Below are 72,089 nucleotides of genomic sequence, written 5' to 3' on the forward strand. Positions count from 1 at the left end.
TTGGACCCCAGACTATATGACCCCAGACTATATGATCCAAGCAGGAAAAAGGAGTCCTCATAACTTATAATTAATCCCCCATTTATGCACGATGGCTATCCCCACTTCTGTCTCCTTTCCACAAGTCATTTTAGGTCTGCAGTGGACAGACCTACTTCTCATTGATTTTTCGGCCTTATCAGAACCTTAGGTTCCATTTTCTTTTTTTTTAATTTTTTTTATTTTTTTTTCAACGTTTTTTATTTATTTTTGGGACAGAGAGAGACAGAGCATAAACGAGGGAGGGGCAGAGAGAGAGGGAGACACAGAATCGGAAACAGGCTCCAGGCTCCGAACCATCAGCCCAGAGCCTGACGCGGGGCTCGAACTCACGGCCCGCGAGATCGCGACCTGGCTGAAGTCGGACGCTTAACCGACTGCGCCACCCAGGCGCCCCATAGGTTCCATTTTCTATAGACGTCTAGGTTAGTAATAGTGCATGTATTTCATTTTTAGCTTCAAAAACATGAGGCCCTCTCATCTGCTACTACATATACTCAGATGTATGCATTTTAAAATTTTTATGGTGATTTTTAAGCCTTAAGAAAGAAGTGGAAGTAAACATCCATCATCAGTCTGCCATTTTTATTTAGAAGAGCTGGTTCTTTTCTAAGTGCTAATAAATTATGTTTTTGGTAGCTACTTTAGCACTTGGCCACAATCAACACCTCTTCAATCTTTAGTATAAAATTTTATTTGTTTGTTTGTTGTTCATTTGTTTATTTATTTAGGATTTTTTTTTTTTTTTACATTTGTCAGTCTCTAGCCTTCAGGAGTAGGTTCCATTGCCATAGATCAGCCATTGATTCAGCAGTCTGCCTCAGGCACAGCTTCTCTCAGGTCCTGGGATTGAATTTGTCTAGGCATGAGGACAAGAACTCACAGAAGTGGCTGCATATTCTCCTGTAATGTCTTCACCCAGCTTCAAAATCTATTCCCTATTGCCAGTATTTGAGCTGCTGCTATTTCCATTTTTTTCATGTTTATTTATTTTTGAGAGAGCACAGAGGGGCAGAGAGAGAGGGAGACACAGAATGTGAACCAGGCTCCAGGCTCTGAGCTGTCAGCACAGAGCCCAACGTGGGGCTGGAACTCAGGAAATGTGAGACCATGACTGGAGCCCAAGTGGATGCTTAACCCACTGAGCCACGCTGGCACCCCACTGAGCTACTGTTTCAGACCAAAAATCACTCCCCTAACAGAAAAGATGAAAAGCAATGTAGAAATAAAAGAGCTCTACTTACTCTTTGTCACTTTCGTTAAAATTAATAATTTTAATACTAAATTATTAGCCCCAACTAACAGATTATAACTTACTTATTCTCTTGATTTTTTCTGAATATAACTAAATAGTGCATGTTGCTCTTCTAGCACTTTTGGTAATATGAGGTCATTAGCGACACGGTAGTTGGTATGGACTGTCCTGAATTAAGCCCATAGGTTTTGGAGTCTACCTCCATTTGAATCCTGAGTCCCTCGCTTACAAATTATGTGACACTGAGCAAATTAATTAACTTTGTTTCCTCGTCTGTAAAAAGAAGTTGATGGCATCTGTTGCCCAGGCTTTTGTGAAATTCTAATGTGTAAACATGTAAAGCACTTGGCTCAGGACCTAGCCATTCACAAAGAGAATAGTTGAGAAGGGTTCCACTAAGAGTGCTTACGACCTCAGGTATCTGCGCATACCAAAGCAAAGAACATGGGAAATATACAAAGCACGTTTGGAACACATGCTATCAAGAGTTGATAAGTAACACTTCATAGGCTTCCTTGAAGATTAGCGGGATTAGATTTACGGTACAATTGTGGTTATGGCTGGGTAGTTTGCTCTATCCAAGCTCTACTTCCTCCTATGAAAATACATTCCTCAATACAGCCTCTGTGCCTGGCAAAAGCGGATCCCACTTTGATTATCAAAGGTGAGCACTGCATAGTTTAAGCCCGTCAGCATGTGCCATTTGCCAGCTAAAACCGATTGCCTAGAGTTGGGCATGTGACCCACTCGGACACTGAGACACAAGAAAACGTGCACTGGAGATTTTGAAAAAAATAACTTTTTTGCTTTTACTAGAAATCCACAGAAGAATCCTTACTGTTAGGTGTGAATATGGCCACTGGAACCAGTTGAAAGCCATTTGTAACACTTTAGGATAACTAAGCAGTCCAGTCACAGGTTATTTGCTAAGCTACTGGATCAAGCCCTTTCTAGAACCTAGACTAATTCTTGATTTTATTTTACATAAACCAATAAGTTGTTTTTAATGCTTAACCTAATTTGAGTTAGGGTTTCTGTAGTTGGTATCAAAAGCATCGTAACTAATACAATAATGTAATAGTATTGTCTCCTCAAAAGAAACAGAGGCAAATAAGTACTGTTGATGAAGAGGGAATGTATCTCTGTGTGTAGAAAACTAAAACTGTATGCATAACAGAGAAGCAGCTTATGTTAGAAAGGACAAAGGAGACAGAACAGAAGTGCTATGTTTAAGTAAGCTATAGGCTGTCAACTCAGAGGAAAGAAATGGACACTTCATTTATGTAACGCATCACTATTTCCAGTCAGCCAACTAATAAATATTTCTGTACATGGAGATTCCCAGCTGAGCTTAAAATTACATCCAGGTTGCTAGTTACGTGAGACAGATGACCTCCTGGACTATACTGTCATGACTTTATTTGAACTGAATGAAGAAGGGCTCCAAAGAGGAGTTCTAAAGCAATAGAAGAGGACTTTTGAAATATCTGTCAAGGATAATAAAGGAAATAGATGTTTTTAATGTATTTATTTTTTCTAGCAATGAAGTACAGAGGCAATATGCTGAAGTTACATTTTGAAAAGTTACTGTGTGGAATTGTTGGAAATTTTTTACAGTGTTCTGCTTTATCTGAACTGCATCATCAGATAGATCAGAGGTAACGGACATTCTACTCTAATGGCCAAACATAGCTGAGTGTGGGTATGGTCTGAACACTAAAGGTGTATAGGGTGCCCTCTAAGTGGGGAGGGCAGTGGCAGGGGGGCATTCAGGGCTGTAGCTGAGTCAACATTCAATAGAGAGTCAGGACCAGGCTAACTCTGGGGCCAGTTTGGATGGGAGTTGTCCTACAGAAAGGCCAAGGAGAACAACCAGTAGAGATTGTTACAGTAGTCTTATACTTCGACACAGAATTAGAAACAGTTGGATTGCTTGGGAAGTGACTCATGGGTGAGATTACAGAATTGGGGTTTTGCTCCCTCATAAATCTCTCAGTAGTGTTGGGGTTAACAGGACTGAGTTAATGTATGTGAAGAATTTAGAAGATCGCCTGGCACAGGGCAAGCACTATAAGCCGTTAGTTATTAATATTCTTATTGTAGGACAAAACATGCTGAATGTCAGAGAAAGAAAGTCCTCTGGGCGGTAGGCCTGGGCCTGTTATTAGGCTAAATCTTCCATAACCTCTTCAGATTCCCTCTCCCTCAGAATTGCCACTCTTTAGCACTGGGTTACTTCTTCTGAAGCCACTAATTCCACAGGCAAAGATATGAGTACAGATAGATGGAGGGCCAGGCCAGGAGGGGGCAAAAGGTCACTTATTTTCAAATCTATGAAAGACATTTGGCCATATGCCCTTTGCAAGTCCTCAGATCTTAGGCCTCTTGGTCTTGAGCTGCTGGGAGTGCCCTGAAGGTGCAATGCATTATATCAATCTGGGATTTTTGGAGGGAGCTGTGGGGTAAGAGGTTGTGGGCACAGTGAAGGGAGTTGGCCCAGACCCCAGATCTGAGCCAAAGTAGCAATATCAATCGGTATCACTTCATTCCCTTCTAAGGTCCTGGTCCACTGCAGGCACTCAGGACAGATCCCATAGTGAGTGGGCTCCATCAGAGACCACTTGGTAGGAAAATGGGGTGGTGGCAGACTTACCTTAACTGGAGCATGTGGGGTGTGGAAGGAAAGATAAAACCAAAAGCTGCAAGTTTGGAAGTGCTTGTTCTTCCCTCCAAAAGAAGGGACAAAGCCTGGAAAAAAAGAAGGGTGGTACTGAATGGAGTTTGAGGGACTGTGGCCTTTACAGAAGCATTCCACAAGGACGGCACTTTCAGAGAGCTTAATGATTCAAGTGACCATAAAGCATTTTTTGTCGTTGGCAATACATTTGCATTTCAGATAACTAATCACGATGGTAGAGAAAAAAAATCTAGAAAAATTACAAGTATATAAATTATTATACACTGAACAGTCTGTGTGATTTAAAGTCAGGATGCCTTGGCCTAGGAAAGAGCAGCCAATAGGTTCAGGGTCAAATTTAAGGAGTGAGAACTCCCCGCCCTCACCCCTTCCACATCATCTGCTTATGACTAGGGTGCTGAGGGGCAAATCTTGCCTCCAGTGGTGGACTGGCAGACGTTGATAAAAACCAGCAAACTCGATTCTAATCTGATTTTGACTCCATCTTGAAGGAGAATAAAACCAGGCAGCTTTGATCTAAATGACTTGTCTACGGTGACGGCTCCCTTCAGGTGCTACTTCAAAGCCTGTTCCTGGTGGCCCAGAAATCCTAGGGCTCCCAGCTTGAGCCCATTCCCATCAAGGGAGGAATTCTGGGACCTGGTTTTCTCTGAAGTATGTTTCAATTAGCAAATCAAATATCCTATTATTCCCAGGAGACCTCCTAACAAAGAGTGGAACTCTCTAGGAACTCTATGCCCAAGGTGAGAGACAATGGCACCAAAGAACAGATAGACTGTATTACGATCGATAACCCCCTCCTCACTCCCATTTCTTGTCGTTTAGGTAGGAGCTTCAACTACTTTTCTCCATTGCAGTTACAGGGGCAAAAATGGCCACCTCCCTTTATTTATGTAAGTTGAAGTAGAAACTCAGAGTGGGTTTTCCTTCTGGCTACCACATGCCTTTGGCATAATACCTTGACACAGAAAAACAGTGATGAACTACACATGTAGGATCAGCCATTAGGCCTTCCTACAGAACGTAAGTATAATGCAAAGTCATAAGAAGGGTGATGAGGGCCAGCGTTTGCTGGTGGACCGAGGAAGATTTTAGCCGCTTTCTTGTGTGTGAAGTGTGGCCGGAGAGAAGCGTTATTTGTGTGAAGCAGTACACCCGACTCCTGGACACTGACACCAATACGCAGAGGTCTGAGTAACAAATGGCTCTTCAAGTAGGGCCCTGGTGAGCCCTGCTCAATCCAGGCAGAATCAGAATGAGGAGAGGCAACTCTAGGTATGGGGAAAGCGGTCAACAAAACCAAGTGCAGGGGTCAGGGCAGGATGAAAAAAGGGAAACAAATGTTGAGGGAGAGGTTTCCAGCAGAGATGGGCCTGGGGACTGTAGGTGACAAGTAGTCCAAGAGAGATGTGCTAAGTAGGGCACCTGGGTGATACAGTCAGTTAAATATCTGACTTCAGCTCAGGTCATGCTCTCACTGTTCCCAAGTTGGAGCCCCATGTCAGGCTCTGTGCTGACAGCTCAGAGCCTGGAGCCTGTTTCAGATTCTGTGTCTCCCTCTCTCTCTGTCCCTCCCCCACTTGCCTTCTGTCTGTCTCTCTCTCAAAGATAACAAAATAAATATTAAAAAAAGAGAGAAAGATGTGCCAAAAATCCAGGGCTAAAATCTGGTGCCCAGGGCAAGCTGGATAGAACAGAAAAACCAGTCCTAATTCTTTGGAGAACCCTGGATGAGTTATTGTAGATCTCTTGATTCTGAAGTAACACACTAGTAGAACCTTCTCCAGGGTTCTATGTGTGTGTGTAACTTGCTAGTGATAAGACCCTTTTGTTATCATTCCACCTAAGTACGAGAGTTACACATAACACATGTGCTTCTGTTGCTTTCTAATTAGTCCACGAACATTAAGGTATTGGCCTCAATAGAGTGGACATGAGCGATAAGAATTGCCCTTTTAAAAAAATGTTTTATTTATTTATTTTGAGAGACAAGGAGAGAGAAAGGGAGAGAGAGAGAATCCCAAGCAGGCTCTGCACTGTCAGTGCAGAGCTCGATGCAGAGCTTGAACTCACGAACTATGAGATCATAACCTGAGTCGAGATCGAGAGTCAGACGCATAACCAACTGAGCCACCCAGGCGCCCCAGGGTAAGAACTTCTTTTAGGAGGAGAGTCTGGAGTTCATGATACTTACCCTCACATGCTCAACCTTACAAAATCCCACATTCCCAAATGCCTTATTCCTATAAACTTCCGCCAACCCAGATAGAGGAGAAGCAATAAGGGACACGTACGGTAACCATTTGGAGTCCTCAGATATCGGAAAGAAGACAATAAAATTTAGTGCCCAAACAAGCTCCCTCAAGCTTGGCACTATGACCCTGGGTAATTAATCATGTAAGCGAGGTCATGATAGAGATGTATGTTCTCTGCATAGGGATCTCAGCTACAAAGTCAAGAGGCTCCTTCCCTAACAGTGAGGTAATAATAAAGTAAATGTGAGTAAGGCCAAGTCGGAACATATCTCTCAGGCTTTGGAAGGGGTTTGTGGCTGCATCAGGCAGCTGCTGAAGTAACTGCGATTATGGCAGTAAAACAAAGTCCCACAGCTTAGGAGAGGTTTCTAACAAAAAGCAGTAACAAAAACAGTGAAAACTCAAGTAGTCCTTAGTCTGTCCCAGGCATTATTCTAACACTTCACATGTGTGCTATTGACACATTTAATCGTCTCAACACTTCTGTGTGGTAGCACTTTTATTATCGCCATTATAAAGGTGAGGAAACTGAGGTACAGGAGTTGTATAACCTGCTCAAGGGCACACGACCAGTGATTGTGACCAAGTCGGGATTTAAACCTATGTAGCCTGGAACTACTGTGCACACTCATATCTGCCACACTGAACTGTCTTACTGGTTCACAGGCCTGATGCAGAGAGAAACACAAATGCAAACAGCCACTAGAATTTTCTACAGGTATCGGTCATAAAACGACCAGTGAGATGACTTGGGGAAGATTACCTTCATCGAAAACTATTTGGGCGCCTGGGTGGCTCCGTCATTTAAGCGTCCAACTTTGGCTCAGGTCATGAACTCATGGTTTGTGAGTTCAAGCCTCATGTTGGGCTCTGCGCTGACAGCTCAGAGCCTGGAGCCTTCTTTCAATACCGTGTCTCCCTTTCTCTCTCTGCCCCTCCCCCGCTCACACTCTGTCTCTCTTTCTCCTTCTCTCTCTCTCTGTCAACAATAAACATAAAAATATTTTTTAAACTATTATTGACACAGCAAAAGAGATGATCATAGAAACTGTATGGATCCCAAGAATATGCCTGGGAAGTTGGAGGCTTTTGAAAAAACACCCATTGGCAATGTTTATAGTGGTGCTATTGACAATGGCCAAAGTATGGAAAGAGCCCAAATGTCCATCGACACATGAATGGATAAAGAAGATGTGGTATGTACACACACACACACACACACACACACATACATACACAAAGGAGTATTACTCCAAAATGAGTGAAATCTTGCCATTTGCGAAAACGTGAATGGAACTAGAGGGTATTATGCTAAGTGAAATTAGAGAAAGACCAATATCATATGACTTCACTCATATGTAGAATTTAAGATACAAAACAGATGAACATAAGGGAAGGGATGCAAAAATAATATTAAAACAGAGAGGGGGACAACACATAAGAGACTCTTAAATATAGAGAACAAACTGAGGGTTGCTAGAGGGTTTATGGGTGGGGGGATGGGCTAAATGGGCAAGCGGCATTAGGGAAGACACATTGGGATGAGCACTGGGTGTTAGACATAGGGGATGAATCACTGGATTCTACTCCTGAAATCATTATTGCACTATACGCTAACTTGAATGTAATTTAAAAAAATAAATAAATAATAAAAAAAGAAAAAACACCCATTGAGGCAATGGGTGGGGGAGGTGTCTGGTGAGCACCGCATCTAAGGTCTCTCCCATGAATTCCACACTCTACAGTGAACTCAAATGTAATTCGCTCTTATCTCCTCTCTTCTTTTAGGTGACTAATGGCTCCATAGTACCACAGAATAAAACTTAAATTCCTTGGCATGACCCACAAGGTTCTTCATAATCTGGCCTCAACTATTTCCTAACCACACCTTCCGACATTCTTCCCTTGTATCACAAACCCCAGCCACAATGAACTTCTTGCATATGGCCTCAGACACATCATGCTTTTCATGCCTCTGGTTTCCTCATAATGAGGTCCAAAGATCATCAGCACTACAATCAGTTGGGGGTATTTTTAGAAATGTTGACGCCGAGGTTCTACTGAAATCTAATTCCTGGGCATTTAGCCAAGGAATCTACATTTTAACAAATTCTCCAGGCAATTTATTTTTCTCGTACATTAATACTTGCAGGCCACATCTCAATCCTTTTGGTGACACCTCTGTCCTTTCCATCTGCCCCTTCCACGGAACAAATATCATCTCCTTAAGAAAAATCTTTTTAACCTTCTCTTTCCTCAAATAAAATGGATCCTTTGCCCCTTCCGTGCCTCCACTTTACCCTAGTTATACTTGTACCCGGCATTTTCTGGTACTTATTGCTTTTATTTTTGTGACCTATACTTTGATTTCCTTGAGCATCTTAATTCAGTTGCCAACAAGCTTTTATTGAATGCTGGTGGTCCACCAAGGGAGGAAATGGCATGAAGACCCCCGGAGTTTGGAGTCTGATGGTGGATAGGAAAATACAATCAGTGAAGTGTGCAAAGTGCAAGGAAAAGCAGAAGGTAGGGTGTGTGGAAGCTACAGAGACATGTAGACTGGGGAAGCAGGCCAGGGAAGCTTCTCTGGGAACCAATGTCTAAGTATCAACTTGGAAAGGAATATTTACCCAAGGGAAGGAGGAGAGAGTATGCCAGCTAAAGAAAGATGCACCATAGCATGTGTGTGCATGCGTGCGTGTGTGTGTGTGTGTGTCTGTGCATAAATGAGAGAGAGAACAACTCAACATGTTCTCCATAATAACCAGATGTATCTATATCTGTGTGTTTTTTCCCTCAACCTTTCTCCTTCATAAATGAAGCCACATTAAACATATTTACCAGCTTTGCAGAAAATAGATTCTTCCTAGACCTTGTCAGATGGACCCTGGAGCCTCAAACCCAGCAGCTTGTGTCTTAATATTTCTCTCTTTCTCCTTACCCCACACCCTCCATTTGTGTGTGTGTATGTGTGTGTGTGTGTGTGTGTGTATATGAGTGACTGAGTGATGAATGAATAAATCCATATATAAACAATTAAAGTATTATGATGTAGACGAACATAGAACAGTATAAGAGTGCGATTTTTAGGATTAAACTTTCCTGGGTTCAAATTCCAGCTTTGTCAGTTTTGGCTAAAACTTAAGGCAGGTTTATATAATCTGCCTGAATCTCTTCATTTACATAATGTATGTAATAATATTTATCCCATAAGAATATTATCATGATTATATAACAAATAGAAAATGCTTAACATGATGGCTGACATACAGCAGGCATTTTTAAAGGGGTGGTAGTTACTAAGGACTTGACCTCCAAATCTCAGCTACGCCTGTTACTAAATCTGTGTGGCCATGGGTAAGAGAGTGATTTAGTCTACCTTGCTTTTCCCTAAAAACTTCTTTCCATCCGGCGCGTGAAGATACACAAGACCTGTATCTTCTGGCACTCAGAAGGCACTGAATAAATGATTGACAGCTACTGTAATTATTATTACCACTTTCCATTACAAAAATATTTTTGTTTGGCACTTATGCCATATAAATATGTTGTCTACGTTTGAAACATTAGCATTCTGAAAGAAATTAGATAATTTTTTAGCTGTAAAAAAACCTTTATTCTAGAATACAGTTCTAGGATGGTTTTCAAAACCACAGCCAGTTACAGGTGACTACCACAAGGTGGCTCCAGATCATTTCTGTTATGTACAAGTATTAATTCACCTGTCTGAAAGAGTTCTTCAAGAAATACTGTGAGAACAACTGTGTTTTTGTTTGTTTTACCAAGAAATATGGCATTATAAAACAAACTCTCTTTCATTATTTTGTTTTTCTTCCCATGTCCTCGTTAAAGGTAGATACATTTTCAATTTAAGAATAGTTGTTCAGACCCGGCTTTACATATAATTTAATCATTGTTGATGCTTACTTAATCAAATCATCTTGCTATATTGATATTACTGTCTGAAATTAAATTTTTGGTCCTTGGTCATTTAAGCTTGTATGCTATTTTTTTATGAATAATACCAAAAATTTAGTTAATTATTAGGGAATATTAGTACAAATAACTTTTTTTTTAAGTTTTCACTTAGAAGATTGATTTCAGGACACCCCAATTTTTGAGCTTTGCTTTTCAAAATAAGTAAAATGTATGGGGCTTTGAATAATGTTTTTGTGCGTGTGGTATTTGCTTTCATAGCTCAAGATTCCAAGTGAATCGGGTATATTTATTTAAGAATTAGTATGGAAAGTTACCAGTGCAGCAGAATCATCAGTGTATTTGCTCTTAGTACTGCCTCAGGGGTGCTTTTGCTTGCTCTGGAATTTTTTTCAAGTTGAAATGCTACAACCATTAATTGTAGGGAAAGATGTTTTCTCATTGATCTCCCCGGTAGCGTGAGTGAGACACACTGCTGTTAAATCCTCCTCGCAGGCTCACCGCTCTGAGTTTATTTTTAGCATTTTGTTTCATCTAGAAATTGAGTTTTGTGGCTTCTCCTTCCTGGAGACACTACTGGCTTATACTTAGCTTACCTCCAGGACTTCTGGATCAACTGTGAAATGTTTCTGACTCCAAATTTTCACTTTTACTTGGCTCTATTAAGAGATGTATATCAAGGGCACCTGAGTGGCTCAGTCAGTCAAGCATCCGACTTCGACTAAGGTCATGATCTCACAGTTCATGGGTTCCAGCCCTGAGTCAGGCTCTGTGCTGACAGCTCAGAGCCTGGAGCCCGCTTCAGATTCTCTGTGTCCCTCTGTCTGCCCTTCTGCCGCTTGCACTCTGTCTCATGCATTGTCTCAAATATAAATAAACATTAAAAAAAAAAGAGGTGTATCTTATGCCCACAAATTTAATAATATACAATACTTTACATTAACAAATGCCCCCTTCCAAGTGGGGTGATCGGAATGCAACACAGACACACGTGTGCGTGCACACTTACGTGCATAAGCACCTTTTACATGACGTATTTATTTTATATCTGTGGATCGTGCTATCTTATTTACGTCTGGGTTTGAACTTGGAGTCCAGGCAGGACCTGTAGAGAAGCCCTGTAAGCCAGTTTGCCACAGCTGTAACCCTTCTCTTCCAACGGTCAGCTTCATTCATCCATATATTCTGACCAGACCCCATGCATTTGACGTTGTGATTCCTGCCTTAGGGATTCTGAATCAGGCCAGGAAGGACAGGTGCACACAGGCGAAAAGGCAGACAGGAAAGAGTTTGTCTTATGAATGGATGATTAATTCATACATTGGAGGCCAGCTTGGCCCTAAGGGCATTAAATAGGACTTTAGGATCTCATGGTCAGAAGCATAAATGAGCTAAAAGACTTTCCACCTGTGCTTTGGTGACTCTCATTTTTCACAGAACTTAGAACAGAAACAGGCATATGTCATATGGAAAACCAGCATGATAATGAACATGAAATGGTTAAATATTAGAACCCAGCGATGGTATTCTCTGTGGACAACTCAGAGGGCAACAGAGAGTCAAGTTGTTTCATGCACTGGACGAGTTGCTCAGGTTACAACAAACCTGGAAGTTGTTGGGCTAAAATCCAGAAATGGATGAGACTTTCTCAATGGGGGACCAATCAGAGATGTGGAATGCTGCACAAATACAGAGATATCATTCCTGGAGAATAAATAGTTAGGGCAAGCATTTTGTTAATATAGCTGGGAGCAAAAGAATGTCATTAAGCCCTGTGAAATTCTGAGTACAGGTAACTGTAGCCATAGACAAACATTACTTAGACACTAACTCGTAGTAATTGCTGATGAAGAGAACATTCTCTGTAACTGGTGATTAAGTCAATGATATAAAAAAAAAAAAAAACAGCCTAGCTGGGATCAGTTAAGGATACCAACCCAGAACAAAGAACAAACAAGAGGCTAGAATAGTTTGATCAACTTAAGCGTTTCTCTGTTGTTCACGCAGATGAGTATGTGTGCAGATAAAATACAGTTTTCAAACATACTTTAAAAAAATTTTTTTAACATTTATTCATATTTGAGAAAAATAGAGTGTGAGTAGGGGAGGGGCAGAGAGAGGGAGACACAGAATCTGAAGCAGGCTGCAGGCTCTGAGCTGTCAGCACAGAGCCCGACGCGGGGCTCGAACTCAGGAACCACGAAATAATGACCTGAGCTGAAGTCAGGCACTTAACCAACTCACCTACCCAGGTGCCCCTAAAACACACCTTAATTAACCTAGAACACTGATATTCAGAATTCTCAACGCAGTCCTTCAAGTCCATTATCAAATACCTCCCAGATGCATCAATGGGAGAAAACTATACTTGCTACCTCACTGAGATTTTCTTGTCACATTATTCTTGGTCCTGGGTGGCTTACAGCCTAGAGACTCTACACATCAAAGAGCAAAGTTGACAGGGATAGGATGAGAGGAGCAGCACAAAATTTAAGGTGGCACTCACCCTCAAGGTCCTGCAGGGGCAGAGTCAGCACCTTCACTGAGGGCCACCTTAAATGTTGCATTTGCCTCACCTGACTTGTCCTAGTTTGAGCTTTATAGGTTCTCTCCACACATTTGCCTTTTTCATGAAGTTCAAGTGGGGCCTATTTGGTGTTGTTGCCACTGTTTTCAGGCAAAAGCTTGGCAGGAAAAACTGGACTCTTCACCTGCATCTTTGCCAACATGTCTCCTTCCACTACCAGCTGTTCTACGAGACAGAAAGGCAACTTCAGCTGTCTTATTCCACCCACCCCAGCAGCTGCTGGGACCTGTTCCAGGCAGCACACAACAGGTGTGTGTGTGTGCACGAGCATGAGGGGGTGAGTGTAAGTGTGTGTGTGGTGTATATGAGAGACATGCCTGCCAGGCTTGTGATGACGTAACTCAAATATAAGGTAAAATTGCCCCCAACAATTATAGAAAAGGAATGACCATATAGATATGGGTCCCTACACAATCTCTAATGTTATGGATCACTTCCATAAGCCATAAAATACTGCCTAGGACAACATGTCAGCCAGAAACTACCCTACGGTGTCTTTTCTACAATTAATGTCAGTTTTGATGTTTACAAAGATCATATGCTAAAATTAGTATTTAAAAAGGTAAGGAGGATGAACAATTTCAATATTTATTTCTGGAATTGAGTTTATGTTCGCAAGGTTTGGAGGCCATCAGATATAAGGCTGTTAAAGATTACTTTAAAAAGCAAGAGTGGTTAGGGGCACGTGGGTGGCTCAGTTGGTTAAGGGTCCAACTCAGTTTCAACTCAGGTCACGATCTCGCACCTTGAATTGGAGCCCAGCATCGGGGTCTGTGCTGACAGTGCGGAGCCCTGCTTTGGATCCTCTGTCTCCCTCGCTCTCTGCCCCTCCCCCATGCACACACATGCACACACACCCTTTCTCCCTCTCTCTCTCAAAATAAATGAATACATCTTTTTAAAAAAAATCAGAAGTGGTTCTTGCATTATGAGGATGAGGAATATAAACCCAGAAGAAGAATAAAAATTAAAACTATACTAATGTATGTGAATGGGAACGTCTAGTGCCAACGTTGTACATACAGTCATAAAAGACTATCTCAGAGCAACTGAGGCACAGGTGATGCTGCTATGATGCTTGAAAAGTATTCTACTGACAGGGGCACCTGGGTGGCTCAACTGGCTAAGTGTCTGACTTCAGGTAGGTCATGGTCTGCTGGTCGGTAAGTTTGAGCCCACATGGGGCTCTGTGCTGACAGCCTAGAGCCTGCTTCAGATTCTGTGTCTCCCTTTCTCTCTGTTCCTCCCCCACTTGCTCTCTCTCTCTCTCTCTCACACACACAAATAAACAAACATTTTAAAAACTTTAAAAAAATACTCTACTAACAAAGATGCTGATGTCAAAGATGCATTTGAAAAGGTTGAATTTTTTTTAAAGTGTGAGTAGGGAAGAAAAAACAACATTTCTAAATTACTGTATTTTAATATGTAATTTAAATACATGTGTGAATAAAGTAATAAATTCTGTAAGTAGACAATTCACTGTTTCGCCAACATCCTTTGAAGTTTACATTGTCACAATGGACAAAGGCTTATTTGGGGGAATCTTCTCATTGAAATAAATAATTGTCTATTTTTAAATACATCCTGCTATGTATTATGTGGTATTTCAAAATGAAATTTTATTCTTTTAAGTTCTGTATAATACCATAACTGCTATTTAATATACGTATTTTCAATGTCTTACCTCCTGGGGCTGCATTCTGTGTATATTTCTAAGCACACTTTTCCTAATGTTTTATTTTTTTAATTTTTAAAATGTTTATTATTTATTTTGAGACAGAGAGAGAGAGAGGAAGAGAGGGAGAGAGAGAGAATCCCAAGCAGGCTCTGCACTGTCAGCATGGAGCCCAATGGGAGGGGTTAGATCTTATGGACCATAAGATCATGACCTGAGCTGAAATCAAGAGTCAGACACTTAACCAATGGAGCCACCCAGGTGCCCCTTTCCTAATGTCTTAAAATTTTCTTTCCAACTGCATTTAGTCTTGAGTTCATTCTGTTTGTTATTTTGTCTATAATAATATTTTTCCTTTCAAAAGTTTTTACTTGATTCCTTTACATATGTTATTGTTTTTGTTTTCAAAATCTTTATATTAAGACTGTTATATTTTCTCTCTCTGAAATATCTTGTTAAAATCTTAAACATACTTGCTTTAATTTTTCAGATTGCTCTGTTATTTTCACTTTATTCAGAATGATTACCCCAAACTTTAACTTTCTTGGTTATCTTTTCAGTTATATTTCTGGTGTACTTTGGAATTTTGGTTTTCAAGCTCATTTTTAGGGAAGTTTTTTTTCCTCCCATGTTCTTTACTTGTTTTCTTATGCTGTCTGTATATTTTTAAAATTTTTTTAATGTTTATTTGTTTTTGTGAGAGATAGAGTGCAAGCTGGGGGGCGGGGTGGTGCAGAGAGGGAGACACAGAATCTGAAGCAGCCTCCAGCTCTGAGCTGTCAGCACAAAGCCTGATGTGGAGGTCGAACTCATGAACTATGAGATCATGACCTGAGCTGAAGTCAGGTGCTTAATCCACTGAGCCACCCAGGCATCCCATATGCTCTCTGTATATTTACCTTTCCCACTAATACACCGCCTAGACGACTGGGAACCCCAGTCCAGACTCCGAGCTTACTCTGAGCTCATCTGTATTTGTATTGGAACAAATATAGATGAAGGCACTGTGTCAGTAGGCAGGTGAGCATGACACCTGGGTGCCGGATCATCTTGGTTAAGTAACTTTACATAAGCTGTAACCCCAGATGTTGGTCAAAAGCTGTTTTTCTCTTCCTTTCATGGGCTGGGGTGCTCCTTACCCCAGGCCTCTAATTCAAGCAATGGGCAGACTCTGGTCTCCTGATCATCTCACACTGCAGGAGTTAAAATTCCAGCCATTCTCTAGCTTTTATTTCCAGAGCTTCTGCCCCACTACTTTTCCATCAAAGTTACTGATACTGCTTTTGAGCAATGCTGCATCTTTTTAACTTTTCCATTTACAACTGTCACTTTTATGTGTTTAAATGAGGAACAAAAGGGTCTCAGTGATGAACAGCACCAACAAAACAGTTTGGGTGGCATTTTTTTTTAATCAAAAGGGGCAAAAGGAAAAAATTATTTATACCCAAAGCAAATAAAATTTTCTCCAGATATAATTAAAATCTAGAAACATATCTTATTCACAGCTGTATCTCTAGCTCTTAGAATGTGCTAGGCACACAGTAGGAGCTTAATAAACATTTGTCAACTGAGTGATTTACTGTTCATCCCTAAGCTAGTAATGCAAGCAAGAGGGAAGAAAGAGAGGAATATATAATTAGCACAGGACAGGGTGCTGTTGCCTTTGACTCATAGTCAGTGGAAGTGACAATGTAAATATATAGGACACAACACACGATACAAGACAATCTGCAATAAATTTCTCAACTGGATCATGCCAGCTGTAAGCACCATGCTATTGGATAAATTTACAAAGTACTTTCATCCATAATGTTGATTGGAACATAGAATAGGGAGACATGTAAATAATTGTCACAAGTTTTCAAGTTGGAAGGAGGGTGGTGTAGGGAAGAAGAGAATTATTCCCTGCTTTACTTATTATATTTAGTTCCCTGTGGCCACAAGGATGTGGTCACAACTTTGGAAAAATAGTGCGTATCTTGTGAAACAGTACAAGGTCACTAAAGGGGACAGTAAATGCCAGAGGTCAATTTTTCAGAGCTAGGTCTTTATTAAATATGTAATTTCAGAATGTAGAAAACTTGCTTACAGACCTGGGTGAATGCATCACATCACAATTCCTTTCAGAAGAAAGACTTTTACTAATAAGCAGTGTTTCCATGGCAACCATAAAGGCAAATCTCGCTTTGTGTATATTATATCAACACCAATAACAACAGGCACAGGTTGAACAAAAGTGGCAGGGGAGCAGAAGCTGGGGGATTTGGAGCCAGAGTTAGTGAAGAAAATGACAGCTCAAAACCAGAAGCTTGTAACTTCAGACCGCCTTGATTCATTAGTACTGTGCTTGAAGAAAGCAGACTTTAAAAGCTATTTTTTTCAAAGATACTTCCCCTCCATCCCATTCAAATCAAAGGTGAAAGAAACTATCATGCCATTTTTTTAAAGGAAAAGAAGTGGTTCAAATTCTGTATATTTTTAAAATCAGTGGGCATTGACAAATAAAGTGGATTTAAATTTAAAAATTGATGACTTTGACATTGGCCACACAAAGAAAACAAAAACCAGACATATATGCCCAAGCTCAGATAATGAATTAATGCAAGAGGAAAGCTGTACTGTTAAGGGATTTCTTTTCACACTTAAACACACACACACACACACACACACACACACACAAACACACTGTATAATGCATGTCCGTGGAGCACAAAGATGTGGTTTTACTGAATCACTTGTTAGTGGATGCATTACTAACAATAAAGGCAGTGCATCAGTGAAGGATGGCTGCTTTACTTGATGAATGGAACCTTATTTTTACAGCTCAGCTTACTTTGCGGCTAAAAATATGTACTATAAAATTTTTAGTTCACTTTTCTTAGGGACGTGGCAAAATAATTTGAGTGAAGATAATAGGATTATCTACAATACTTTTTAAGTATACTTTTTATTTTGAGATAATTATATATTCACATGTAGATGTAAAAAAATAACACAGAGATCCCATGTACCTTTGACTCAGTTTTCCTCCAATGATAACCTACAAAAACATACTACAATATCAAAACTGGACATGGACAGTGATGCAATCCACAGATCTTATCCAAATCTCCCCAGTTTCACTTACATTGTGTGTATGTGTGTGTATTTAGTTTTATGTAATTTTATCACTTGTGTAGATCCTTGGGTCTACCAGTGTAGTAGGGACACAAATGAATTCTATCCCCACAAAGATCCCTGGCATTGCCCATTTGTGACCACATCTACGGTCTTCCTACCTGTCACCCTATCCCTCACCACTGACAACCACAAGTCAGCTCTCCATGATTTTTGCCATTTCAAAGATGTTATGCAAGTAAAATCCGTATCGAACCTTTTAGGGTTGGCTTTTCTCCACTCAGCATCATTCCCTGGAGATGCGTGCAAGTGGCTGTGTGTATCAACAGTTCATTCATTTTTACTGCTGAGTAGTATTCCAGGGTATGGCTGAATTGTTTACCATTTACCCGCTGAAGGATATCTGGGTTGTTCCCAGGCTGGGGCTATTAGAAATAAAACCACTATGAACACTTGTACACAGATTTTTGCATCAATACAAGTTTTCATTTCTCTGGGCTAAATGCCCAAGAGTGCAATTGCCAGGCCATATGGTAGTTGCATGTTGAGTTTTATAAGAAATGACTAAACTGTTGGCAAGAGGGTTTGCCATTTTACATTCCCACCAGCCATGCATGCATGAGTGATCCTTTCTGACATAATTTTAACAAGCTAATTAAAATAACTATCGTCTCACCAGAGCAAGGGAATTAAGACTGTTTGCTATTGCCAGAGGTTTTATGTTCAGTCTGCCTGGGTTCAAATCCTGGCTCTGCCACTTGATAGCTGTGTGATCTCAAATGAGTTATTCTTCCACTCAGCCTCAGTTTCTCTATCTGTAGAATGGGAATAATAATATACCTATCTCATAGGCATATTCTGAAGGTACAATTATTGTTTGATTTATTATTATTTATGACATAATTGCAAAGGCGTATATATGAGGTTAATGAAAAATACCACACACTTTATTGTGATAGTCTAACAATGTATAAGAAAAACATTCTTAGAATGTCTCTAAGCTGTGATTTAATGATGGTTTTACACATAAATTCTTTCAGACTTGGAATTTATTACATTACTGATCACAGTGAAATAATGGCAAAATATGTTTTGAAATGTAGGACGGTAACAGAATAACCTCTTCAAAGTCACACCAAATTGTAAACCATACTTTCCTAAGCCCGAGGTAAGAAGAAATTAAATTTTATTGAAAGTTGATTGGATGGACAAGATGGCTCTACTGACCAAATGGAAGCAAGAAAAGGAACAGGAAGACGGAGGTGCCTCCGTTTCCCCCTGCTAACCCTTTCCAGTTAACTACTTCTTGAGAAAGGCAAAGAGAAGAATAAAGGGTTTACTTTTTTTTTTAATTTGTAATGTTTATTTGTTTAATTTTGAGAGAGATAGAGAGCAAGCAGGGGAGGGGCAGAGAGAGATCAGGAGACAGAATCCCAAGCAGGCTCTGTGCTGACAGCACAGAGCCCGATGTGGAGCTTGAACCCACGAACCATGAGATCATGACCTGAGCTGAAACCAAGAGTTGGATGCTTAACCAACCAAGCCACCCAGGTGTCCCTAAAGTGTTTACTTTTTAATCTTTTACCCCAAAAAAGTCATTTCAAAGGAAATGATTCAGATCTTATCCTAAAAGAGATGATCATTTCAGTTTGTTTTGTGCTGCTTTTGTTTTTGTGTCTGTGTGTGTGAGTGTGTGTGTTTGCTGAGACACAACACAGTGCAAACAGCTATAACTTTCAAGTCTTGCTATTTAGATGTAATCCAAGTAATTGTATATTTACTAAAATCAACACCTCAGCTAACTTTGAAAATATTTATCTTATTTTCTTTCTTAGAAGTTTATTTATTTATTTTCAGAGAGACAGAGATAGTGGAGTGGGGGAGGGACAGAAAGGGGGGGGGGAGAAGCCCAAGTAGTGGGAAGAGAATGACATGCGGCTCGATCTCACAAAACTGGGAGATCATGATCTGAGCTGAAATCAAGAGTCTGAGGCTTAACTGACTGAGTCATCCAGGTGCCCCCTATTTCACTTATTTTCATCTTTTATCTGAATTTCTTTTAATAAACTTTTTTTTTTACTTCCAAGAGACTGCACACCAATGGGGGAGAGGGGCAGAGGGAGAGAGTGAGGGGGAGAGAGAAAGAGAGGGAGAGAGAGAATCTTAAGCAGGCTCCATGCTCAGTGCAGAGCCTGACATGGGGCTCGATCCCACAACCCTGGGATCATGACCTGACCTGAATTCACAAGTCGAATACTCAACCGACTGAACCACCCAGGTGCCCCTATTTTTAATTTTCACTTCAATTAGAAGTGTTTGTTTTTATTTTTTTGGCGGGGGTGGGGGTGGTTTCATACTTAGATTTGTTTTCCAGAAAATGAAGGTAGACAGCTAAAAAGTAGCTTCATTTAATTATGTGGGAAATACATGTAGTAATTGGAACTCACCATTCAGTGTGGAAAATTCACTTTTGGAATCATCTCCTGTAATCAGGAACCTGAGATGGGAAAAACAAAGTGAATTTGGATTAACATTTATATCACTGTATAAAAATATGTGAGCACCACTTACAATTAACCGCATGCTTATTGCAATATGGATCCTGTGTGCTGACGTTTGGCTTACTTATTTTTCTGTTTGCATGAAAGAGCATTTGAGAAAGTTATTAAAGCTTAGTTTTGAACAGTCTATTAGGGGCATCCTTGGGACACCTGGATGGCTCAGTCGGTTAAGCGTTCGACTTCGGCTCAGGTCATGATCTTGTGGTTTGTGAGATCGAGCCCCACCGGGGCTCTGTGCTGACAGCTCAGAGCCTGGAGCCTGTTTCAGGGTTTCTGTTTTCTTGTCTTTTTATTGTTCTCTGTATGGAATGTAGCTCCTCCACAATTGAAAGTTCACCAAGTACATTCTGTTGGACTTTTTTCAATGTGTCATTTGTTGACTTTTTTAAATGCAGGATTATCTCTCTGATTTATTAAGACAAGACTTGTATTAATTCTCCTTTCTAACAGTGTTTAAACAATTTCTTTTTTTTAAATTTTTTTTTAACGTTTATTTATTTTTGAGACAGAGAGAGACAGAGCATGAACGGGGGAGGGTCAGAGAGAGAGGGAGACACAGAATCCGAAACAGGCTCCAGGCTCTGAGCTGTCAGCACAGAGCCCGACATGGGGCTCGAACCCACGAACCGTGAGATCATGACCTGAGCTGAAGTCAGACGCTCAACTGACTGAGCCACCTTGGCGCCCCAAACAATTTCTGATTATTTATCTCTTCTATTCAATTTGCCTGTTTGAATGAAGATGTTTTCACCTGCAAGTAACAGAAAAATAACCTCTCAATGGCTTTTGAAAGGAGGTTCTTTATTATCCATGTAACAAGAAGTTCAAGGTAGAGCAGCCTCTGAGTTGGTTAGCTTAGTTGCTCCTATAATGTCAAAAATGCCCATTTTTTCATCTGTTTACTTTGTTACCCTTGATATGTGAAGTCATTCCCCTCATGGCCACAAGATGACTGCAGCAGCTCCAGACATCACATTTTCAGAAACCAATGTCAAGAAGCAGAAAAGAAAGTGTTTTTCTGGATGGATGGATGGATGGATGAGAAACTTTTCTGGAAGACCTCTTCTCTGTGTCATTGGCCATAAACTGGTTACATGTCCAACTCTAAACCAACTTCTTGGATGCAGGCAATGGTACAAAAATGACAAGCTTTCAAGCCAAAAACCTTGGGTGGACTCTGACTGAACCTCTGAGCCTCAGGTTTTTAAGCTACCCAATTGTCTTCTTTGTGAAGATTACATAAATTAATGTATAAACAAGACAACTATCTCATCAGAGAGATACAATGTGTATTAATCTCCTTCTATTCCTGAAAATATGCAAAATGAAAGAAAGAAGAAAGAAAGAAAGAAAGAAAGAAAGAAAGAAAGAAAGAAAAAAGAAAGAAAGAAATTAGCAGATAATGCCAAGTAATATGAATTTTAGGGATTAATAGTCTAGATTTGCTGTATTCCATTTCAAACTCTGCAAAGAATTCCTGACATGATTTTGAAGAATCTACAATAACAATGCTTTAATGCAAAGAATTCTAATTTTGTTATTTAAAATCATTTGTAAAAGTTGCACCATACCTTTAAAAAATCTGGGGAGGTGAAATATCTATGCAAAACAAGATATACATGGTCTCTCAAATCCTATAACGTTTGTCTCCATTTATTCATTTTGTTTCAAACAGGCTAACATAATGTTTATACAGGGTGCTGGATGTCTTTCTAGGTGCTGGGAATTGAGCAAAAACTGAGAGGCAAAAGTCCCTGCCTTCTCCAAATCACCTCCAAATTCTTGCTTATACTAATGAGTGTTGATTTCTTTAAAAAGAATTAATTCAAATTAATGCCTTATCCCTGTTTCATTATACTCATTTTTTTTTTCCTGTGTGGGAAATAAAACAAATTCCAACTCTTTTAGTTGCCTTCCTTCACTTAGCCACTAGATGGCACCCAAAGAATCTATTTCCTTCCAATTGGCAGGAGAAAATGCACAAGTAAAACAGTAACTCTTCCCAGTGTAAAAGGGACAAAATCTCTGCTCTCTGCTCACTTTTTATTTTATTTATCTGTTATTTGGGGAAAGATGCACAGATGTTTTTCATTATTATCTGGCACTCACAGTAAATTTTAAAAATAGTCTTTCAAGTCCACTACAATTTTGTAAAGGCCTTTCCTTCACAATAAGTCATTTCTATTCCTTTATCTTATACAAAAGCAGTTATTTATTTTGCCCTTCTCTTATTCTGATACATACACTGTTCTGCTTCTTTAGAAACACTTGAGTCATTCTCTTCTCTCGGGAATTAAAGAATTACCAAATGTCATCTTCTACTCCCTGCTGAACATTCCACCACAACTTGCTGTCAAAGAGCATTCTGGAAAATTCCCCATTGCACGTCTGCCTTCCAGCTACTTTGGAGTTTTCACAATACTGATATCTCCTTTAGGTATTTACGCCATGCTGGAATCTAGGGAACCAAAATATGTGTGTTTGCTCTCACGAAAAAATATTCATCATTTCCCAAGCACTGTTCAGGGAAGGGGGGAAAAACAAAACACTGGAAAGAGAAATTAATTTGGCTGTGAATCAAATTCCAACTGAAGGATCACAAAAGTTTTTCTCCCCTTCCGTATCCTGTACTAAAACTTGGAGGAAAATCTTTTGCCTAAATAATTAGTTAAGGAATAACTGACAGATGATCTATTAAAATTATTTTTATGGGTATGATCTTGAAATATATATGTATGTGTATGAATTAATGTGCATTTATATATGTGTGTGAGAGTACACACACACACACACACACACAATCTTGCTCTTTGTCAACTCCACACAGTGTCACAGTCACTCAACTATAGGAAAAGAGCCCTTCAGGGGGCCCACCTTTACAGGACTTGAATCAGGGTCTTTGATCCCTATTCCTAACCAGTTATTTTTCTTTCCTAAGTATTATGCCCTGAGCTGAAAGCTCACCTTTTTCCTATTGTATACATGCTGTAATTAAGGATGTTCTTCACAGACAAAATCTGCCCTGGACCCAGATGTTGATTCTCCTACTCCTTCTAAATTGCGCAGCCTTACATGCCTGAGGCAGAGGTAGAGTTTCCATACCCATTTATTTTACACTCAATATGTCCTACATCTTTGCTTCTTTTAAATGTTTATTTGTTTTTGAGAGAAAGAGCGAGCAGGGGAGGGGGAAAGACAGAAGGGGACAGAGGATCTGAAGTGGACTCTGTGCTGACATCAGAGAGCCCAATGAGGGGCTCAAACTCACGGACCATGAGCTCATGCTGTGAGCTGAAGTCAGATACTTAACTGACTGAGCCACCCACACACCACTGCTTCTGTTTGTTTATTTATGCTATCCAAAATATCTGGAGACTATGGGATTGGCTTACACTCGGGTTTTGAACATATTCATTAGATTTAATCTTCCCGTTAGCACTGTTCAAAGTGATCTTTCACGAACTGGCAATCAGACCCTAGTTCATGTATTGGCATTCAAGAAAGGTAGGTCTGGATTCTTGAATTACCACCCTTGGGAAGTTTGACCCTTTGTATGGCTATGGCAGCTAAGTGATCTTCCAGTGCATGGGGAAGGAATTAACAAACATATGTTCAATGTAAAGCACTGTGTTGGGTATGCTCATGAACATGGTCCCAGGAGCCAGACATCTTGGACTCATGATTCCTGTTCTACCCTTTATTATTAGCTGTGTGACCTTGGGGAAATGATTTAGTTTTGTGTGCCTCAGTTTCCTCATCTATACAATGGGAATAACAGTCATAAGCTCCTCCAGTTTTGTTGAAAGGATTACCTAAAATGGGGCGCCTGGGTGGCGCAGTCGGTTAAGCGTCCGACTTCAGCCAGGTCACGATCTCGCGGTCCGTGAGTTCGAGCCCCGCATCAGGCTCTGGGCTGATGGCTCGGAGCCTGGAGCCTGTTTCCGATTCTGTGTCTCCCTCTCTCTCTGCCCCTTCCCCGTTCATGCTCTGTCTCTCTCTGTCCCAAAATAAATAAAAACGTTGAAAAAAAAATTATAAAAAAAAAAAAGAAAGGATTACCTAAACGAATGCATAGAAGGCATTTAGAATGGTGTCTGGAACTAAGAACATGCTAAAAATTATACTCTTGTTTTGACTATTATAGTTATCGCTCAGGAAAAAAGCAAATTTGTGAAAGAGGTGTTATTATCATCATATAAGACAAGAAAACTGAGGCTCATGCAAATTAAATACCTTATCCAAGGTAACAGAGCTAGTAAATGTTAGAACTGCAATTTAAATCCAGATCAGGTGACTTCAAGTCTTGAAGCCCATTTGCCAGGTAAGGAATATTTCTAGTGATAGCTGAAATTACTGCTTCCAAAGGCAAGAATTTTTATCATTGGATACTTCTGACAAGTAACAGTAACAGTGTGATGATGATTTATGAAGCAACTATTCAGCCACCATTTGTTAAACCCTTATTAATACCAGTTGCTACACTTTGCACTATGCATACACTGTTGACTCATTTGATTACCATAACAACCCCCCAAGTTAGTTGTTATTTTCCCTACTTATCAGACAGGGAAATTGAGGCTCAGAGTGGCAAATATCTTGCCAAGCTTAGATAATTGGTATGTGGTAGAACAGGTATTTGAACCCTGACTTTGGACTCTATCATTTGTGTACTTAGCCACTTTCATGAGCCTCCTTTCACTGCTTCTGGTTTTCCCTAAGGAGCCACAGAATAGGGCACTTAGTTCTCTATGTCAAGTTAAACCTCTGGGTTATTTGGAGAAAGAAACAACGTCTTGCCATTTCCTAGGTTAAACATTCAAGTTCCTTCAACAAATCCAGACTGGTCATGACCTCATTTTGAGGCCTTTCGCTACCAAAGTCCCTCTTCTCTGAATATGCCATCTACCTCTTGGTCACTCAAGCTGTGATGTCCTGAGCTGCACCCAAGAAAAGACGGATCAGCAGGAGGCCAACTCTGACTTCTGCCCAGAGACAATAAGTGATTCTAAATAAGTCCATAAAGAGAATTCACCGTCGTTTCAGTATTGTGGTCTGTTTTCTGTTTTCAAATCTAATGTTATAAAGGAGGTCTTGTTTTGTTTTTTAAATCATTTCTACCCTGTGGTCTAAAGGTAGCCTGAGGTAAACCAAAAAATTAATATTTGACATTTTTGAGCTAATTTCTTCACAAGCACTGTTTTGTTCAACGTTAGTTTTCTGACCTAGCAAAACAAGTAATTTTTAAAAAAGGGGAATGCATTTTCCATCCGGGTGGGCTGTGGATAATCAAAGATGGTTTTGGCATATTGATAGTTATGTGACGGATGAGAAACCTGTTTTTGCCTGATATGCATCTGCACAAGTAAAGGCTGAAACATCCAACTAATATAAATCCTTCCATTTCAGAATAAATTTTATTGATTTCTCTTCATTTCTTGAGGACAAACAAGTTTCACATCCACATTCCATGGTCTTTGTTTCTACAGAATAAGTGGCTGCTGCTCAGACAATTTTCCTCAGCCCATATGAATTCTCTTAATTGAAGATGTTTACATTTTATATTATGGAGAGAAAAATCTCTGCAATAGGAACAGTAATGTAGTCTTCCTGTTAAAATTGTTAGCTTCGTTATTTTTAAATCCTATGCGATTGACTCAAACTGCTTTAGAAATCGTCATATGAATAATGATGAAATAACTCATAGTTGAAAACAAAGGAGTCATGTTTGGAAACTGGGAAGATGGGTAGCAGCAAAAGATACCAGGATGGATCTAGAGATCTTTCCGATTCTTTCTTATGACCCCTTTCCAAGATGATCAGAGTGTTGGATACAGGGAATTAATCTGTCTTGCTTATCTTTTCATGAGGACTTCCACCAATCAGGGAGAGAAATATATCCAGTAATATAAGCAGTGAACAAAAATTACACTAGTGGAAAGGTTGTTTAGTCTCTATACCTTATCTAGACCAACTTCAAAATATCACTAAATAATAAACTCTAAATTACTAATAAAAATCTCAAGAGGTTCTAGAGCGTGATTGGGAATTAAAGCTTAGCCGCCCAGATTCTGACAATAAATTTTTTGTTTGATACTTGAGTTCCAACTTGGATTTTAGATTTGTTTTAAAAATTATTTTTGTAGGGCACCTGGGTGGCTCAGTTAAGCACCCAACCCTTGATTTTGGCTTACATCATGTCATGATTTCATGGTTCATGAGTTTGAGCCCCACATAGGGCTCTGTGCTGACAGTGTGGAGCCTGCTTGATATTCTCTCTCTCTCTCTCTCTCTCTCTCTCTCTCTCTCTCTCTCTCTCCTCTCTCTCTCTCTCTCTCTCTGCCCTTTCCTGACTCTCTCTCTCTAAAAATAATAAATAAAATAAAATAAAATAAAATAAAATAAAATAAAATAATTTTTGTATGAGAAACTCCAGGCATCATTTCCCAGTACCAACTCACCCTCCTCAACAGAGTGTTTAGTTCTGGGAAAAATGTGTGACTTGACAAGAGCCATTGAGAAAGAGTGAATCCAAAGAGTGAAGAGGGCTTGTGCAGGCACTCCAGTCTACTCCAGTAATGAGGTATGAGGTCCTGCTGGGAGAACCTAGGGCTTCTGGGAGGCACAGAATTGCCTAAAGCCAAAACCAAGACTTGAGAAAACACAAAGGAGAAATAGAAACTGGGACAGCGGTGATATATCTTAAGGCTTTGGAACAAGCTCCACTTCTACCTCTAGACTTCTTGGCTATACGACCCAATGAATTAATTTTATTACTTATATCCCCTTGAGTCAGTTTTCTATAGCTTGTAAATAGATCAGCTTTTCTTGAGCTTTAGTTTCGTATCAGGTAAAGGGATGTTAACATAATCCCCTGTGTCAGGTATTTGTGATGATTAAATCAGATAACTTTTGTAAAATATGCTATGTGCTGACCATTCAGCAACTATTTGAGCCCGTTTCCTTTTCATTTCCTCTTCCCATCTTACATACTTCTGGGCACTGATGAGTCAGACCAATGCTCCATTGATCCAGGGAGTTTTCAGAAAAGGGTGTGGTATTGCATAAAGACTGAGGTCATTACAGGCCACAATTCCCAACGGCTCTCTCCTCAGGCCTGATTCTACGGTACTATCTTTTCCAGGGAGCTTTAGTGGTCAGCCAGGTCGATGTAGTTCTGGTGGAGCAACACTGACAGTTCTTCAAGGTAAGTGGTAAAACAAGTAGCTAGACAAACTAGATTTTTCTATAAGAAGCACATCACAGACGGGCAACCTTTAAACACCAATGGATACTCTGTCTTCCTAGAATATAAAATAAATCTTGAGTACAGATTTGACACAATAAATCTTGAGTACAGATATTTAAAGATGACCCTCATTTTCGATGACAAAATAAATTAGGGAACTACAGATTAAGGAGATGCCCGGTCTAAATTATATGAAATAGTTCCATTTAATTGTGAGGTAATTTTTTCATTCATTCTACAATTGTGGAACAGAGAACAACAAGCTAGTTCAAATCCTTATTTGATAGATAAGAGAATGGAGGCCCCAAGGGGTGATTTGCTCAAGCCCCCGACCAACCAAAAGCAGACCAATGGAAGGGCAGTATGTCTACTGTCTTTAGACGAGATCGGGTGCGTTCAGGGTGGTATGGCCGTAGACATGTCTACTGTCTTTAAATAGATTGTGCTCCAACCGCCCCAACCCCTGCTTAAGAGCCTCCATTTCACTTTCCATTACAAACAAACCAAGTGTCTGGCAGACACATACACACCCATCAAGTCTAACAAGCGCAGCCAGTTTTCCCAAAGTTCACACAAGTATCACCAGTGACTCAGCATCAGGTCTCATGAACACATTTTCCTATTGCTGCCCATGGATCAAGCAAGGCTTGTTAACAGGGCCTGTTCTTGGTCAAAGTCGAGAACAGAGTTGGTTTCTCAACCTCATTGCTATTGATATTTTGGCTTGGCCGTTTTTTGTTCAGTGGCAGAGGGTTAAGGGGGGAGCTCCTGGGGTGTGTTGTGGGGTGTTCCCTGCCAGTAGCACTCCTTCAGTCTTGATGGCTAAACATGTCTCCAGATATTGTCAAATGTCTCAGGGCAAGAGGTAAGGACAAAATCAACCCACTGAGAACCACTGCTATGAGAAAAGCCTTTTTGCACTGGGCAGTCCTTAAACCACAGGGTTTAGGTCCTTCTCTCACAGGGTGATCCTAAATGCAGGAAGAGGAAAGATTTGCACACGGACGTGAAGTACACTTGGGATGTGGAATACATTTATTTCAGGCAAATTACCAAATTGTCAGGCTTCTAGAGCCAGACTTTATTTCCTTACCTGATGGTATTTTAGGTTGAGAACAAAGACTAAACCTAAAAGAGTCTGATACCTTGTGACTACCACAACAATAAGAAATTACACATTAAATAAGAAAAAAAAAAATAATAGGAAGATAAGTCCTATAATGCAAGGGAATGACAATAGGGAGGGCACAGGAAGTAAAACATTGAAAAGTGCACATACAGACTATCTCCCTTCAAAGTCCTGGTCGTTCCTTTCTCGTGGCTGTTCTTATAGAAGGAGCACACAGCATTCTTTCTCCCGAGAGCCTCTGCCAAGCTCCATAGAGCTATGGGTGCTGAACTCAGACAGAAAGCGGGATAAGCCACAGAAGAGAAGAAGGATTACAGTGAGATATAGAAATATGGGGAAAAGCAACCTGAGAGGAAGCAGGAGAAAAAATACAAAATGGGAAGTAGGTATAAAGCAAAACTTGCCAGAAGATTCTAACCCGAGTCCCAATAAAACCATCGTTAGGGGCGCCCGGCTGGCTCAGGCAGAAGAGTGAGCAACTCTTGATCTCAGGGTTGTTATGTGGAGCCTCACACTGGCTGTAGAGATGACTTAAAAATTTAGACATCTTTAAAAAAAAAAAACAATTTTCAAAAACCTAGATTTTTCCAGATTGGATGATTTTTGTGGAACTTATTCAAAGTATTTCTTTTAGAAAGTTGTGCATCAAAACACAAGTGTGTTGCTGTGATTTAGAATACTTAACTATGTCAAATTTCTATTAGTAAATCTGGTAGAACAAGAAATAATACCACAAACTGTATCAATCCTACATAATCAGCCCTTCTGAATATCATAACGTTCCTGCTGCTATTCCAAGCTGTCCTTGGAGATAACAGTAGCCCCACCACATACAAAAGGTTTCCTTTCTGCCTTCATAATTGTCCAGGACAACGCATTCTTACATTTCATTTTTAATCATCTAAAGCTTTTCATAGACTCCAGAGTCCGCCTTCAATAGTGCCATAAATGAGATCCAAGATTTCTAAGAGCCTTATGTTTCTTTCTTCTTGTGGTTGATAACATGCTGTTTCTGCCTTGTACTGGATACCAGATGTGGAGCAGTTAAGCATAAGGAGAGGAAAATAAGAAGGCTATTCATGGGAGGGCCAGATTCATAGGAGAGCAAAAATAATTTCCTCAAACCAGGAAGCCTCTTTCTTAAAAACAGTATCCATTTATTTCAAGTGCTGAGATAAGGCAATTTAGAATGATTTTCACCTTGGCACCAAAATCTTAAGTAGATAACAGTACTAATAGAAAAGGATTGGATGGCAATTCTTGCTAGAGAGAGGGGGGACAGAGATGCAGACAAAACAATAAAAACCTTCCAACTCAAAAAATTCTTCAGAATTATAAAGCGGGTTATCAATATGCTCCCATATATGGAGAGTTATAGAATTAGTAATGTGATAGTATTTTTATTTATTTATTTATTTATTTATTTATTTATTTATTATTACTATTACTACTGATGTATTATTTTTTTAAAAAGCTCCTGGTTCAGTTTGTGTGCATAAATAATGAAGATGTATAACAATAAAGGCAAGATAATAGAGACCATAAGTAACTATTTCTGTAAGTACAAAAGCATCTCAGCGTTTCCCAAACCTGGCTACCTATTCAAATCACTCCAGTCCTCCCCTATAGGTCCTTATTCAATAATTCTTAGATGAATTTTGTAACTCTATACTTCTCATGATCTCCCTGGATGATTCTGATGCTTTTTCAGCTTAGAAACCACAGGAGAATTCAAGTTAAGAGACAGTTTTTAAAATACCCATACATTAGATTGGCTGTATTGGGAAGAGAATTTCTAATTTCTAAATAAGCCCATCTCATCCACAGCAGGGCCCTACATGCTCCTTCCTCATGTGCTGTTGACTTGTGGGATCATATAAACCTATGCAGAGCTGATGAACAGTGTGGACCCAGTCTTAGAAAAACACACATGCCCAGAAAAGTCAAAAGTTTGCACACAATTTTTGGGAGTCGGTAGACGGCTGAAACCCATTAGAGCTATGAACCCCTGTTTGAATGATTGCCCCTGTGCTTTGTGAGGGTTCATAGTTCAGTGGCTTCCCCTCACGTTTGAGCACTTAAGGATAGCCTATGTGTTTTTTGAAAGGACGCTGCTCCACTTCTGAGGCCAGGGTGAAGAAATAACCAGGAAAGCCATAGGCAGTAATCTGGATTACCACATGAGCCTCTTAAGTGGCCTCTGCCTCTGCTTCATTCCTCTTCAGCCCACAGGTCTGCAGGAGTAATTTTGTCAAAGTGAATTTCTGAGTATATCCCGCCCATGCATGAAACTCTTCAAGGTCATCCTATTGCTCTAGAGATGGTTCAAGGCACAGTCTGTACTAGTTAAAGTCAGCCTTCTGCCTGATACTACCTTCTGTTGTTTCCATTTGCTTGTACTGCAGCATCACCTAGGATGCATTTAAAAATACCAATGCATGTGCACTACCCCTTGACCCATTACTTTAAAATCTTTGAGAGCAAAGGGGAAAGAATCCAAAGAGGGTTTTAGTATGAAAGGAGGGAAAGAAGGAAAGAAGGAAGGAAGGAGGGAAGGAAAGAAGGAAAAAGAGAGAAAAGTAAAGAAGTGAGGGAGGAAGACAGAGAGGGAGGGAGAGAAAGGTAGGAAGGAAGGAAGGAAGGAAGGAAGGAAGGAAGGAAGGAAGGAAGGAAGGGAGGGAGGAAGGGAGAGAAGGGAAAGAGAGAGAGAGAGAGAGAAAGCAAGCAAGCAAGTGGGGAGGGAAGGAGGAAGAAAGGGAAAGAACGAAAGACCAGAGGGAGAAAAACCCAACTCCTCAGGAGACTCAGTTATGTAACGAGAATCATGAGTCTCTACTGCAGTCCTGAATATCTGAATTACTGAATTATTTGCAGGTCCAGAACCCACCTTGCTGCATCTGGCCTCTGAGCTTTTTCTGTGTTCTTCCTTCTGCTGACAACAGTTTTCCCCTCCTGCCTCCTTACTAAGCTTACTGAACTGCCTTTTTTTATTTCTGAAATCAAAAGCCCTTACTTCTCCCAGAACTGGATTCGTTTTGCCTCATATGTGCCCACTGCTCATCTCTATCTGACTACATTCTAAGCTGTTAAACAGTAGTAGAGAGGCTTGGTATTTGGGGTTTGTTTTGTTTCCAGGGCTAGAACCAGAGCTGGGCACTAAACCTGGCACATTAAGTAGCCACTTAATAAGTCTTTGTTGAATACGCAAGGATTCAGATCTGCATGTTAGCATATTCAGATGACACCAGAGTTTAACGATCCTTTACTAGGAAGGACATATGATACTTCATATGATACCTCGACATGGAGACTTGATAGGGTAGATGCGATTTTTTTTCTGTTTGCTCAGGTCTACCTTAGAAGACAGTAGCCAGAAAGGCAGACTCCATAAATCTTGGTTTAGTGTTCAAACCTCCCTTTTTACTATCTTTCTATGACTTTGCCTTGGAAGACGCTATTAAATCCTCCTAGCAACTGAAAAAGTTAGAAATACTGTCATTTGTCACCCAACTAACATTAGTTATCCAATATTAGTTATTCCCTGAAATGAGTCTCAGTCTGAGAAATGTGGGTCTGTTTGGCCTGTAGATGGTGACCAGGTAATGCGAGTTAAAAGCTCTTAACTACTCTTGGTCTGAAGTTTCTCTAAGAAGACAATTTGATATTTGTTAGGGTAAATAATTTTGTACTACTGATACCACTCTGGATACTTTATCTTGGAATAGATAATAATAGAAAACTTTAAGCACACTCCGTATGCCATGCACTTTTCCAAAGATTCAATATGTATTAACGCCTTTAATCTTTACAACCCTAAAAAGAAACTTCCATTATTATCTCCATAACACAGATAAGGAAACCTAAGCACAAAGAGGTTGTTTAACTTCCCTAAAATTACATAGCTACCGAACAGAAAGGCCAGGAGTCAAATGAGCCCATGTTTTAGCCCCTCTCCTGGACTGCTATTCAAAAGACAGAAGTACAGTTACAATCTGCTTATTTTATAACATGTGTATTTAATCAGAATCCATACCTGCAGTTGGATTTCAGATTTTTGAAGAAGTCAAACTTTCCAGTAGCTTACCTAAATAGAAGCCTGGCTATTGTCTGTTTCGGTTTTGTTTTGTGGAAATAATGTAACAATATGTATCTTTTCACAGGCTCTATGATCTGTAAATAGAAGCCCATGTTTCTGTGGCCTATTCTTAAATTTTCAGATCAAGGAACACTTTTCATTCAACATTCACAACAAAATGTTTCTTCTTCTTCCTAGCCAGAAAGAGACAGTGAGAAAAAGAAAGAAGTTAAAAAAAGAAAAAAAAAAAAGTTTAGAATGGAATCTGTAAAACTTTCGGAGACTAGACATCTAAAGAGAATGCCCCACTGATGTTTTCTTTAATTATAAGTTTAATGTTATGATATTTTTGAGGCCCTGTGTATCAGTTACTGTGCGGGATGCTAGGGATTCATTTGTGAATAAAGTTGGCAAGGTCAATTGCTAATTAACAAGTAAAGATATCACAGAGATAATTTTAGATGGTGATAAGTGCTGAGAAGAAAATAAAACAAGGTGATTTGATAGACAGTAAAAAAAAAAGTGAGATGTGAAATGAATCATTTGGAGTAGAGATTAGTTAAGGGTTTGGTTACAAATAAAAGCATATCTCACTTTCTGTGTTGCCTTTTAAGTTTTACATGAAATTAACTTTTCACCAAACTTGAAAATTCTTTCTGCTTTTCATATTCTACACTTGTCATACAAAAATGTCAATGAGACTTTTTTATTTTGTTTTGTTTTTGTTTTTACCCTCCAAATACAATCAGATTTGCAATTTGTGGGAAATTTATCTCTGAGATATTTGCTGTCTGTGAGTTTTTCGTGGAAATGTTTCTGAATAGAAGTACTTCCCACATTGCCAATCTAACTGGGACCTAAGAATAATTAAGTGAAGTAAAACAAGAGAATGGGGGTCTGTGTGTAGATATTGCTTAATTTTATTTACAGATCTGAGCTAATCCTTGAATATCACTGTAATCCTACCAGAAAACAGTAAATAAGAGTGAAACCAGTGGTGTTTCATTTCAATAACTCATGAATTCACAGCTTATATGATTAAAATATGGAAGAGTAAATTTGTACGTGTCTGTAGCTCAATGTAAAATTTTAAATGTACTATCCCAGAGTTTAAGCTTGAAGAACTGAAAATAAATCTGCTGTGATCTGTCTTATCTTCAGTTATTTTATACTGAATATATATAAAATATATTTATATTTTATATATCAGTATTCCTTCAAACCGTGTTTATGAATCAAAACTACACCTTTGTTAAACATTTGATGTTTGAGCCACTCCCTGAAACAGAATTTCCTTTTTGGGGTGTCTGTTGTTAATTCTGAATGGTACTAGGCAAACTTTTGGCTATATCCAAACACACAGCTTTCACATTGCTCCCTTTTGGAAGATGCAATATTATATATACTTCCTGTCTTTCAAATAATAACAGCAACATTATAAACAGCCCCTACCTTGTCATATCAGGAAGGAATCGTTCTCTTCAGTCCAGTAATTACAGCATGCATTTTGTGAGACAGCCTTTGAAAATGGCTCATAATGCTTCCATTTTTTCCCTTGGATTGCAATATATTGTTGGTCATAAAACCTATGAGTTCTGCCAAAAATAAAATTGCAAATTGAGACTGTAGATGGTTTGCCATCCAATCTGTCACTGTTTATAGTTACTACCATTAATTTCAGTCCATAACTAAGGCTAAAACTCTGTATTAGGCTTCTGACTGGCTGAGTACATATTTGTTTGGTACTTAGACTATAGGATATACATGTGGTACTCTTACTGAATGCTTATTGTCTGAAAAACAGAGATCACTAAAACTATAACATCGGACGTACCAAAGGTCTATATGATAACATTTTTCAAAGATTCCTCTTTCAGAAATCAACCAGTATCACTTACTAAGATTTTCAGGTTGTAAAATATAACAAGAAATAACAGTTAGGTAATACTTCTAATTCGGCATGTTTTCCTACCCACCCAATTATCTGCACCCTACGTTAATACATTAAATATTTCAGTGCCCAGTCAGGAGTAGAGAAAAGCCAAGACTTGGACCCAGGAATGTGCACTCTGAGTGCCAAATTAGAATATGTCTGAGCCAAGCTGTTTATCCTCAGACTTCAAAGTTAGGAAATGTGCATTGCCTTAAAACCTTTCTAGAATTCAAGATCAGTAAATCCTGGAGATCAGTTTGTGATATGCTGGCAGGGAGGTCTGAATGGTAGGTTTTAAAGTTTTACTTATCACCTACTTTTTTAATGTTTATTTATTTTGTACGGGGCAGGGACAGAGAAGGAGAGAATCCCAAACAGGTTCTGCACTGTCAGCACAGAGCCCCAACAAGGGGCTCAAACCCACGAACCATGATATGACCCGAAGGAAATCAAGGGTCCCATGCTTAACTGACTGAGCCCCCCAGCCTCCCAACTTATCATCTATTTAAAAAAGAAAGTAAGAGGGACACCTGGGTGGCTCATTCGATTAAGCATCTGACTTGGGCTCAGGTTATGATCTCATGGTTCTGGAGTTCAAGCCCCATGCCAGGCCCTGTGCTGCCGGCTCAGAGCCTGGAGCCTGCTTCAGATTCTGTGCTTCCCTCTCTCTCTGCCCCTCCCCCACTCATTCTCTCTCTCTCTCTCTCTCTCTCTCTCTCTCTCTCTCTCTCAAATAAATAAGCATTACAAAAAATTAAGGAAAGAAAGAGAGAGGTAGGGGGTGGGTAGAAGAAAGAAGGAAAGAAAGGGGAAAAAAAAAAAGAGCTTTTCTTTGGTTGTGAAATGTGAAATTGTTCCAAGCACAGGACAAGTTTCCTTCTAAAAGGTATGCTTGTTTCCCAGATGTCTAGTGAGTTCTCTGTATGGTTTCTGCCCCTCCTGTCCTTAATCTCTCAGCGCTCCAGTTCTCTCATCTATAAAACTGCATGTGTGTGCGTGCATACATACACGTGCACACCCACACACAAAACATATTTCAATATTCTTATATGGATTAACTGAGACAAGCTGTAAAAAGGGGCTTCTTTTCTTCCTTTAGTTTCCTTTCTAATATGTGCATTTTAATTCTATTCAAACTAAAATGGGGGCGCCTGGGTGGCTCAGTCGGTTAAGCGGCCAACTTCGGCTCAGGTCATGATCTCGCTGTCTGTGAGTTCAAGCCCGCGTCGGGCTCTGTGCTAACAGCTCAGAGCCTGGAGCCTGTTTCGGATTCTGTGTCTCCCTCTCTCTCTTTGACCCTCCCCATTCATGCTCTGTCTCTCTCTGTCTCAAAAATAAATAAACGTTAAAAAAAATTAAAAAAAAAAAACTAAAATGTATCTGTGCATTATTTTGATAACAGGGACCTCATTACAGAATGATACTTAATTAGGAAAAAGAGATTTTGTCATGCTACTCTATCCTAGGACCATTGTCCTCTTGCTATAGATTTCCCAGACCAAATAAGAGTTCTTCACATCAGGGGCCAACTGGATAAATGCCAAATACCTTATGGATAACCCTTTCCCAGCTTTTCTGTTTTAAATATGACCTATATATGTCCATGAATTTAAAAGTGATTATTCCAAGGGCTTAAGAATAGTTTTTGTTTTTTAGTTAATTTAATCTGAAATCAGAATAGAACAGCATTGACAGTTACAGCAATAACAATTGCAGCTAACGTTTCGAGCGCTTACTACGTGATAGGCACTGTCCTAAGCAACTTACGTGAATTATCTCATTCATGCTAACAACTATCCTGTTATTCCCTTTTACAGACGAGACAACCAAGGCTCAGACAATTAAGTAACTTGCAGAGCCTTACCACTGTTTTTATGACTTTCTAGAATTAATTCATTATTAAAAATTTTAAGCTATTACCTAGGTATATCTTTGTTAGGAAAACAGTTACTATACTGATTCTTCACCAGAGTCAAGATAGAGATTTTGTTTAGAAGTTGTTTACAAATTCAGAGTAGTAGATTAATCCTTTTATATCCCCCACTGTTATTCAGTTTACACAATTCTATTTAAATAAGAGGCAGATGATCAAATCCAGGGTATTGGGTACGGCCTCTAGTACATCAAAATCTTTATATGATAGGAAAAGTAAGTTAAAGTTAGTAAAGAGATGAGTCAGTTAGATGGTATTCTTTCAATGCAAAAGTTTTTTCAGTAGGAATAATAGTGTTTCTCATGTCATGTCTCTTCTGGTTTTACCTTATACATCCTTTGTAAGACAAGGAGCAATCATATAATGTGTAAACTGAGTTTACTTTAGAGAGAAGAGGCCTTTTTCTGTGACTGGTTTCCAGGAAGTTCTAGGCAAACCAAATCTCATTGATACAGATGGAGGTGGTTAGGTTAAGACACTGAACGGGGGACAGACAATTTCGTAGTACAGATCTTCCATTCTTCAGGAATTTCATATATTTGAATCGCACTTCAAAGACCAGGATGACTTACTGGTGGAAATAAGGCCAGTATTCAGGCTTTCAGTCTCTGTTTTGCCATGGAGAAGGGTTTGAAAAGGCGATGTAACAGCCATCTCTACTGCAATTCACAGAAAAACTCAGAGGATGCTAAGCTGTGCCAAACTTCTAAGAGTCTTTTCCCTGCCCTGATTTTATTTTGTCTGTAAATTGGGAATAGTTCTGATCTACCATAGTGGTGAGCTGAAAAATGGTCAAACGGCTGCAAAATGAGTCTGCTGGTACTACCACGTGTTTTTATGATAAAAAGCTATCTTGAGATTTCAATGTTGTTTTCAAAGTAAGCCGGTGTATACTGGTAATTTTCATCACATCCCTGGAGGGAGCATACTTTGCCTCTAGGCGCCTCTATTATAATTACATGATTATATATAATTATAGGCACCTATAATTCCTGTAGGGCAGCTGTTCTCAAACTTTTCATGCATCAAAATTACCTTGGAGAGTTTGTTAAAGTACAGATTGCTGGACAGCACCTCTCAAGTTTATGACTCAGTAGGTCTGAAGCAGGGCCCAATAACTTCCATTTCTACCAAGTTCCCAGATGCAGCTGCTGCTGGTCCAAGGACCACACTTTGGAGTCACTGCTCTAGAGAATGCTGCAGAGATATATTTGCTGGGGTTATTACAACGATTTGACGAAATCCATTTCAATGAGCCACTAGACTGAATGAATGCCATAGACATGGCTTTGCCCTCTGCACAAAGTGGATATGGGCAAACAATAGAGACACTATTTGCTAAATAAAAGTGGCAGCTCAAAAGAGATTTCATTGTAAAATATTAAGTGCATATCAACACCAAGCCCCTTAGGTAATGAAATAAAGACCATCGAACGGAGGTGGGTTACGAGTCAGGGTAGAGAGGGAAGTTTCTAGGCTTCAGACTATTTTATTTGTCAGCTCTTTAGTGTTTATCTAATCAATCCTAGAAGACCATGTGTCTGAAATTAAAGACAACAGGCAATAAGGAGATATATAAGATTCCAACAGGAACTGAGGCGAATGTGTTTTCTGGGGTAAAGGATTCGTCTTTATCTCTGTCTAGTAGGAAATAGTCAGTTGATTACAAGAATCATAGAATTAGTGTTATCATCCAATTTTTTAAATAATTTGGATCTGTAAAAGGGCTCTACTTTTCTCAAGCTGAAAATAGGTTAATTTATGTTCATTTTTTTTTTCTTTATAAAAATGTTCTTGTACAGAAGTCTCAATATGGTGGGGTGCCTGGGTGGCTCAGTCCGTTAAGTGACCTGACTTTGGCTCAGGTCATGATCACATGGCTCGTGGGTTCAAGCCCCGTGCCAGACTCTGTGCTGACAGCTCAGAGCCTGGAGCCTGCTTCAGATTCTGTGTCTTCCTCTCTGTCTGCCCCTCCCCTGCTCATCCTCTGTCTCTCATAAATAAATAAATGTTAAAAAAAAAAAAGAAGTCTCAATATGGTGTTATCCTAAGATCTTTCTAATATATAGTTTCACACAGTTCACAAAGTTTTCAAGTGAATCAAACCCCATATTTTTTCATAAACTCCCCTTGTAATAATGCCTTGAACCAACATCTCTGAAAAGTTCAAAGCTCTTGATATATCTTTATATCACTTATTCTGAAAATACCCTTGGGAGGATGCAGACAAGGTATCATTAAACCCATTTTACAGAGAGGACAACTGAAATCCAGACTGCTTTGTATCACCTAACAAATTAGTGGGGCAAAGTTAGTTATTATATACTTGTGTTAGAATTTTAATATCCTACCTTCAGTTTGAAGCTACATGTTATGTGTTTTCAGAATGAAAGTATTCTCTTTCTGAATAAAGGCTTTGTAAAATGCCAGGTTACTAAATTGTAACTGATCTATAGCAACTCTTTCTCTAGGTCCTACTATCCACATATTCTTGTTAATTCTGTTCTCTGTTTCAACAAACTTACACATACTTTCCTGGTTTTCATAGTGATATTTTTATGACTTTTCTCTTGTACAAAATAGGCATGTAATTTAACAATTTAAGAATATATTAAAACTTAAAATATTGAAATTAAAATCATCTCTTAAACCCATCACTCAGAGATATCCACCAATGCTACATGGTAAACATCCATCCATTTATTTGTCTATAAAACCCTTTACGACAGAAAAGGATTTTTCTAATATTTTTTATATCAGTCCTATAAGCTGAACTTCTTTCTATGCAATTAGTACTTCTTACGAACTTTCTTCTGATAAGACTGAAAGACATGCATAAAAGTAAACAATCATGAGGTTTGATGAACATTCACGAAGTGAACATCCTTATGTATCAGTCTGAGACCAAGAAACCAGCATTGATAGAACTCCTGAGCTCACCTGCAGTCATGATGTACTGTAAAAGTTAAGCAGTAGTTATTTTTGCCTCATTTGAGCTAGATATAAATGATATATATGCTCTTTTGCATCTGGCTTATTTTGTTCAGCATTGTGTTTATTAGATACAATCATGCACCAACTCTTATTAATGGCTGTATGGTATACTATCAGATGGCTTACTATGACTTGACCAAGGATGAAAGAAAAAAAAAAAAAAGTCATCTATGAGACATTTAAGCTAATTCTAACTCCTCACTGTCATAGACAAGGTTGTTATCAGCATCCCTATTGGCTTGTTCATATTCTTATACAATCTGTGGGATAAGTTCCTAGAAACAGAAATGCTGGTTGTAAAGATACCACAATGTTAAGATTTTTGAAGAGTATTGCCAGGCAGCCCTTTAGTGTGGTAAAAATACATTTCCAACAGTAACATGTGTGAGAGCCTGTTTCCCAATATCCTCTCCATCACTGCACATTACAATTTTCTTTAATCCTTGTGGTTTCTGAGGGTTTTTGGTCTCAGCATATTCTAGCTATTAATGGCAATACTTCTCAGTTCAAGTTCTGAGTTATTTCAGAGAGATAAGGACCAGTTTTTATTTTTCAAAACTAACTTATTCTTATATAAGATGATATGCATATGAATTGGGGTTTTATTTGCTTAGTGTAATACTCTTCAGTTAATCATTCTATATTACAGGATTCTTTGAATATATACAGCCTAACCTAGCTAAATATTTCATTTGTCAAATATGTATTGTTCCAGGGTATGAAAGGAAATATAAATACTGTGTTCTTTATGTCTACATTTTAATTGCTTTCTATTCCCTTAAATCTAAAGATTTATTTACTAGTCTAAGTAATAATTATTGTCCCATGCTTTCATAACTTGAAGTTTTCTTCCCATAAGTCATTTTAAGAACTTTTTTCTTATTCTAAAAGTAATATATGATTGTTTGAAAATGCATATTAATTCAAAAGAAAATGAAAATCGTCTGTATTCCCTCCTCCTTATTGTTTGTTTGTTTGAATGCCTCGTTGTAGTCTTTCTTATGTACATTTAGAGAACTATTGTTCACACACACACAAAAATGAATTACACTTACTGCACATGCTGTTTCCCTCATAATACATTTTATCTATCCAATCTTCTCTTGACTCAAATAATTTTATTCAATCAATTAGGGTATTATATATTTTTGCCAGGGTGTTCTGTAAACACTAAACAGTAAAGAAGGTGAGAGTTCCTTCTTTAGATGGAGTTGTCTCTTAGTTATTGTGTTTGGTGTTGAAAGAGTCCTGGCATCCTGGCACCCAGGGAGCCCGAGTGAGAATGTGTTTCCTGATGTAATTCTCTAGGCTCTATCTAGGGCATCCTGTCCCCTTAGTTGGCTCCTAGTGCCTCCACCAGACCAAAAGGAAAGGATCAGCTCCTCCTTCTTTTCTGGTCTTCCATGTACATTTCAGCTTCCAGCCACCAGTCTTGAATGCAGAGATATGTAATTTTCTTAGATCTTTTCTAAACAGGCTACTTCTGGAAAGTAGTAAAAAGGCTACATTTGTTTCCCAGAGGGTCAATGTTGTTTAAGCTTCTTTTACAAGCATGCTATGCTTATCAATGAGAAGTGCTGTTTCCATTCATAAAACGTATGAGCTGATGGTCCGATGTTAGTTAACTTAAATATATATATATATGTATATATGTGATCACTGTATAGAACACACAGTTTTAAATTAAGTTAGTTAGGATTTGGAATGAGCCCAGTAATGTTCTAATAAAATATGTGTGCGTGGTGGGAGGCAAGGGGGAAGCCTATTACTATACTTCCATGGCAGCATAATTACTTACAGGAATATTACTTTCTAGTTAACCTATCAAGGAACCAGTGTATGTTTTTAGGGTCTTATTATTGTTTGCATCTTACACACTTGAGCAGGTAATCCCAGGAGAGATAACAATTCCCTGATTTAACCTTGTGCCCAGGATAAGATAAGAAAAATAACTGTTACAAAACTTAGCTTCAGCCAGGAGGAGAGGATCAACTGTGTGTGACTTATTTTCCAAGCCCAGTCCGTGTTTAGGTATCTCAAAGAGTACTAAGCAGGAGAATATGTGTTTGAAAAGTTTGTTGTCTTCATCCTTTGGCTCAGTTAAATCCACAAATCATTAGGTCCAAAACTAAACTTGAGCTGAAAGGTCATTGCTTTTTTCCACCAAGCCATCTAACCTCTAGTTTTAGAACAAGTATCAAACCATCTGCTTACCAGGAGGCAGAGGAGCTCAAAATCCATTAACGCCATATGTATCAACAGAAGTGTGACTTCAGAGCCTCAAATGTTTTTAATTTTTCTCCCTCATTATTATCTGCCAGAAACTTAGTTGGAATGCTTTCTCTTTCCTTAAAATGCATTGAATTTCCATTTAATTATGCAAGTCTCCCCTCTTATTAAGTAATTACGCACATTTTCTCATCTGTGTGTCTATATTTCAGAAGTAACTGCTTCATTTTGTTGGCAAAAACAGGAAATTAACCAAAAAGGGGGCAATAAGATTTTGTTTTCAATTTCCCTTCTTTCTCCCGAGGGGAACTAACACATCTTCCAATGCATCACAAGATAAAGATGCTGACTCAGTCTCTTAAATCATCCCTGGAGTCTACAGCATAGCCCCTAATGAGAGAGAATTTGCTGTACAAGAAGTTATTTTATTAAATGACTGAAAAATAACCTCTCCTCTTCCAAAATTGCCCTCAGCGAAATAACCGAAGTCTGAAACCAAACCCTCCCATACTTATCCCAAAACACAGGGGAGGACAGACAACACAAATTCAAAAGGATGAAATGGCTACTTAGTTTGAAATTATACTTTGGACATTTCACCAAAAATGCGAAATTAACTGTGGTCAACATAGGGAAGTAAAAATGTTCACCAACCTAAAGACAAACCAAGCAGATCTTCAAAGGACAGGGAAGAAAATAAAGCGGGAACATTTCAAATGAAGTTTACGATGATTGTGTCTAATTGAAATGGATGCAGATTTGTCTTAATAATAATCCTTTGCACTTGTGGCTTATAAAACATAAGCATTCTTATATCAGTTACTTCATTTCATCCTTACAACAACACTGAGAAGGAGGCAGGAAATAAATTACCTTTCCAAAATTACAGATGTGGAGTCTGTTATTCAGGGAAATCACATGACTTGCCCAAGGTCCAATGGGGCAAGTCAGTGGCAAATCTTCTGATTCTAAATGAGCCCTGCCCTACTGCCTTTTTAAATTAACTGATAGAAAAGTGTTTACATAGAAGTTCTTAGAACACTGTAATGACTCAGCTGTATTGTTTGGAACGCAAGGAAGTTAAGAATTATTGGAACATATACTCTCTGTAAAATATTAAATTCAAGTTGTTAGTTTTAGCCTGCTACATCCAAATCTTTCAAAGATGCTTACCTTCACATATTAACCCCAAATATGTAAGTTCTTCTTTTGTTTATGGTAACATTGGTTGATTGAAGTTCCAGCTGATTTTCCTTTTACCTGCTGGTAGAAAAACCTAATGGGAATAAAATAAACAAGATCTGTATATTCTGAAAACTCAAAGATAAAACTTTGAAATCATTAACTGACCATGAAGTAGCATCACCCTGAGGTTTGCAGATTGCCTAACTAACTGCAAAACAGCTTCCTAACTTCTCTCCTGCTTCTTCCCTCTCCCCATTCTCTCCCCCCTTTATATGGCTGGCAGATTGTTCCAATTGTAGTTACCTTTTGCAAATCTTCCTTTAGCTCACTAAAAAAACTCAAAAAAACAAAAAAAAAACACAAACTTTTTATCCTGTTATTCAAGATCTCTGCAAAATAATAATACCTACCATTTATTAAACAACTATTACAGAACAGATAATCTCAAAACAATCCCAGGAAATGCATGATTAGATCAAGTTTAGAAATGGGTAAACTGAGGCTGAGGGTGGTCAGGTAACTCACCCTGAATTGGACAGTGATTGAGGCATAGCACCAGTGTCCAAACTCAGGCCTGTCTAACTACAAAGACCAGACTTTCTAGATTTGTTTCTGACCCCTGGGACACACATAGCCTATGTTACCATGTTACCATGAGCCTACAGTGCCAGACTGGTGAACATTCTTGGTCCTGTCACAGTTCTGTGCTGTTGCCAAGATAGTTTTTCTATCTGGAATGTTTTCCTCAGTCCTACTGGCTATAGGGATGCTATTAGTTCTTCAGAACTAACCTCAAACACCACTTCTTCCTTGAAGTCTTTGCTGACTCTTATCTCACGTGAACAATTCTCATTCTTTGAACACTTTTAGGTCTTTGTATAATTCTTACAGCATTTACCTTATTCTACTACATCAGCGATTTCCTCGTCCTCATTAAAATGTATCTGGCTTCCTCCCCCACCATTCAATTTACTCTTTCATCTTCTCAGCTGCAAGGATTTTGGTGTGAGCCATTGGAAGAATGGAGATGCCATTTATTTTAATGCATGAAAGTGTTTGCTTTTGGACATGTAGAGGTGAAGATATCCATTAGGTTTAAGTTGGACCTAAAAAGTTGGTAATTGTCAATATGCATAGGCTATGTAAGCCCTAGTCCTGGATAAGTTCTCTTAAAGTAGTGGTTCTCAAGCCTGTTTGTACATTAGAATCACCTGGTAAACTTAAAAATCCCAAATCCAGGCCCTACTCCAGGCCAATTTAACCAGAATATACAGTGTAGGATCCAGGCATCAATATTGTCTTAAAACTTCCCTGAATTATAAAAAAAAAAAAAAAAAAAGAGGGAGAAAAAGAAAGAATAAATTGCTTCCAAACAGTTAGTATTCAGCTAACAAGTCCAAACAGCTAGGACTTGACTTAAATGTAGTTCATTATAATCAGCAGAATGTTTCTCACGCAGTGAATTTGTTCCACCCTGACAAAAACTTGCCTGAAAATCAGAGCTGGACTTGGGAGTTTCCACAATCCTTCCATGCCATTCTCCCAAATTCTCCACTGCTTAAAAATCTGCAACTATGAATTATTCTCTCTAGGAAGACAGAACACAGCAGAGAATATTGACCACCAATCATTCAACAAACATATTTACATACTGGGACACTAGTGTTGTTTCAAGAGACTGAAAGATAAGACTTACGCTCCACCCCAGGGGCACTCTCAAGCTAGCCAGGGAAGATGGACTTGTAAAGAAATAGGCATAATCAGGGGCGCCTGGGTGGCTCAGTCGGTTAAGCATCCGACTTCAGCTCAGGTCACGGTCTCGCGGTCCGTGAGTTCGAGCCCCGCGTCGGGCTCTGGGCTGACGGCTCAGAGCCTGGAGCCTGCTTCCGATTCTGTGTCTCCCTCTCTCTCTGCCCCTGCCCCGTTCATGCTCTGTCTCTCTCTGTCTCAAAAATAAATAAAACGTTAAAAAAAAAATTTAAAAGAAATAGGCATAATCAATTGAGCTACATGGGGGTGTAAAAGTAAAATGGTTAGTCTTATTGGTGTGGTGGGGACCAGCTTCAGCTTTGCAGAGGAGGTGAAGCTTGAGCTAAATCTTGAAAGATAAACTGGTTGATATTTGCAGGCCAACAAGGACAGATTGGGGAAGATAACCCCCAGGAAGGGAGGGAGCATAGTAGGTTTGGGAAACTGCAAATAATTTGGAGCGGCGAGTGTGTCTGAGTGTGCAAGGAAGGATGACTGAGGGTGAGAGTTAATTAGAGAAATACCTAAGTAAGGAGGGGGATGGGCTTTATAAATCGAGTTAAAGGCTTTACACTTTCTCCCGGTAGCTTCCTCCTCCAATCTCTTACAGCATGGGCAACAGGAAGCTACTGAATGAAAGCTGCTTAACCAGAATCGAATTTTCCAGCAAACCTTAGAGAGACACTTCCTATCTCCTAAATTACCTTTCTAATCTTTGGAAACCAGGTGTGGTCAAAAGGAATCTAGTCATTGCCCTTCTAGGTAGATATGCAATTTCAGCAGGGGGGGCGGGGGGGGGGGGGGATGGGATCAGCTACACAAGCACTGGGATTCTGTTGTTTGACCCTTTCAGCACCTCCCTCCCTCCTCATCCTTCTCTATTCTCTTTCAGTTGTTGAACAACCACTTGCCCTGGGTGGTCTCTTACCACAGGTTTCAGAGTGATGGCTCCCTCCCGACTCAGGGACTCTGGAGGGGAGTCAGTGAGGGCCAGGCAAGCTGTAAGCACTTTTCAAATCACTGGGGCCACTCCCTCCACCCCGCTCCAGGGCTGCCTTGGGAAAACTGACTTTGTCTGTACATTTGTGTTAAACTCCGTTGCACCCTAAAGTACCACTACCCACCCACGCCCTCAAAAAAAAAAGTTGGTAACATGTTCCGGTGTGCTAGTAGTATTCAACCCTCAGGGAAGAGGGAGGAAAGCAACAGGTCTAAAGTTCCTCCACCTGGAGATAGTTCCCCCTTTGCAGACAGTGCTGAAGAGGCGGTAGAAGCTGCTGAGGGCAACACCTGTTCAAGACGTAAATCCCAGGCTATTCTCTCACAGGCAGTCTGATTGTTTAAAGTGCAATTTTCCCTGCCTTCTTGGGCTCAAATAAGAACGTCAAATTTCAGCTGCCTTGTGGAAAGAGGGTGAGGCCCTTGCTCTTGAAGGATTGTCTCTCCCCTTCTCCTGTGTAGAAACACCTGATATATAGGTTTCATCTCATTCTGCTTCCATCTGGAAGGCAGGAAACCTCTCATTTTAGCCTCAGTCCCGCTGCTTGACTTAGTGATCTTGGCAAGCCACTTAACATCTAGATGCCATAATAGCTTTTTTTCACCAGGAGTAACACATGCCTCTTCCAAACCCTCTGAAATGTTAGATAAACCCAAATGGAGCTTTGTGGAGAAAATAGTGAAAATGCATACACCCGTTGTAATCAACTAATTCATCTCAAAATTGTTGTTTTAAATTTTCTTTTGAAATGGAAAAAAACATATATTTCCTATGAGAAATGGTCTTTTTGGATAACTTTTGGGAATGAATACACCATAATTGTGTAAGATGTTAAAATATTTGTCAATTCCAAATTAAAAACTGCATTAAAAGTGGCAATTTTGGGGGGTGCCTGGGTGGCTCAGTTGGTTAAGCATCAGATTCTTGATTTTGGCTCAGGTCATGATCTCACGGTTCATGAGATCGAGCCCAGGGTCCAGCTCTGTGCTGACAGCGCTAAGCCTGGTTAAAATTCTCTCTCTCTCTCTGCCCCTCCCCTGCTTGCACTAAATAAATAAATAAACAAACAAACAAACATTAAAAGAATGACAACTTATCAAGATGATAAGTATTTACTGCTCTTGTCACTTTCCAAAAGATAAGGCAAAACAGAATTCTGGGAAGACTGAGATCCTGACCAAAAGGTTTGAACAATATCTGTCTGTATTTCAAACTACAAACGAAGTCATGGCATGTAATATTCCATTAATATGATACAAATGGATGACTCTTACCTTACAGCTCAGACGTGTTTTAGGTGTACTTACTCCTGCTAAAGACAGATCCCTTTCCGACATTTCCTTCTTTACCTCTCAGAACACAGCAGTCATGTTCCTACAGCTATACAATTAATCTACTTTTTACTAGACCACACTGAGGCTGTTCTTAATGACAAGAAAAAGGGGCAGAGGGGAGCCTGTCAAATAGGATTATTCAGAGGAAAGAAAACTAAATGGATTCAAAACTGCAACCTATCATTATCTTCCACAAGTTGTACTGGAAGGACTAAAAAACAAAATAGCATTTTATCAAAACTATAAATCTAAGGAGGAGACACGACTTCTGGTCTTTTAAAAAAATATGTTATTTTAACTGCCATGATTACCTGGTAGCTTAAATGGCTCACTATGAAAGGTATTTTATAACAGCATTAGGTGTGTGCTTGTGTGTGCCTGTGTGCGTGTGCGTGCTTGTGTGTGTGCTTCCTGACGGCACTAACAGCTCTCTTCACTATCAGGCACGAAAGGTCAAGAGTCACTGGGAATGTCAGATGTTCTCAGCTGGATAACTGATACCTTGTATATGTCTCCCACTCATTTCTAAATGCATGATCAACCATTAGCAGACAAATCTTCAAATGACTGTATAGATTCAGGGCTCTTCTCTGTTTTACAGTTTAAGAAACTGAAAAAGGTGATTTGCCCTTAATGTTGTAAAACAATCTTTTTTTCCCCTTTTGCCCTCTTAGACACCTAACCCTAACACTCCCTCCCCTGGATGTATACCACACTGATGTCATATTGCTAAAAGCCCAGCAATAGAATATATTGTATAGTAAATCATAGCATGTTATCAGGGTCTTAATGCATTACTTCCTTTCGCTCTTTAAAAGAGAAAGAAAGACAACACAAGTAAATTGACCTTTCAAAATAGAACAACAGGCACTTTGGCACTTGTATGAAAACAGAACTAGTACCCTCCCAAATTACATTTTGTAAACATCTACCCTCTCTGTACAAATCGTGATGACCTTGTTGCCTTAAGCCAAAATAAGAGTCAACAATAAGACGAGAAATTAAAGTTATATCTCCCAACTCTTTATCCTGAGTTCTTGCCATCAAACTAATTCATGCACCCTCCTAAATGATATTTACAATGAAAAAAAAAAGCAGATTGATTTTTGGAATTATTGTAAACCAGAGGAAATCCGAAGATCTTCAGTAGGTCCATGCTGGAGTTGTCCTATAATAAATAGCTGTACCTATAATGAATAGCTTCTCGTACCTATGATAAATAAATAACTCCAGACTGTTGGTGGCATATTTTGACCCAAGTTTTTACATTTAGCATTAAGAAGTTCACTCACATGCTCATCACTATAAATCTTGCAAATGTATCCTATAGACTAAACTACTTAAATATGGGAGTGAAAATGAAGGTCCTAGGGGCGCCTGGGTGGCGCAGTCGGTTAAGCGTCCGACTTCAGCCAGGTCACGATCTCGCCGGTCCGTGAGTTCGAGCCCCGCGTCAGGCTCTGGGCTGATGGCTCGGATCCTGGAGCCTGTTTCCGATTCTGTGTCTCCCTCTCTCTCTGCCCCTCCCCCGTTCATGCTCTGTCTCTCTCTGTCCCAAAAATAAAAAAAAATAAAAAATAAAAAAAAAGAAAATGAAGGTCCTGACAATAACTTAAAATCTGACTTTCTCAGTTGTTAAACGTTGAAGCAGGGGGCAAAAATTAAGCCCCAGAGGAGTTGGGAAAGAAGCAGAGAGTGGAGGGGAAATTTACTATGTGTCTCTGAAGCAGATTGCTGCAGAAATTTAGTTATCATGGTTTTATAGGGAGAACTAATGAACTTAATTTGGAAAAGTAAAATTGGGAGAAATCAGGCAGATCCACAAATCATAGCAAAGTAACATACATCTTAACAAGTGGGATGCAGCAGGGCTCCATGCCATCTATCACTCTGATAATGAAATGCCATTTAGGATAGGGTATAATTTCAACAAAAAGTTGAAATAAAGGATGGATGGCTTAGGGAATTCCAGAAGGTGCTTATAGACGTTTATGTATTTTTATTTATTTTTAATTTTTTTTTTAATTTTTAAAATTTTTATTTTGAGAGAGGGCAAGCGAGGGAGAGGCAGAGAGAGAGGGAAACAGAGGATCTGAAGTGGGCACTGTGCTGACAGCAGGAAGCCGAGGTGGGGCTTGAACTCACAAACTGTGAGATCATGACCTGAGCTGAAGTCAGACACTCAACCGACTGAGCCACCTAGGTGCCCCTAGACTTTTATTTTTAGATTGTTCATTTACAGAGTTCAGATCGTTATTTGCTGCTAGCTATTTGCTCACCAAGTAGCCAGCCATGGAAAGATAGGAAATAATGGTTTCATTTGAGGGGGGGTGGGAGGACAGATCATAGAAGCCTTCATTGTGTGTTAGCAGGCTGCAACAGGGATCTGAGTGACCAAGGAGACCGAAAACAGGCTGCAGAGCTAGATGACCGCTAAAGAATAGTGTTACAGCCCTTCATTCTCCCACTGAAGACTTCAGACTAAAAGGAAAATCTTAGCTGAGAAAAAGAAATCTGAGTCTTTACAGCTATGAGGTGGGTGGGGGCGCTATGCTGAAGAAACACTGAATCCCAATGTTTTAAGGCACCTGATCATTTTAGTCCCCTTCATTATCATTTTCTAAGACTAAGTGCTCTTAGAACACCACTTGAGGCTGTGTTGATGGTAGACATTTCTTGCATCAAGTGCTTTCCTGGTGACATGGTTTGGGGTTTATTATTACACCAATCTCTCCAAACAATTTGCTTCAATTTATGACACAGAGTGTTACTTTACTAGCTAATCATGTATGTTCATTCATTCATTCATTCATTCTTCCATTCTTTTGTTCTATAACATCTATACATACAGGTAGGCACTTTATGTACTTGGTTCCAGTAAAATGAAAGAAAATGACAGAGTTCCTATCTCCTCAAAAGCTCAGAATCACAGACAAAATGTTCACACATAATTATAAGACAATGGCATACATTATGATTTTCTATAAATGCGTTGGGCCTCTCCCTTCTCTCTCTCTTGTGTGCATTTAAAATTTCATACTGTGTTCTATTGTTGAAATGTAATGCTAGAGCTGATATGATTAAACTAGCATTCAAGTCCTGACACCATCACTTCCTGGTCTTGTGACCTTGAGATTTTGGTGGAATTTAGCCTCTAAACCATTTCACTTCTCAGGGCCCCAGTTTCTTCATAAGAGCTCACACTTACTGATGGTTTAGTATGAGTTAGGTACCTTATGTGTTTTACATGTATTAATTTATACAGCCTGCACAACCAACCCATGAAGAGCTTGCTAATATAATCCTTATTTTACAGATGAGAAAATTGTGGTACCAATAGGCTAAATAATTCACCAAAGATCATACAGCTTGACAAGTTTTGAACACTGGCCACAGCACCTGTGCTCTTAATCAGTGATGTATACAGCCTCTTCAGAGTGCTAACAGTAAGGTTAAAATGAGAATATATATGGGAAAGGGTTTTAAAAAGTTTAAGCATATGAAAGAAAAAGTGTAATTAAAAACAAATCTTTTTTAATATTTATTTTTGAGAGAGAGAGACGGAGTGCGAGTGGGGGAGGGACAGAGAGAGAGGGAGATACAGAATCTGAAGCAGGCTCTAGGCTCTGAGCTGTCAGCACAGAGCCTTACATGGGGCTTGAACTCATGAACCTTGAGATCATGACCTGAGCTGAAGCCAGACACTAAACCGATGGAGCCACCCAGATGCCCCCAAAAGTGTAATTTTTAAAGACTTTTAAAACCAAAACTCTGTTGGAGGAAATCAGCTAACATCTGTAGTGTCCTGCTTGTTTACTTAGCGGTCTTTCCCCTTCCTTGGATAAAGAGCATGTTCATTTCTTTCCTTTACACTCTGTCTCTCTGTAGATTAGGTAGGAATGGTTCTACTCCTGCCTCCAAGCATGAACATACTGAAAGCTGGTTATACACCTGTTCTGGGCCAAAAGTAGTGGCGAGCCACAGTCAAATCCCAGCACCCTCCAAACTCCAAAGTCTTGGAAATGACTGGCCTTAGAAAACACTACAATCAGAAGCCTTTGTTTTGCCTCCTGAAGTCTGTCATGAGACAGCTGCTTGGCCTCAGCTTTCTCAACTAGAGCAGCACCCCCCCAAGTTTCTGTTTCACTGATGGCCAAGAGTCAACAAAATTACAGGTCTATATAATGTTCTTTACATGTAGGTTGTGTCCAAAAACAAGGAGAACGTGGACATACTTTCAGGCAACCACATTTTCCAATCACCATCCTCAGGCATGACAGGGATTGCTAGCTAAAGGGCATGTCCCACAATCTCACCATCTCACAGCCCTCTGAAGGGACATAGCACTTTCAAGGTTGGTCCAATGAATGAAGCCATGTTGTCAATGGCTGCAGAATTACAAAGACCAGATCTCTGAGTCTACCTCAAAAGAAGACTGAAAGTCACCCTCTTTTTTGAAGTTCGGTGGGTGTAGTCAGGGTGCTCAACATAGTCTTGATAGCATAGACCTTATTCTGCCATGTAATTTGGCTAAAACTGACATCCACACATACACATCATAATGGAATTCATGACCATTTTAGGCCCACAGAGTTCCTACTCATTTAACTATCTAAAGGGAAAATCATTCCAATGAGCCAAGACAAGCCAAGTTAACAGAGATTTTCCTGGAATTTCCTTCCAGCCAGTGGTTCCTTCTAGCTTTATTTTTTTATGATTCAATTACCAGTACCCTGCCATTTGCTCTCATCGCCCTCTTTCTCTCACTCAGCTCCCTTCTTTCCTTCAGCACACTTCAACTTGGTAATAGATGTTTTAGCCTCTGTGCCAAGAGCAAGGTTTAAGGACAAGGGCAAAGTTAACCATGTAGCACCAAATAGGATTCTCTGGACTCTGTAAACTGCCATTGCACCAAGTGTACTTGTTCCTCAGAGTGATTATATCATTAGCTGGTGCATGAAAAGCCTATTGGCAAACTTACAGGCTGGAATCCAGTGAAGCTAGGAATACAGTATATAGATCCGGTGTTTTGTTTTGTTGTGTTTTAACCTGTAAGATTCCCCAGGCACTCTGCTACATTCCAGTCAGCTGACTAAAAACAACATCTTCCTTACTTCATTGACTCAAATTCAAGAATTATGACCTCAAAGATCCCAGACGTGGTTTCCTGTATATTATAGCTACTAATACATTAAATATTATAAAACATTTTTTCTATTTTCTCTATAATTTAGGTTGAATTGTTGCTCCTAAACAATTATTCAACCAAGGGTCTATCTTTGTTCAGGCAAGGCTTCCCTCTGTCGCAGCAGCCCACATAGAACATCTGTATGCAACCTGAACGTTCTCAGGGCTGACAGCCCTGCCTCTCCCCAAACTGTCACCATCTGGCCATCGGCTGTGCACACGGCTGAGAACCCACGCATGCACATGCGCACACCACTCTTTTCCCTGGAAGGCTGTGAGCTCAGCGTATCTCCCAGATTCTTGCCCAGTGACTCAACTGAATCTAAACTTATTTTTTCCTCACTGTTCTTTCACCTAGCCTTTACAATTATAGTTCCACCTATCAATAAAAACACGAAATTTCCTTTTAATTATAGAAAACATTTTCAATTTGTCTTACCGGCAGATTGAAGGTAAAATATATATACATACATATTTTTTCCATGTGATTTGCTATGTCACATCATGGAAATATCAACAAGTTCTGCTAAGAATTATGATATTTATACTTGGAAAGTAGTCAATTTCAACTGTCACTTTAAAAACAAAAATCTGATAATATTGCTTTAATCACACACTTTAATTTCTTCACCTATTTTAAAACAATGTGCCTGCTAAAAAAAAACATAATTCCTTTTGCAGCTTTATACAGTTGCTTTTTAAATTGTACATGAAAGGGGCGCCTGGGTGGCTCAGTCAGTTAAGCGTCCGACTTCGGCTCAGGTCACGATCTCGCGGTCCGCGAGTTCGAGCCCCGAGTCGGGGCTCTGGGCTGATGGCTCAGAGCCTGGAGCTTGCTTCCGATTCTGTGTCTCCCTCTCTCTCTGCCCCTCCCCCGTTCATGCTGTGTCTCTCTCTGTCTCAAAAATAAATAAACGTTAAAAAAAATTAAAAAAAAATAAATTGTACATGAAAATTAAAATGCCATTTCTGCCATCTCGTTATTAATTCAGCCACTAATCTTCCTTAAGTAACAGGCATCTGGTTCAATTAATTAATTAGTTATTTTGAGAAACATTTATCAGTGCTTACATTAGGTCAGCATCAAAAGTATAGAGATGTCTGGGGTGCCTGGGTGGCTCAGTCAGTTAAGCGTCCAACTTTGGCTCAGGTCAGGATCTCACGGTTCATGAGTTCAAGCCCCGCATCAGGCTCTGCGTTGACAGCTCAGAGCCTGGAGCCTACTTCAGACACTGTGTCTCCCTCTCTCTCTACCCCTCCCCATCTTCGTGTCTCTCTCTCTCTCTCTCTCTCTCTCTCTCTCTCAAAAATAAATACTTTAAAAATATAGAGAGAGAGATGTCTAAGACATGGAAACTGCTATGGACCTTGCAGGCTGGTAGTTAAGCAAACACATCCAATTCAGCTCAGAAAGTAGAACTATAGAGACAAAAACCCTTCAGAGATTTTTCAACCACTTTGGTCTCTTCTAAGGTGGAACTGGGTGCCTTTCAATTCAGATTTAATTTATTAGTACAATAAGGGCCTTTGGTCCATACATAAATAAGTACATAAATAATTTTAAAACCCTCTTGCCTCACTGATAAAATTTCTTTTCACAATGAATTTTCTTTTTCTTTAATTTACAGGTGATTTCCATCCATGCAGTGGTTCTTGACTTAGGGCAGTTGATGCATATATATGTCAGAATGAGAATCACAAGAGGCGGTTTTTCAATCTTTATGTGATCTCTCTATTCCAGTGCTCACTGACTTCAGTGTGTTCTCTCTAAAAAGATAGATTGCTGGGCCCACCCCCAGAGTTTCTGATTCACTAGGTCTGGGGTGGGGCCTAAGAATCTGCATTCCTAACTAGTTCCCAGTGATGCTGATGCTGCTGGACTGGAGACCCAGCTTTGAGAACCACTGCTCTTTCCCATTAGACTATCAAGAAAGTGGTTGCATTTTATGAAATCTCCCAAATTACTGTGACACTCATTTCTTAACCACTAATCAACTCTGAACTTTTCTCCACCAATCTCACCAAATCCTTTTTCACATTTGGTGTTCATATTTCTCACAAGAAAAATGTCTGGTCATGTCTTTTTTCTTCTTCTTCTTCTTCTTTTTTTTTTTTAATGACACCAGTTTCTGCAGATACAAAGCTACAGATTAGCCTTGATCCGTTACATACTATTGGTTATTTCTTAGTGAAATTCTAAAATAGCATCTGTGAAGTTATTCATCTATGTGTCTATCAGGGATTTAGGCAGAGAAAATGGTAACAGTAACATGAACACTACTATGGAAGTTAACATGTGCCATGTTTACATGGTTCTCAGAGCTCCACATATGTTAGCTCATTTATATCCTCTCAACAACCCAATGAAGTAAGTACTATTATCATCCCCATCCTAAAAAGAGGGAAACTGAGGCCCACCGAGGTTAAGAAGCTTGCCTCAGGTCACCCAGCTGGTGAGTGATGGGGCCCAGCCTGTCCAGTTTCAAATCCAGGCACCTAACCACTCTCTTTTCTACTGTGACCTGGAAAGGTTGAAGCTCTTAGTGTACCTATTAGTGATATTTTTAAATTTTAAAACCTTTCTGAATTTCCAGAGATATTCAACAATTACACTATAAGTATATTCTAAATTTAAACAGTCTCACCATGAAGCAAGAAGTAACTCAAATATTTTAAAATCTCCTGACTCTTCCTGACTACCCATTCCACCACTGTAAATCAAGAAGGGCTCCACTTCCATTTATCATATGATAGATAGATGGATTAATGGCTAGTGGAAAGCTAAGCTCTCCATGAATTTAGGGAAACAAAAGGAAAGAAAAAAATCCTAATACTCTTCAAGTGAGGTTATCAAAACTTGACCAAGGCTAATTAGAACATGTATACAACTCTCCTGTGATATTATTCAGATAGGACTTATGGCAGAATAAGGTTTTGTTCTTCCATTTTTCTGTTAAGAAAAAAAAAAAAGCTCTAGGGCACCTGGGTGTCTCAATTGATTGAGCATCTGACTCTTGATTTAGGCTCAGATCATGATCCCAGGGTCATGGGATCAAGTCCTGTGTTGGGCTCCACACTGAGTGTGGGGAACCTGCTTAAGATTCTCTCTCTCTCTCTCTCTCTCTCTCTCTCTCCCTCTGCCTCTCTCCCTACCACACGTTCTCTCTTCCTCTCTAAAAATAAATAAATAAGTATAGTTCCTCAGAGAGGAAGATTAGTAAAAATAATAATGTGTTTGCTATTTGGGAGTTTCCATTGAAGATATCCATGAAAAAAACATGTCACATCAATCAACTTATACAGGAAATGTTCCATAATTTAATTTAAGGTGAATCCAAACTCTGGGTAAGTTTTAAAAGGTTGAAGACCAATAATACTGAATTTCACCGCAGATTTTAATACTCAAACTCATCCCTTTTCCCCTGGTTCCACTGTGGGAGCCTGAAGACTGTCTCCTTCCCTCCCACTCCAGGTACCCATCTTGAAGGTTCAGCATGTAGGGTGTTGTTACCACTTAGACCACATGACACTATCTCTTCAAAACATTTTAACAAATGGGGCGCCTGGGTGGCGCAGTCGGTTAAGCGTCCGACTTCAGCCAGGTCACGATCTCGCGGTCCGTGAGTTCGAGCCCCGCGTCAGGCTCTGGGCTGATGGCTCGGAGCCTGGAGCCTGTTTCCGATTCTGTGTCTCCCTCTCTCTCTGCCCCTCCCCCGTTCATGCTCTGTCTCTCTCTGTCCCAAAAATAAATAAAAAACGTTGAAAAAAAAATTAAAAAAAAAAAAACATTTTAACAAATGAAATTCCCTTGGCTGAGTTGTATCAAATATGCTGTGCTGGAGTGCCAATGTCTGAAATTGTAGCTTAATTTTGATCTCCAGACAAGAAAAATGTGATTAAAAGATTAAAATTAACATAATATAATGTATTTTTTAGAGATATTCTTTTACAACCCATGAGGTTTCTTGAAGAAGAGATAGTTATTGTTCTTGACATTCAGCATTTCTAGTTAACTGAATTATAATATCTTAGAGTTTAAAGACAAGGCATGATTTGAATTAATAAAATCACAAACACTTGCAACCACAACTATTATGTTTAAGTGTCCAAAAAAAAAAAAAAAAGTCAGGAGCCCAGATTCTAGACCTGCTTTGGCCACTGGTAGCCATGTGACCTATAGCAAATAATAACCCCTGAGCCTCTCAATTTCCACATCAGAAAAAAAGAATGTATAACCAAATGTGTAGAATATCAGAGACCAGAGGACTACAATAAAGATCGATTGATCCCCAATCTAGGGTTCCTGGGCCAGCCAGGTGAATGATGCTTTTCAAGAGATGACAGTGAGATATTTCCCTTATAGGAGTTCTTCCAGAGACCCCTGGAAGGGGTACAAGGTTACAAATTTGCAAAGGAAAGAAAGTAGATGTAACATGGAAAACATCACTCATAATGAACAACTTAAAAAATTATATATATATGTATATATATATAGCTCCCTCTATTCCCATGCTATCACTAGATCTAGCCTTGCCTTTGGCTTCACTGTCTCTGTTCTCTTTGACAGTTACTTGATGCTTGTAATCTTTCAACCACATAATGCAAGTACAATGCAAAGAACAACTACAAACTGAAGTCAAAGACTGGGGATAACGATGATCAGGGGGAACTAGAGAGAACAATTTGATTAAGGACCAAAGGATTAAGGAAGTCTTTGGGCCTTGATTATTTTGCACTCACTATGCCTCACACCACCCCTCCCCCATTCAAAATGACCCTTCTTGCAAACTTCAAAATTAAATGTGAGGTGAAGGCTTGTCGGAACATCAAAATAAAACAACATTCTTGTCATTCTATTATTCTTTGATGTATGCAAGTACACATATACCCTTAACTACAAGTATAACTGAAATAAATAAACTCATTTTCATAATTATAAACTTCAACTTTCAAGGCAGAATGACCTCTGATTTACATGGACTCACTGTAAATGGCCTTTTTCTGGAATCAATTATCCTTCTATAATCAGCACTGCCTATGTTTTAAAATGTCTGATGGAAACAATAAATTTTACCACAGTCAACCTGCACAGGTTAACTAAAGTATCAAATTTCTTTGCCTTTGGCCAACAGTATACCCACCCAGTGTGGTAATCCTGGATATCTTCTACTGATCAGAACCAGTGATTAATATGTTTCATTAATAAAAATCTGAGAAAGGATTTATTAGTCATTAGATGCAACTTGGTTAGGAAAATTTTCAAAATATAGGGCCCATGGCGAGCGAGTGAATAATAAAGGTGGTCCTTAATATTAATAGGTTGGGATTCAACAGCATCTAGCAACTCTTAAATTTTACAGAAGCAGAAACTGAGGCCAAATGAGGTTGCAAGTTGCCAAAATCCCCTTCCAACTCTGAATTTTTATTTGTCTAGTGAATCTACATTCCTAAGCCTTCTATATATTGTAAGGCTTAATAAATCTCACTGGTGATAAGTATATTCAACCTCAGTTCCTCATGGTTCAACTAAAATCCATTTCCTCTGTATGTAAACTCCATTCCATCATACTTTAGGAAAGGGATTGATTAATTAAAACAATCCCATGGCTTGTGTTATAATGGGCTAATGTTTAGGCATGGTTACCTTAGCTTAGTAATCTCTACTAGTAAAACATATTTATAAAAACATTTGTAACATATGCATTAAATTCCCTTCGTAGAACATGTGGCTTTAAATAATGAGGGAAAATTTTGGCAAAAGCATTTTGTGTTCTGCCAAATCCAGGACAAAATGGTTTATGAAATTTAACTAAGGTTAAAGCACTAGTTCCTGCTTTTTTCTCTCTGAATTCTTTGACTTGAGGACAAAGCTTTTCTTAGTGTATAATATCTAAATTCTCAAAGCAACTTTTTGTTGTTTTTTTCCCTGTTATCTGGAAAGATGTAAAAGAATGTTAATTGAAAACTAAGAAATAAGGAAAATAGTCCATTCAAGTGGTTTCATGTTTAGTATCATTAAGGGTCTATTTAGAATCACATAATTAATAAGATTAATATAGTTTATTTTTTATGAGTCATCTCAACATTCCCAGAGAAAATTAAAGATTAAAATCAAATAAAAAGGGGCGCCTGGGTGACTCAGTCAGTTAAGTGTCTGATTTTGACTCAGGTCATGATCTAGCAGTTCATGGGTTTGAACTCCACATCAGGCTCTGTGCTCACAGAGCCTACTTCAGATTCTATGTCCCCCTCTCTCTCTGACCCCACTCCCCTGTTTGTGCTCTGTCTCTCTCTCTCTCAAAAATAAATGACACCAAAGTAAACTTTTTTTTTTAATGAAATAAAAAGTACCACCTAACATGCTGCTCTGAGTGACCCAAGCCATTTGGATTATACCCATATATATCTTGAATTCTATTTGACCCCAAAAGACTTTGAGTGGGAAAGGGCTGACCCCTCCCCAACAAACTGGCTACCACTTTATAATGAAAAATAAATCTCAGACCCAGTTTTACCATACATGTAACAATCATGTTTGTAATCATTTAACAAATACTTAATAACTAGCAGCTTCTAAAGCTTGAGGATGTGCCAGCGGAATTCTTTAGGTATTTGGCTTGGAAGTTTACTCTAGATAGATAAAAAACAAAAACAATACCAAAAACGCACGGGCAGGATTCTGTCCTAGCTAGGGACAGCCAGTAAACTGCAGAACCCTGAATGGACACAAGATCATCTAGGAGTCCAGCCTTGGGCCCCTTCATTCTGGAACAATTTTTGGGATTCACCAGATTCATACAAAAGTAGAAAAGTGTTTCTAAAATTCCTCAGCGATCCATAAATACCTTTAACATCACCAATGATGGCCCATTTCTAACATTCATGATACCTATAAATAAACCATGAATTTCCCAGATAAAAACCACTTCTGACATTTAGTATGCTAATTAGCCAAGTCTCAGGTGTTGAGATGCAGATAGCTAAAGCAGTACTAGTTCGCTCTGAAAAGTGGCATTTTTCTGATAAATTGCTTGCCTCCTGTCTCTGGAATCTCTATGAAGGCAACTGACTGCCCTTTGGGTTAAAGCTGAAACCAATGGACACATATATGCTACTATAGCATCTATGCTGGAACATTTTAAAATAGATTACAGATTTCATAAACAAGCCTTGATTATTATTATTAGGCATTTTGAGATCGCACGGAAAGCAGTAACCAGTGAAATCACAAAAGGAGAAATTCTGTTTCCAATTCTCTTTGCATTTCTAAAGCTGTTGGGTGTTTTCTAGTTCTGAGTTGATTTTCTTTTCAGCATATACATTTCATTTTACCATCAACCTTTACCTCTATAAATTGGTGTATATATGCATGGTAGGGGCTTGAATAGTTAATTTACTTATATGTTAAACTTGGAGTTTATTATATTTTGCCTTAATTCCTGCTGATTTAAAGCACTCACAGCTAGAGATGGTTTTATAAACAGAATGGTCTTTAAAGGAAAAGGAATGTTACTGTGCTTTTCTTTCCCTTTTTAATGCTAGTTGCTAAGCATTAGAATTGTGAAAACTATTTTTATATTTAAAAGCATTTTCATTATCTAGCTCCTATGAATTCCTATGTACACAGAGGCATCTACTGAAATAACGAACAGGCTTTGACACTGAGTCGAGAGAAATAACCATTATGGCCAGTCTTTTTAAAAAAGCGTATTCCAAATTCGCATTCCAGAAAAGCTAGGAGAGCCAGAAAGAGGTGATTTAAATGCTATTGTCCTTTAAGCCTGTAGTGTTAAGGGCAGTAACCTGACATTCGTCCAGTCATTATGTGTCAGGCCATGTGCCAAGTACTTTACATGCATTATTTTATTGGATACATTCCCAATCATTCTATTAGGGATGGCAGCACTCTACAGTTGTTAAAAAAATAGGCCTTGGAATCACGAAGATCTGGGTTTAAATCCCAGCCCCCATATTATCTCTCTGGGATCTTTACCAATTTGTTTTCTCTGGGCCTCAGATTCTTTAGTAAATAATACTATTTACCTTATGGGGCTAGTGCACACGCATATGTGTATGCACACACGTGTGTATTCTAATGACAGGCATATAGTCATTACTGAAAAATGTGTCTAGTTTCTTATTGTTAATGAATTAGCATTTGTAACAAAGAAAGATAGGTTAAGTTGTGTTCCTCCCAAATTGTGTAGAAGCTTTAACTTCAGGACCCCAGAAGGTGACTGAGTTTAGAGATAGGGCCTTTAAACAGGTGATTAGATTAAAGTGAGGCCTTTGGGGTGGACCCTAATCCAGATTGGTGTCCTTAAACAAAGTTGGAAATCTGGACCCGCAGAGAGATACCAGGGGCATACGTGCACACAGAGGAAAGGCCGTGTGAGGACACAGTGAGAATGTGGCCACCCACAGGCCAAAAAGAGAGGCCTCAGTGGAAACCCAACCTGCCGACACCAATCTTCAGCCTCCAGAAGTGTGAGGAAATAAATTTCTGTTGTTTAGGCCACTCAGTTTGTAGTATTTGTTATGGCAGCTCTAGCAAAGAGATAGAAACTATAAACACAGTTATCCATATATTGGACATCAATTTAATTCAATATTTTAAAAATAAAATACTGCATTATCAAACAATCCCAAAGTAGACATAAACATGAATTCTCCTGGGGAAAAAAAAAAAAAAAAAGAATCTTACCTGAGTGACAGAACAGCAAATGGGATACATTTTAAGGAGCCCGTGTAAAGTTTATGTAAGTAGAAATGAAATGAAATTTTAAATGAAATTTAATATGTCAGCATTTATTCATTTACTGCATATGTATTTATGAGGCATCTATAGTGCATTCTGTGCTGAGCCTAGGTGATAAATAAACTTTTCACAGTCCCTGCTCTCAAAGAGCTCAGAGGTAAACAGTAAATCATGCATTTTTGTAAAATTATCCCAAACTGCTCAAAAAGGTGGTGAGTTATGAGGTTTCTCATTGCCCAGAGGTATAAGGGGAAGGAAACTTAGAAGTCTACATAGACTTTTCCATGAAGGCATTGATGCTATGAACCAGCCTGGTCCACAAATGTCAACAGAATTCTAATAATATTAATCGTGGTATTAGGAATAGAACAACAAACTCTTGTGAAAAGCTACAAAATCTTTGCATTTTGTAGAGGCCTCTATTGCCTCTACCTCCAAATCCTTTTTTTAAAATACACCCACGTCACTCCCTGTCTACTACCACCACCCTGCCCAAAGCCCTATTGTCTCCTGTCTGGACAACCTTGCCCTTCTACAGTCCATCCTTCACAGAACAGAGGGGTCATCTTTTTAAGTCCTAAATCTGATCATATCATTCCTGTATTTAAACTAGAGCAAAGATTTCCTATTTTCAATTAGAAAAAAAGAAAAAAATTCAGGTCCTTTACCTTGTCTGTAAAGCCCCCTGTGATCTCACTCCTGCCTACCCCGCAGACCTCATTTTCCAATCACTGTCTTCCACACCCACTTCCTTCTCTTTTGTAAGCAAGACCAGCTTCTCTCCCTTCATTGTAAGGCTTTTTCATTAGATATTCTCCCTCTGCCTGGAACTTCCTTTCCCCAGATGCTTGCCTGCCTGACATCTTCTCTGCATTGCAGCTTAAATGTAATCTCCTGAGATGAACTTCTTCTGAGAACACAGTCTAAAGTTACCCACCTGGTACCATATATCAGTCTATTTTATTGTTATCATAGCACTTCTCCTTAACTAGTATTTCCTTATTTATGTTTTGTTTTGGTTTTGCTGAAGAGTTTATTTGCTTGGGTTTTCTTGTGTCTCTTTTCTGCCCACTCTAGCCCCTCTAGAAGGTGTGTTCCCTGAGAGCCAGGACCTAGCCTGTCTTGTTCATGGCTATATCCCAGGTCCCAAAGTGCCTACCTCACAGTGGGCGCTCAGCCAACATCTTTTAGTCAGGGTATTGATGTAGACACAAATGTATGGCAATCTATTCTGGAAAGGTAAAAGGCCTTCGGTGGCAGAAAGGACACTTTGCATATTTAAAGTGTGCTTAGTGTGAGGGGCAGCCTGGGTGGCTTAGTCGGTTAAGTGTCCAACTTCAGCTCAGGTCATGATCTCGCGGTTTGTGAGTTCGAGACCCGAGTCAGGCTCTGCGCTGAGAGCTCAGAGCCTGGAGTCTGCTTCAGATTCTGTGTCTCCCTCTCTCTCTGCCCCTCCCCCACTCACACTCTGTCTCTCTCTCTCTCTCTCTCTCCCTCAAGAATAAATAAACAAAAAAATAATAATAAAAAAAATAAAGTGTGCTTAGTGTGAACATGGACTCTGGACACCGTTCACACAATTGCAGTGCATTAGGCTTAAGAGGGGCACTTCTTTTTTTTTTTTTTTTTTAGAGGGGCACTTCTTAACAGAGGTAGTTTTAAGACAAAAATAACGACCAATAAACAAGAGCGATGACTACTTCTACTCAAAAGACAGTCCGAGTACACAGATTCAAGTGCTTAGTTTCTTGGAGATATAGCCCTTGTGATCAACTGTGCTGCTGTTGAGGGTAAACACCAGAATGATTTAGGTGCTGGATTCCTGTTTGGAAAGAAATGCTTACTGTACACAGACCAGTGAGAGGCAAACTCCAATCCTGAATTCAGTTTTGGGAAAAATCAACATGAAGAGCAGCCTCGTCCTTGGCTACTGGTGACAGTGATAGTCTATTAAGTTTTCACTCCATTCATAAAACTGACTAGCTTGTCAAATTTCTGAGTTGATCTGAATTGGATTAAAGGTAAAGGCTTATGAAAATTTTCACATTTCAGATATTTAATTGATTTGCCATGGAGACTAATGTGCTAGAAGTCTTCAAAAGACTAGGTTAGGATCTAGAACTCCTGGGTTAACTTTGTTATAATTATTTAATTCCACACTTACATATTGGAAGATACAACTTAGAACAAAATATTCAAAATGCACATTAATCAGCAAGTTGGTTTTTATTCTTCTATATTTTTAGATGTTAAAAATTTGACAATGAACATGGATGGCAGCACTCCACAAGAGAGATTATCTGCAAAGAAAATTAATGCATTTGGTAATCCTTTACAAATTTTGCCTCCATTGCTGAGAGACTATTTCATTACATCTAAACAAAAATGTGCAGTTTAAAAAAAAATCTTATTTTTCCACTTTCTATCCTCCTGGCATAAAACATGCCATTCTGGTTTAGTATATATGTGCTAGTCACCCTGACTCACCTTCTTCTCTTTACTAGAAAATTCTTTTGATTTAGTGTGCTCTTGTACATTTTTGTTGATTTCACAAGCATTTTCTTAGAATCTACTTTATTTTTTAAAATATTTATTTTTTTTTATTTATTTAGAGAGATGGAGTGCAAACAGGGGAGGGGCAGAGAGAGAGGGAGACAGAGGATCCTAAGCCTTCTCTGTGCTGACAGGAGAGAGCCCTATGCAGGGTTCAAACTCACAAACCATGAGATCATGACCTGAGCAGAAATCAAGAGTCAGACGCTTAACCCACTGAGCCATCCAGGCGCCCCAGAATCTACTTGAATATGGCATTGTAGTAGGTATTGGTTTACTCATTTATTAATTCATTCACAACTAATGAGACTTTTCTTTGTTCCATGCACATTTCTGGATATTAGGGATAGATAAGATTTCACTCTGTCTCTAAGACAGGAGCCATCTAGAAAAAAATCTTACCTCCTCACTCATTGGTTGTTGTTTTCTTTCTTTTATTTCTTCATTCAATGGAGATTTTTAAGTTTTTTAGCATGATTTATAATATATGTCATACATAAATTTATGCTATTGAGGGATTTTTCTTGTTTAGATATTTGATTTTGTCTGTCACAGACATCTGAATATGGAAATTTTAATGTTGCTACTTCTGCTATTTATGAATTGGTGCATGAAAATTTAGTTTTGTCCCTGAACTAATATGACTTTCCTGTGGGTGACAAAGGCAACTCAAGTGTATAAAGGAGTCATGTTCTGATAGCCTACTGTAGTTAGCTATCCAAATCAGAACACATTTCCCTAGGGGTGCTATATTGCATGCCTTAGTGTCACTCTTAGGCCAGTTTCAAAACCTACCTAACCCACAAGGTAATTCAAATACATTAGTAACAGCACAGGCATGAGTCCTGGCTTCTAGAAGGAAGTCATTTGGAACAGAAGGAAGATTAGAAGCAAATCCTGACTTTCCTAGTCACAGAGACTCCCTTAGGTAATATTTGGAAATAATAAAAAATAGTTTTTTAGAGCAGGGGTTCTCCAACTTTAATGAGCATAAAAACACCTGAGGGTTTTGTTAAAACGCACCCTCTGCTTTAGGAGGCCCAGGGTGGAGCCTGAGATTTGGCTTTTCTAACAAGCTTCTGGGTGATGCCAGAGTGGGGTCCTCAAACCATAGTTTGAATGACAAGATCTTAGATTACCGTAATGAGTCATGAGACATCTGTACTTGCAATCCCTCTGCCCAGCCCCCCCTTTATTGATCGTTCTCCCAATTTACTGTGACATCCTGTTGTCTCTCCTCTTAAAATATTTCCTACTCCCAAATTAACCAAAAATCCCCCATTTCTACAAATAAAGATTTCAGCTAATGTGTAAGAGATAGCTACCTAATTTCAATCTCTTTATCTTCATCTGACTCATGTCACATTACCCCTAAAAATGTGGATTGATTTTTAAGGGGGGGGTGCCCTAACAAAGTGGAGGCTCCAGGTGGGGCAATTTGGAATTTTGTATAAAAATAAAAAAACAAAAAGCTCAGAGTGCTAAAGGAGGGATATTTTTGAGACAGGTCCTGGCCTGGAGCCATGCGCAGTCATATGCCTCAAGGCTCACTGCTCCAAAGCTATCCCTGTGTCTTACAGGAAGGTCCCTTCCTCTACTCTTAGACTGACAAGGCCTTTGCAAGCAAGCTGACTACTTATTTATTATTAAGCTATTTTAAACAACTGGTGTTTATCAAGCATCTACTTTGTACAAGGCACTACGATAAAGCTGTTACTTGTACATACATAAGCTCTCAGGGGACTTATGGTTTAATAGGGCTGAACTTTTACCTAATTCTTTCCTTAGAGCAAACTAAACTCTGCATCTGTCCTTGTTGACTCTCCTATTTCCTAATATCCTTACACAGAGCTGGCTGTGAACTTTGGAAAGTCACTAGCTTTTGGAGGATTTGGAATTATAGAACCTTCCAATTCAAGCACTGGGGTTCTAATAATATCACTTCTGTGTAACTTTTTTTGTGTCTCCCCCTCATTCTTTCTGGTCTTTCTAATGCCTCTGCCCTCACAGACCCATCTACAATGCTATTTTCCCTGCAGTTTATTAGATTTGCTACTTCTTCACAAAGTATGCCCTTATATTGTCCTGTATCAGTCTTTTTTTTTTTTTTTTTTAACGTTTATTTATTTTTGAGACAGAGAGAGACAGAGCATGAACGGGGGAGGTCAGAGGGAGAGGGAGACACAGAATCCAAAGCAGGCTCCAGGCTTTGAGCTGTCAGCACAGAGCCCATCGCGGGGCTCGAACTCATGGACCGTGAGATCATGACCTGAGCCAAAGTCGGACGCTTAACCAAGCCACCCAGGCACCCCTGTCCTGTATCAGTCTTATGTCAATATCTGTGAGATCCAGCTCCTTTGACATTTCAAGTTCAAATTTATTTGGAGTCAAAAATTTAATAACCTAATGTGGTCTCCAAATGTCTTTTTTGTATATTTGACTAGTACAGTATTAACTTATGAAGAACAAAAATGAGAATGAAGAGGAAGAAAAGGGAAACGAGACTAGATCCAGTAGATGCTTACCACACACCACAGGACACACTATTGTCTTAAGTGGGGACCTTCTACCTGCTCCATGCTGGTCATGCCACCTGAAAGTGGCATGCCACCTGAAAGTGTTTGAGTTTCCCAGCCTCTGCACTAACTATACTCCATACTAAAAGTGGATTGACCAAACAGTAATTTGTTCACCCACTTCTCTGATACATTTTAAAGGAACTTCTGACATTGCCTCACTCTGGTGCCACTGTATATGTCAAGTCTCTCATTTTCCAGCATTCAATATCAGAATTTTATCTAGACAATGGTATTAAGATTCTCCAGAGAAACAGATGAGTATATGTACAATAGGATGTATACGTATACAGAGAGAGATTTTATTTTAAGAAAGTGGCTAACATGATTATGGAGGCTGGCAAGTCCACCATCTGGAGGGTGGGCCATGAGGCTGGAAAATGAGGGAAGAGCCAGTGTGGTAGCTCAGGTTGGAAGATCATCTATAGGCAGAAGTCCCTTTTGAGCAAGGAAGGTCAGTTTTTTGTTGTATTTAGGCCTCCAACTGATTGAATGGGACCTATCTAGATTATGGAGGGCAAAAAGCTCTACTTGAAGTCCATCAATTTAAAAGTTAATTTCATTCAAAAACACCCTCACAGAAACATCTAGAATGTTTGACCACATATCTGGGTTCCTTGGCCCAGCCAAGCTGACATATAAAACTGACCATCACTACAGGAGCAAATGTCAAAAACAATCATGTTCTATTAAAAATACTATGGAAAAACATCCTCATGCATAACAAATATCCTAATGTTTCTCAGGACTGATCTGACCATAGTGACTTGAACATTTTCTTCAATGTGACTGTTCTACCTAGATCCCACCATTTGTGCCCATACAACCAGGAATTATCAGCTTTATGAGTGGGAAGTGTGTGGGGGGATGATGGAGAAAGATAGGTAATACAGTCATTTTGGGAAAGATTAATGGATATTTCTTCCTTCCATTATATAATCAAAGGATTTTATTCCAGTTTCTTTCTGGGCAGTCTTCACTCTAGAATTACTAGAAACATTTAAAAACTCTTTAAACTCACATTTCATGTAATAAAACCATAAAGCAGTATTCTTGAACAGAAGCACTCATTCTCTTTCTGTATATATATTTACATATTGAACTCCTAACAATTTCTTATTCCTTCCATGTGAAGAAATTTGTGAGACATTTTTGCTTAACTCTGGGTGGTCAATTTGTTGTTCTGTATTCATTTTGCTTGTGATTTTGCTAATTAAAAAGTATTTAATCTTTAAACTTGCATAAAGTAGGAGAAATGGCCAAGTTGACATCAAAACGCAGACCAGAAGTATTGACTCTCTTATTTCTCTTTAAATCAAGAATGAGAATTGACGTTACACTCAGAATAAAATTATCATAGATTGTTCTTTTACATATTCTGGTGGGATTTTTTGAATAAGATAATTTGGATAAAAGAAATCATTGCTTTGTACATGTGTCAGTTTATACGAAATAGTTTATCACAAAGCTAACACTCAGTTTTTAAGTATAGAAGAGGTGATTAGACTGTGAACAATGAAAGTCTATGTTTATCATATTTTTAGTGGGATAAAACTTTGATCAATGACGTAATTAGGAAGTTTGTGCCCCATATACCGGCTTAAAGAGAGATCATTACCCTATTCACAACGGTCTCTTTTTGTAGAGGTCTTATACCCTGTTTTGAAGTTCCAACAACTTTACATCTTTATTGATACAGTTTTGCTTAAAAAATTAATGTTTCTGTTTTGACTGATTCATTTGCAGTAAGTTTTACACCCTGTGGTAGGAGGGGGTCACACAGAGGACAGTGGAAGTAGGGGAGAAGGCTTTAAAAATCCATCAAGAAATGAGCACAGCACATGAAGATATGAGTACTGGTACTATATGTTTTACCAAACAAATGCCCTGCCTAGGAATAACTGTCTTTCTACAGACCCCATTATATGATCCTCCCATTCAATCCTTGTGTTAGACCTTGATTACTTGTCTGGATCACACATGCATTATAGAAACCAGTGCTAATATGCATAGAAATGTGGAGGTTCTCCAGAAGTTTTATGATAACAAGTGGTGCCACGAACATCTCTCACATATTCATTGCCAGGAAGAAATGCATGGCTTCTTTTAAACTCTTCTCTAGTAATTATGCACTGAACAGGAATGACTTCTTTACATGCCTGCTTTGCTTCTAGACTGTAAACTTTTTGAGGGCAGGAGCTAGACTTTATTGCTCTTTGTTGACAGAGAAGCTAGCTTTAGTACACTGCTTGCACAAAAAGAAGTTCCCAATAAGAATGGCTGAACAAGGGGCACCTGGGTGGCTCAGTAGGTTAAGCATTTGACTTCAGCTCAGGTCATGATCTCACGGTTTGTGAGTTCAAGCCCCACATCGGGCTCTGGGCTGACAGCTCAGAGCCTGGAGCCTGCTTTGGATTCTGTGTCTCCCTCCCTCTCTGCCCCTCCCCCCTCAGGCCCTGTCTCTCTGTGTCTATCAAAAATGAATAAACATTTAAAAAAAAAAAAAGGAGTGGCCGAACAAAGCACTGGATAATACTCTCGTGTACACTCTAGCATAGGTAGTTAATGATAAATGATTGAATAATAAATAACCATAAGAAATAGTATGTAACCCTCAGGCTCAGTTTTTCAGGTTAGTTTTCATTTGCAAACACATGACTGAGAAACTGTCCTCTTTTTCCCCCTTTTCTTTTTTTTTTAATTCAAAAAATAAAATGTGCTATTTTGAACTTAAAGGCAAAATACTCACTAGGGCTATTATCCCATCCTTCATACCATTCCACCAACCCTGTTTATTCCCACTGGGATAAAATTTGAAAACTCCAAGAAGCAATTTGAAAAAAAGGAACAGGCAATTTTCACGGCTCTAAACTGCATATCAGAGAGTATGGTAAGCACAGTAATCAATTAAACCTGATAATAGGGACACAGAATTTATACCTATTTTTAAAATAATAATTACATTATATCTTCAAAGCATCCTTTCTTCCTCACATTTTGTAACTTCCTCACATTTTGTCCATTTGTTCAATGGACTTTTCATATAAAATCCATTAAGTAAAATTATTCCTCCCCTATTGAATATGGGCAGGAAAAATTTTCCTTATTTTTCGATAGGCCAGATTTGTGCTGACTACGGTGTAAACCAGAAATGGAAACATCAATGCAGTAACGTATCTGCAATGATTAACAGTAAAACTTTAACACACTCCTCATAACAAGGTTTGGATTATGTTAAAGTTCTCTTTTCTCAATAAAACTATCATGCCTTATATTCCATTGTGCTTTATAGATTTTGTAGAATGAATGCTTTGATTTTGCCTGCGCATCTTTCTCCTTTTAAATAAAGGAGCAATGAAACTCTTCATCCGTGTATTATCAGGGATTTAAGAGTACAATTAATAGTAATAGTAGTAATAGTAATAATAATAACAGCTTACACTTGCAAAAGGTTTACCAAATGCTAGCACTGATTTAAGTGCTTTGCAGGTATCAACTCACTTATTTCTCAACACATTCTGTCAGATCAGTATTATTATTCCTCTATTACTTATGAGGTCTCTGAAGCATGGAACGGGTTAAAACGTGTCTGAAGTCACTACCAAGTAAGTGGCAAAGCTGGGATTTGAATACAAGAAATTGGTCTCTGAAGTCTATGCTCTTAATCAGTAGGAAGTAAAAATTCTAAAATAAACCATATGCTATAAGTATCAACACTATATAGGCAGGGATTGTGTCTGTTGGGTTTACTTTTCAATACACTGTCTTACACAGTACCAGACACATAGTTTCATAAAAGATTATAAAATGAATGCCAAAGTAATACAGGTACATTGCAGAATATTCATAAAATGCAAATAAGAAAAAAATTAATCTGCAATCCCAATATATTGTGTTTTGGTATGCGTCATTTCATTCTTTAATAAACATATGCCCATACACACAAAATATCATTCTTTATTATATTTGTAGACTTTTTCACTTAGAATATTTCCATATCAAAAAGTCCTTTTCTGCAACAATAATTCTTCCTTTCTACAATATTAGGTATTCTTGCATGATTAATTTTATTTTATTTTATTTTATTTTTTATTTAAAAAAAATTTTTTTTCAACGTTTTTTATTTATTTTTGGGACAGAGAGAGACAGAGCATGAACGGGGGAGGGGCAGAGAGAGAGGGAGACACAGAATCAGAAACAGGCTCCAGGCTCCGAGCCATCAGCCCAGAGCCTGACGCGGGGCTCGAACTCATGGACCACGAGATCGTGACCTGGCTGAAGTCGGACGCTTAACCGACTGCGCCACCCAGGCGCCCCGCATGATTAATTTTAATTTATATTTTGTAAATAAAGTCCATCTTGATGGGAAAGTTATGCTCTTTCTATATATTTGGGGTTGTATCATGTTAAAATATAAGGTATTCTCATGTTTCCCTATCTGTAACACAGAATTTGTTGTCTAAAATTCTAACATTAGTAACATTTGATAGGCAATCTGGTTCTTAGTAGACATAAGAATGAGTAAATTAAATGAGTATACGCACGAGAGTACATTTGTCAACTAGTAAGGATGTGATATCTCTTCACGTGTCTTTGTTTAGATGTTATTATACAGAGGATTTATCTTCTGTTTTGTTTTGATTCTTTCAATAATTTTGTATTAATTATGTTGTTTTCAATTTACAAATTACACCGTCTTAGTTCTTTTGAGATCTGAATTTAAAAATGCATGTTAGAAGTATGACAGCAAATTTATACTCAGCCTAACACCAGCTAATTTCAAAGCATGGCATTTCTATTCTAGAGCCAGTGGAGTATTTTTGTTAACAAGAGGGATAAGAAGAAGCTAAAATTGATATGCTTTTTTTGATGAAATGTTCAAACATTCAAGCTTCAGTACACTCTGTTACACAGGGATGATGGGTTTTCAGGTCTTTTTTAAATTTAATTAGTTGAAAATGGAAAAGTTAATTACATATAATTATAACTTTGCTTGAGTATAGGACTTCCATAATACAGTAGATAAAAAATGGTTCTTTTACTAATAGGTGTGCTGATTTAGTCTACGACATCCCAGGAGGGGTTTTGTGGTAATGTTTTACATGACTTTATCCTAGCTCTATAGACTTGTCAACCAGCACATACAAGATATTTTTAACTTAAAATAAGCAACTATATTTTCTTTCTGATTTGAGTCTTATTCTGTGACTATCTCTTGATAACCCCAAATCCTTTACATATCTTGGCCCCTATCTTTTACAAGCAACAATTTCATAGGAACCTTCAAGGGACAATGGGATTATGGACAGACTTTCTTACTACTGTGCATATGATCAAAAACAAATAAGCATCTTCAAAATACGATTAGTGTTAGGCATATAGAAAGTTTGCTCCATAAATATACAGGACATTTCAAAAAGTTGCCAAAAAATTCACTAGTTAAGACAAATATTTTAAGTACAAAAGATATTTTCCAAACTCAAACAATGTAATAAATCAGTAAATTCAATGGCTTTTTCCTTGATCTCCACACTTCCTAAACTTTGTTATACTTGACTTATTATCTACTATTCTTCTTCCGTTTTTTTTTTTTTTTTTCCAATTCCCACATCGTAGATATTCAACGACATAGCAATTTTGGATTCTTTTACTTCCTACTTCCTGCTTCCTTCTTTCCTTCACTGTCTCCCAAGTCCCTTAACTGTAGGCCATTCCCAAGACAGTTTCCCTGTCTGCACTCTCTCACATGATTTCTCTTCGACAGTGAGACAAACTCTGTCTTGGAGCTATCTATGTGTTATTTCCAGATTTTTCTTTCTTTGATCAGGCCCCTATCACATCATCCAGTCCTTCACTACCTGGCTATTCAAGAATTACCTGAAATTTTAGCCAGTCTCAAGTGACATATGAGCAATCTATAGGAAATCTGGAGGGAGACTTCTAGAGAAAGTGAACAAAATTGGTGTTTTTGGAAGAATAGCAAATAGTTCCATTTGTTGTAAGTGTGGTGAGAAAGGAGAATGGAAAGGCATAAGATTGGAGCAGTAATACAGGGCCACATTATTTGGCATCTGATGGGCTA

The 72,089-nt window shown here is 38.9% G+C and overlaps 1 long non-coding RNA gene across 1 annotated transcript; it reads right to left on the bottom strand.

Moving 5' to 3' along the window:
* Positions 1-19,685: 19,685 nt before the first annotated feature.
* LOC131511367 (uncharacterized) lies at positions 19,686-42,928 on the bottom strand. The gene is made up of 3 exons (XR_009261486.1): positions 42,839-42,928; positions 34,029-34,171; positions 19,686-20,062 (listed from the first exon to the last, which is right to left on the bottom strand). It is a non-coding gene; the product is annotated as an uncharacterized LOC131511367 (long non-coding RNA).
* Between the last annotated feature and the right edge of the window lie 29,161 nt (positions 42,929-72,089).

This window comes from Neofelis nebulosa, chromosome 5 (assembly GCF_028018385.1).
Source record: "Neofelis nebulosa isolate mNeoNeb1 chromosome 5, mNeoNeb1.pri, whole genome shotgun sequence".
NCBI lineage: Eukaryota > Metazoa > Chordata > Mammalia > Carnivora > Felidae > Neofelis > Neofelis nebulosa.